Source organism: Amyelois transitella, chromosome 21, assembly GCF_032362555.1.
Source record: "Amyelois transitella isolate CPQ chromosome 21, ilAmyTran1.1, whole genome shotgun sequence".
Lineage (NCBI taxonomy): Eukaryota > Metazoa > Arthropoda > Insecta > Lepidoptera > Pyralidae > Amyelois > Amyelois transitella.
In genome coordinates, this window is record NC_083524.1 from 7,729,951 (window position 1) to 7,802,039 (window position 72,089).

General features: G+C 35.1%; 4 protein-coding genes and 1 long non-coding RNA gene across 7 annotated transcripts; 3 read left to right on the forward strand and 2 right to left on the reverse strand.

Annotated features, from left to right (window-relative positions):
- Window positions 1-16,110: 16,110 nt before the first annotated feature.
- On the reverse strand, window positions 16,111-17,838 carry LOC106134845 (speckle-type POZ protein-like). Of its 2 annotated transcripts, XM_060950354.1 has the most exons (3): window positions 17,713-17,838; window positions 17,218-17,287; window positions 16,111-17,187 (listed from the first exon to the last, which is right to left on the reverse strand). In XM_060950354.1, the coding sequence occupies exon 3, from the start codon at window positions 17,177-17,179 to the stop codon at window positions 16,154-16,156; it is 1,026 nt and encodes a 341-aa protein (XP_060806337.1). In that variant the 5' UTR covers window positions 17,180-17,187; window positions 17,218-17,287; window positions 17,713-17,838; the 3' UTR covers window positions 16,111-16,153. The 2 variants fall into 2 exon arrangements, with proteins under 2 accessions (XP_060806337.1, XP_013190440.2); XM_013334986.2 differs by having other exon boundaries at window positions 16,111-17,287.
- A 294-nt stretch (window positions 17,839-18,132) lies between these two features.
- LOC106134846 (ras-related protein Rab-30) lies at window positions 18,133-25,989 on the forward strand. The gene is made up of 4 exons (XM_013334987.2): window positions 18,133-18,586; window positions 19,080-19,263; window positions 20,408-20,559; window positions 24,944-25,989. The coding sequence occupies exons 1-4, from the start codon at window positions 18,416-18,418 to the stop codon at window positions 25,040-25,042; spliced, it is 606 nt and encodes a 201-aa protein (XP_013190441.1). The 5' UTR covers window positions 18,133-18,415; the 3' UTR covers window positions 25,043-25,989.
- A 4,123-nt stretch (window positions 25,990-30,112) lies between these two features.
- LOC132903047 (uncharacterized) lies at window positions 30,113-31,433 on the reverse strand. The gene is made up of 2 exons (XR_009657309.1): window positions 30,769-31,433; window positions 30,113-30,343 (listed from the first exon to the last, which is right to left on the reverse strand). It is a non-coding gene; the product is annotated as an uncharacterized LOC132903047 (long non-coding RNA).
- Window positions 31,434-32,188: 755 nt separating this feature from the next.
- LOC106134848 (coronin-7) lies at window positions 32,189-52,445 on the forward strand. Of its 2 annotated transcripts, XM_013334990.2 has the most exons (24): window positions 32,189-32,282; window positions 32,845-33,216; window positions 34,540-34,726; window positions 35,703-35,906; window positions 36,648-36,869; window positions 37,406-37,533; window positions 38,156-38,296; window positions 39,447-40,094; window positions 40,576-40,684; window positions 41,099-41,218; window positions 41,643-41,763; window positions 42,654-42,755; window positions 43,248-43,345; window positions 43,793-43,906; window positions 44,182-44,371; window positions 45,509-45,564; window positions 46,923-47,182; window positions 48,268-48,389; window positions 48,765-48,903; window positions 49,319-49,450; window positions 49,923-49,997; window positions 50,930-51,065; window positions 51,590-51,711; window positions 52,174-52,445. In XM_013334990.2, exons 2-24 carry the CDS (start codon window positions 32,908-32,910, stop codon window positions 52,264-52,266), a joined length of 3,828 nt encoding a protein of 1,275 aa, XP_013190444.2. In that variant the 5' UTR covers window positions 32,189-32,282; window positions 32,845-32,907; the 3' UTR covers window positions 52,267-52,445. The 2 variants fall into 2 exon arrangements, with proteins under 2 accessions (XP_013190444.2, XP_013190445.2); XM_013334991.2 differs by lacking the exon at window positions 39,447-40,094.
- Window positions 52,446-65,766: 13,321 nt separating this feature from the next.
- On the forward strand, window positions 65,767-70,179 carry LOC106134847 (ommochrome-binding protein). The gene is made up of 2 exons (XM_013334988.2): window positions 65,767-65,978; window positions 69,287-70,179. The coding sequence occupies exon 2, from the start codon at window positions 69,292-69,294 to the stop codon at window positions 70,177-70,179; it is 888 nt and encodes a 295-aa protein (XP_013190442.2). The 5' UTR covers window positions 65,767-65,978; window positions 69,287-69,291.
- Window positions 70,180-72,089: the final 1,910 nt, after the last annotated feature.

A 72,089-nucleotide genomic window follows, 5' to 3' on the forward strand; every position in this document is an offset into this window, starting at 1 on the left:
GCTTTTGTAAAAATTTATAAAGAAATCTATTAAAATGTCAGACGCCAAAACATCAAAAGACACACTTTCAATGCCATGTCGACCTCCCTTCAGACACAGAAGAGGATAGGCCCACTAGCCCCTTAGAAAAGGGTAAAAAAGGGAAAAAGAGCCCAGGTTCCACAGGAGCTCTTAGTTTAGAAACTTTAAATTCATTTATCATTAATTGTAACAACGCAAACGAATTAGCAAATAACAACCAAAAGCCCATATTATTTAAATATATTTTGTGCCAGGTTGCGGGGAAAGCAGAAGTCGCCTGCTCACTCAAAGATTTTAACACTTGGGAACAACAAGATTTCCTTGCCGAAAGGAAGCATTATTCTCACCTGCTATCAGAATTGCAGGAAAGCAAACAAAACAACAATGATAACGTGAGTCAATAAGCGCTACGCATAGAGACGTAGTTGTCACAACTCTTAATATAAATTTATCTTAAATGAAATATTTGTTCAGTTCAAATCTCGTTAATCTCGCGAGATCTCACCCTTTTCCCCCCGATATTAATCTCGCTCAGAAAGGCCGAGATCTGCGAGAACGAGATTGCATTCCCTAACCGTTCCTCGACCTGAAAAGGAAAACTCTGCAGTCAGAACACAACGTGTTTAAGATCTCCTTAGAACTGACCTCTTAAACAATGAAGAATCCAAAGCCCTTCAGGAATTATGTGCTGATTACTCCAACGAACTTATTAATACCAAACCATACAAATTTCCAGGAATACACAAAAAAGAAGTAGATAAACAAATCACGCAAATGCTAAATCAGGGAATAATAGAACCCTTTGTATCACCTTGGTCATCTCCCATATGGGTCGTGCCCAAGAAACTTGATGCATCAAGTCAACAAAACTGGCGCGTAGTCATAGACTGTCGAAAGCTCAATGATATAACCATCGGAGATACTTATCCTATTCCCCAAATAACGGAAATCCAAGATCAGCTTGGTAGTAGTAAATACTTCAGTACATTAGACCTGGCATCTGGATTTCACCTTCTTCTTTTAATTTCTGGAGAAAACAGCCTTCAGCATACCTCGAGGTCACTTCCAATTTTCACGCATGCCATTCGGTCTTATGAATGCCCCGTCAACCTTAGGCGTTGAACGCCTAATGAACACCGCCCTGTCTGGCTTACAAGGCATCCGCTGTTTCGTATATCTTGATGTCATGGTTATCTACTCATATGATCTTCAATCTCAGATTCAAAACCTGGCCTCTGTGTTCCAAAGGCTCAGAGAATTCAATCTCAAACTTCAACCGGACAAGTGTGAATTCCTAAGAAGTGAAGTAGCCTACCTTGGTCACATCATATCCGCTGACGGAGTCAAACCTAACCCCGATAAGGAAATCTTGGAGTTAGCTGTAAATGATGTTATAGGAGGTTAATGATGTCATTGGAGATTGGGTTGTGGTGAACCTAATTTCGCAAAAGAATCTTATTCATAGATACATATATTGGGAAAATACTGAGTGAAAGTAGAGCTGGATATGACATTTTTTAAGCGAATTTACGTATATTATATAAATTAATGATAAAATGTTCAAGTGGCCTGTTAACGAAGATATTGGTGCAATTGCTAAATATCAAGCAGTGAAAAAACTGCCAGTTCCTGAAATAAAGTCGTTATCAAAGAGAGTCATTAGTTTTCCAAAATCATGAAAAAATTTAAAATTGATAAATAAAAAGTGAAATGATAATTGTCGATAAATAAAAAGAAGTTTAATTTTAAGATAAAAATAACTTTAGCTTTTGCCAAAGGGGTATTTTGTTTTGTTTATAAACCAATTTTGTTTTAATAAAAGGCAACTGTCAGGCACATATTGTCCATAATTCTGTGAAACATGCTATGGGCTGCTTGAATTGTGACGTAGAAAATATTGTTTTAAAAACATATAGTCATTTTTCAGTATCTGCTTGTCGAAGAGAAAAATTAAAAAAATTTGTTTCTATGGTTGATCGTGAATTTCATGAAATTAAGCGTCATATTGGCACTTGTTGGTTATCTTTACTTCCAGCCATTGACACCCTTTTACTGAATTGGGTACCAATATGTAATTATTTTATATGTTTAAGTGATAATTGTCCAAAAATTATACAAGAATTATTAAAGCTAAATGATCAACAGGATCGGAAAGTTGTTGAAATTTACCTTCACTTTAAAAGCCACATGCTGAATATATTTAATAAAACAATAAAATGTCTGGAAAGAAATGATGTAACTATACTGGATCTCTATAATATTATGGATAATTTAAGAAATGAATTAGAACAAAGAAAAACTGGTAAGTACTTTGGTTATGAATCAAAAATGAGATTACAAAAAATTTAAAAGTCATCACCTGAAATATACAATATAGTTACCAACAATTTTTCATGTTTTATTAATATGAGCTTAAATTATATAACAAAATGGTTTGATTTTAGCGAAGATAACTGGCTTTCAATATTTCCTAACATGTCTTTGAAAAATGAGGTTAAATTTGAACATTTTGAAATGATAATTGTGAAGGCCAAATTGCAAGACAGATCAAATATTAAGATGGACGATTTATATTCCAAGTCTATAAAACTTAAAGAGATCCAAAGATTTACTAATAATGGTAAAGAATTTTCAGAGAAAAGTACAGTTGAAAAATGGCAATATATACTTAAAAATTCATCTGATAACTTACCAAATGTAAAAAAAATATTTCTTATTTACTGTCCGTTCTTTCTTATTTGCTGTCCGTTCCCGCCACTTCAGCTTTCATTGAGAGAGTTTTTTCTGTAATGAATCTGAAGTAGCGAGAAGAGAGAAATAGGGCGTTATTTAATTTTATAAAAAACGAATTATTTATTAATTTAAAATTAAATTTTGATTGTCAAACAACCTTTGAAACATTTAAAGGTTTCAAGAAATTGTTTGCATGTGCTAAAAGCACACAAAAATAAGTTTTTAAGGCAATAAAACCATAAAATTTAAAAATTACTTTTTTATCTTCCCAATACTTTATTTCTTTCCCATTCAAACAATTTTATACGTTTTTTTTTGTAAAAAAAGTTGGCAACCCTAGTCAATAGGGAATGTTCCGCAGAGATTGGTTATAACTCAATGGAACTGCTGGTAACATTAGAAAACGGTGTCCCAATGATGACTGCAGAACAACGTTCAGTCTATGATCGCGTGTGCGTGTGCATGTCCTGCTTAACGTGAAGACAGCAGGTTATAAACAAAAATTAAATATTATTGGAATGCTCTTTAACTCCTACAAGATTCGATAAACCTATAAAACGAAACAAAATCCTCAATTTTGCTTCGTTTCAAAGAGGCTTTGGTGCTGTTTCTGGCAGATTATTGGGAGAACAACCATTTAGTAACAATAATCCAAAACAAAAAAAAATTCTTAACCGTCAACTATCAGTGCTATTCTTATCAAGTTCATAAAAGCTCCATAAAAAAAAGTGAAGAAGTTAATTATGAATGTTATCACGAAGAGGCAGATACGAGGATTATTTTTCATGCTCATAAAGCGGAACCATGGTCAAGAATTTTAATTAAAGCCTCTGATACTGATGTTTTGATTATTTTGTTAACTCGACGTGACAAATGGTACCGCGACAACGACAGACCCCTGATTGTAGGTGACTTAGTTGTGATTGCTGACGATTAGCTACCCCGCAATCAGTGGCCTCTTGGCAGGGTCGATCAGGTTTTCCCTGGCAAGGACAGCCTGGTCCGTGTGGCCAAAGTCAAGACAAGACATGGACTTTACATTAGACCTGTGACAAAGTTGTGTCGGCTGGACGTCCGCTCCTCAACTTGAGTACCAGCTTTCTGGTACTGGAGGTGGGAATGTAGCGGCCGTTCAGCCTCCATGGACAAACACTCTTTGACTTGACAATTTAGATGACCAAAACTGACTGACAGACTGAAAAAAAAGGACAATCGACACCAAGACGAGACGACGATAAGACGCACCTTGAACGAGCCAATATTCTGTTTTTATTAAGACTAGACCTAAAAGACCCTCGGCCCGTTTAAGTAACGACCCACAAAAATCAGAAACAACACTGGCAGAAATGAAGGCACTATTTTGTATTATTTCAGAATGTCAAGAAGAGAAAGGAAAACAGATCGCCAGGTGTGTTCTGAAGGGACTATCAAGGAGGCTCGTCGGCGAATTGAAAATGGCGAACGCAAACGTTCAGTGGCCTCATCTTTGGAAATGGCAGTCTACTTTACGATTTCGTTTACAACAACCAAAATGTGCAACAAACCTAGGCAGATTTGATACTACATTTTCGCCTGAGGTCGAAAATGACTTCTGCAATGATCTTCAAACTATAGAAGAAATGTTTTACGGATTAACGGCAAAAAACTTAAGGAGTGCGGCGTATGAATATGCAGAAAAAAATAATGTCCGTCATAGATTTAACAAAGAAACTTAAATTGCAAGGAAAGAATGGCTACGTGCCTTTATGAATAGAAACTCGGATAATGGATATATAGACTCTCAGGCAACCAACCTCGACAAGCATTGCACGAACAATAGGATTCAATAGACCTCAAGTGGAGTGGTTTTATATAAATTTATCCGCTCTAATCGACAAACAACTTTCCTCCTCAGTCTATTTATAATACGGATGAGACAGGTATGTCCACCGTTCCAAACAAACAGCCCTAAGTACGTTTATATAAACCGCATTCAACTGTTTTGACGAAACAACGTTCCTAATAATGTATTGCTTTTTTTATTATTTTCCTATTCCTTTTTGTATTTTTTATTGTCTTTTCATTTTTTTTTTTGTTGTATTATTGTGTTTTTTCTTTTTTTATATACATTGTTTTCCATTTATTATGGATATCAATTAGAATGCACGCAAGTAATATACACTGCCGCTCAAAAGTTTGAGACCACTAATAAAAAGTTTTTGTTATTAATAAATATTTTCAAAATACTGGAGATAAAAAGTAATCTCCACACTTGCATAATTGTATTGTTTACAAAGATTACATAAGAGCTTAATCTTTTGTTTTAGACTAAGGAAAGGGGTAATAAACAAGCATTGTATTCCAACTTCAATGTGAGTGTGATACTTATTTCATTTTTACATTAACTTAAAATGCGATTCTTCTAAATTCTTAAAATATTTTTAATGTTTATTTTAACCCCATTTTTTCATGTCTATCTACGAATATCCGCAGTTAGTCTGATTTTGCTATTTCTACAGTCAAGATTTCTCTAAAATGGGAAAAGTTTGCGAAATTGGTATTGAAACACGAAGTGCCATCGATGTTCTACATAATGAAGGGAAATCTGAACGTGAAATTGCATCTCAATTCAAGTTATCGAAGACTTGTGTTCATCGCACTATTGTACGGTACAAACTAACTGGCAGTAATCAAGATCGTCCGCGCTCCGGGAGGCCAAGAGCTACAACTTCAAGTGAAGACAAAATTGTGGTAACTAGTAAACGAAATAGACGCCTAACAGCCCCAGAAATTCGTGCTGAAGTCAACAAATCACGGGAAAAACCCGTGGCAGTGTCTACAGTGCAAGACGCCAAGTTGTTTGGTCGCGTTGCTGTTCGAAAACCTTTTCTAAGACCGCAGAATAAGAAAAAACGGTTGCAATGGGCCCTAGCTCATCGAGACTGCTTCTCAAAATGAGCAAATTGGTACGGCTATACACATGCCAAGTACTGATTGTAACAGTATGTTAAGCCTGAATGATGATAGTATTCAATATGATTATGACATACCAGTTGCATCAGAACAGCAACATGATGATTTAACTGACATAAACAAAGCACTCGATAATGTGTGTGAAGCACAAAGTATGAACCTTATAGTACCTTCTTGGAGTCACAACTTAATACGAGTTCACTTTGTGCCTCACCGTCAGCTGCCTCAATACCATTATCAGCCATCATAAAACTACCTTCTCAGCCGTCCCCAAAAAAACGAGAGTGTTGAAGAGAAAACATAGAAGAAAACTAGAAAAAAAAGAAGAAAGGAAAATGGCTAAGAAAATAAAGACTGATTTAAATTTAGACAAAGGAAAGAAGAAAACCCGACAAGGGTCAACAATAAATAAGAATAAAAAGACGACTAATAAAGGTTGTCAAGAAGATGAACAAGAATATTTTTGTATTTTTTGCAATGAAAAATATTTTTCACAACCCTCTGAAGATTGGATTTTATGTGTAGGATGCCTACGTTGGGCGCACGAAAATTGTACGGGGGGCAGTACTTCAGGGGGCTACATATGTGATTTTTGTAAGAAATAGTCCGTATTTACCCAAAAGTGTCCGCAAAAACCCCAATGGGTGTCCGTATTTTCCCTAAACCTGCTGGGTAATTGCGGACAGTAGACTTTTTGTTTTTATTTTTTAAATATAATTAGTTGATTAGTAAGAAGTTTATGATTAAGTTGATTTTATAAGTTAATTACCAAAGTTTAATTATAATAAAAAAGGGACTGATTCCTGTTAATAGTTTGCATTTTATTTATAGATTTCCTTAGGTGTCTGTAATTCCCCCACTCTCCCCTACAAACTTTACTACAGAACCACGGGGCCCCACCTTCAGTCTCATGTCAACCGTCAGAGTGAAGTTACGCGTAATTCTGTGAATAAAAGTAAAAACGAAAATACCTCCACGTAAGTAAATTTGTTTTTTGAGATACGATTTAACGACTAATAGATCATAGTAATTAATAGTGACGTGTTTTTGATATAAAAAAAGGCTGCTGATATATATTTTGGCATCACACATATCAAGTAAAAAAATTTGCTTACGAATTTGCTATAGCTAATAATAAAAAAAATTCTGTCTCTTGGGTTTCAAAAAAATTGCAGGTGAAGACTGGTTAGGTTATTTATAAAACGAAACTCAACACTGTCTATTAGGTCCTCTCAAGCGACAAGTTTAGCCAGAGCAACATCATTTAATAAGAAAAACGTCCAACTATTTTTCACAAATTTAAAAAAAGTTTATGATAAACTAAAACTGACTTCAGCTGACATATGGAATGTAGATGAAACGGAGTAACAACCGTAGGTACATTCTTCAAATCGTGTTATTGCTCGACGTGGGACGAAACACTTGGGTGCAATAACTTCAGCCGAACTGGGCACATTAGTTACCGTAGCCGTAGCAGTTGCAGCACTCATTGGAGAGGTATTCCTCATAGCGCACCCATTTTTAAGCGCACCTAAAGTTACGCACCCAAACTATTCCTCGTAGCGCACATGAAAGGTGCGGTAAAGAAATGAAATAAAAATATTATAATTTTATTCCTCATAGCGCACCCATGTTTAAATTTTGAAAAGTGATGGGCACTATGGTTGGCGTGGTATTTTTTTAATTTTCGAATATTATATTATTAACTCAGTAAGACTAAATGGGTTTCAAAAATTAGGAATTAAGCAGAGCGCATCGCACACTATCACTATAAAATATTTTAGTAACATAAACATTAAAATTTAGTATTACTTTTATGCAATACTAAACACAAGCCTTTAAACACGCTACAAGTCGACGCGGGTTCCCCGCCTCCCTTTCCCTGAATCCCGGTCCTAGAGAATCGCGTTCACCGAGTGCACCCGAGTCACGCCGAGCATTTCCGGAACTTGTTTACATTTAAATCGCATTGCACTTTGTTTTGCTGTGCTTTTAACTCATTATTTGCGGGATTGCCTACGTCACGCAAGGCTGTGATTTGAAGAAAGTTTGTGGCATTGTTTTGTGAACATGGAACCAATAGCAGGATCGAGTAAAAGAAATATTTTAATACAATATGTGAGCGATTCTCATTTTTTTTGCCAATAACATAACTGAGTTTGTCCCGTGACTTTATATGTGAATATTATTTTTTTAACCACTAATACCTATCGGAAGATGTTTTATACATATAGCTGATTGTTTTAAGACACACAAAAAAAAATAGAAAGTCTCTATAACTGTTAAGTTTCTTCTAAAATATTGATTTTGTCGAAAACCAAAAACGTGAATGTATGAAAAACCATGTGTCCCATTCTGAAAAACGAAACTTCAACCTCAATTATTGTAGTCATCGCCAAGTAAACTATAAGAATTTTATGATGTTTTAATATAGTATGACTAGTAATATATCAGAAAAGCAACGTAACAAAGTAGTTTAGTAATATTTTACAATTAAAATTAACTTATTAGTCTTGTCCCAGAAGAAGTTCCAAAACTTCATTCCAACTTTTGTTACCTGTTTTTGAACTAGTAAACCTTATATAAAACTACCAAAGCATTTATTTTTTTGGCGTTGGCAACATTGCAACTCCTGTCAAAGTCATTCCAGGTTGTTTAAAAATATTTACTGGCCATTCTGTAGTCGTACACCAAACGTGTTGATTGTGTTCTGAGCAGTATCCACTTTTTGTTACAGCTGAAAAACGGTAAGTTTGTTGACTGTATTTACGATATTTTTATAATTTTCTTTAGGTAGTATCATTAGATATGTGAATATATTAGCAAAACGTCTGAAATTAAAGTTAACCTATGTTTTTTCGTTGCTAAATCTTTTTTTCCACTTGTTTTGTTACTTCTTCTTTTGTTACTTTAATACGGTAACGTATAAGGGGAAAATAAAATATCAAAAACGGAAAATGTAAAGCTGTGTTTACATTCTGCAGCTCAACAAAATGGCATTATCATCCGCAGCTGAGAAAATGCGACGCTACAGAGAAAGATTAAAGTTAAATCCAGAAAAACATGAGGAATTAAGGAAAAAGAACTTAGAAAGAATAAAATCAAAATATAAGTACAAAAAGATATCTGACATGACAGAAAGTGAAAAAACAAAAGTTCGAGCAAAATGGAGAGAACAAAAACGAAAAAAAAAGGAAAGTACTGCAGGTTCCGCTTCGGAAACAGCAGCCGAATCGACAAAACAATCGATTCCAACAGCAACGACATACACTACACAGGGACCAGATATTGAACCAAATCCACCGGACCAATGGTTAAAAAAATATAATCGCCTACGTAGGTGTACGCAAAAATTAAGATTGAACCTGAGTAAGGCAAAAACTCGAATTGTGGTCTTGGAACGAAACAATGAGACAGCAAGAAAAAAATATAGAAGACTGCAAATTTTCACTGAAAAGCAAATGAAGAAGTTTGATGCGGAAATTAGTAAAATAAAGGCAAGAAATGAAATTTTAGAATATGCATTGAAATCGACATACAAAAAGTGCAGTTCAAATAAAGAAAGGAATGTTTTAAAAAATATTGTAACAGATGATACAGTTATTAATAGTAAATCAAAATCATTTATTTCTAAAAAAATCGGTGTAAGGGTAAGAGATAGCAAATATAAAAGGAGAAGTACATTTGAAACTAATAAAAATATTATAGAATTTTTTCATCGTGATGACGTAAGTAGGGCCACGGCGGGTAAACGAGAGTGTAGGACATTAAAAAAAAATAAACAGCAAATTAGATATCTTCTTAATAGCCTGCGTAATTTGTACATCAAATATAAAAAAGAAGGTGGTAGAGTTTCGTTTTCTACCTTTTGTAAGATCAAGCCATTTTACATTTTAACTCCAAATTTACGTAATCGGAACACATGCCTTTGCATTAAACATTCTAATATAAATTATAAACTTTTGGCTCTTAAAAAATATAAAACGATTGATTTACGTAATACTGATGATTTGTTAGCAAAAGTTTCTTGTAGTGTAGAGACGTTTGATTGCATGTATGGAAAATGTACAAACTGTACAAATATTTCATTGAATTACGATTTACAAAATGTATCCATGGATGAGGCAGTTACATGGCAAGCATGGGAAACTGAAAATCACTTCTATAAAAAAATTACCTCAAATGGTGAACAAGAAATTAAAACCAAAAAGACTGTAAAAACACATAAGACAGGAACACTTAAACAATTGATAACTGCCTTTGAGGCTGATATAGCGGCATTCAAAAAACATAGCTTTAACATGTGGCATCAATCAAAATGTTATCAAACATGCATCAAAAACTTGGCAGAGGATGAAATAGCAATTCACTGTGACTTTTCCCAAAATTATGAAGGTAAAATGTCAGAGGAGGTGCAATCAATGCATTTTGGTGCGTCAAAATCACAGATAACCTTACATACAGGCGTCATATTTTTTAAAGATGGACAAAAGTCATTTTGCTCTGTATCCCCTTCTAATGTGCACCAGCCGCACGCCATTTGGGCCCACCTTAAACCAATTATAGATTTAGGAAAGACTATGGTTAGTAATCTTAGAAACATTCACGTTTTCTCAGACGGTCCTAGCTCCCAGTATCGTCAAAAGAACAATTTCTTTTTAATCAATTCTTTTTCAGCATTTTATGGCGTAAATATTACTTGGTCATTTTTTGAAAGTGGTCACGGCAAAGGTGTCGCTGATGCAATAGGTGGGATAGTAAAAAGGGCTCTTGACAGAAAGATTTGTTACGGAGAAGATATAATGAACGCTTCTGATGTTTTGTCAACTTTGAAATCGTCTGTCAAAACAGTTAATGTTTTTTACATAAGCGAAGCAGAAATTAATACGATAAAAGAGTACATACCGAAGAATGTCAAAACTATAAAGGGTACTATGGAAATCCATCAAATTATTTCTGAGCCAAACAATGACCATATACAACATCGTAAATTGAGTTGCTTTTGTAGTACTCGTAATAATAAAATATCTTGTTCTTGCTATGATCCAATTAGTCATACATTTGAGACTGCTACTAAAGCAAAAAATCGCATTTTAATTGACAAGTCGCCTGCATCACCTGACTTGGAAACTGTTAGTTTTAAAAGTGACTTAAGTTTATTAGATGCAATAGACGATTTGCCAATAATATTTCTTGACGAGACTGATTTACCAAAAGTATGTGATTTGAATGAAAATAATAACCGTCCTATTATTTGTACCGATAGTAAAGTAATAGACCATAATTTAAAAAACTTAAATAATAATCTAACTGTATCATCTGATCAAATAGAGAGGGACCCAAAAATATTGCCTGGATGTGATTCTGGGAAAGTAATTGATCATACTGTGCAAAACTTAAATAATAATCTAACTGTATCATCTGATCAAGTAGAGAAGGACCCAAAAATATTGCCTGGATGTGATTCTGGGAAATGTCCTAAGGAAGAAAGGCTCAAAAAACCTTTCAAGAATAAATCTTTGTCTATTGTCGTAACTCGTCAAGTATTATGCATTCAGTGTAAAAATCCGACTCCGATACATGGATTAGTGAAGTGTATGTGTTGTAAAAAAAATTATTGTAAAAACTGTACAGAAAATCAAACAAATTTTGATTATATTTGTAATGCTTGTTTTGGAGATGATTAAGATAAAACATATTTTTTCACTGCCTCTAGAATTGGGTCGCATTTCATTTGAAAATTATATAGTTAATATATAAGACTGACATAATTTTCCAATTATATATGGTACGTTTACGATAATACATAAGGACAATTAATCTAGTAACATTTTTCTTTCTTTCAGCATTTCATAATAATGGTAATCTATTTCGACATTGATAAGTTCCTCGTGAAACATGACTTTAAAGTATTTGTCAAAGGAAACTACGAGTGGCCCTGGTTATTGACACATTTTATATTAACAAAGCGATGCCACGGCTGTAAAAATCCTGTCGGCAATCAATTTCCAACTCTACCAAACCATTTCGTCATGGTCATGAATAGAACAAATGTAAATAATTTGATGAAAAGCAAATTTTTTTGGTGTCCAATATGCATTCACAATAGTTTGTATGATCATTTTCCTACTGACGAATGCGAATACTGCATCTGATTCTGATTCTGCTCATATTAATGACGGTTTATTTTATATCAGTTTTCACTCAATAATGCTATGTTTATCCATTATAAAAGCGAAATTAATATTATATAATTGCCTTACATAAATTGTTGATTGTAATGAAAATTATTCGCGTAGGTTAAACGTTTTCAACTTAGAATAATAACGGCGTTATTATTCTAAGGTTTTCAATCACTCATGTTTTATTTTTAAGAGCAATACAAATACTAAAGAGATTAAAGACTCACTAGAGATATATTGTTATCCTTGCAAATACTGTGACTGTAGTTTATGTTTAATTTTATTAAATCTCCACAAATGTTTATCATTATGTTATATGTAAAATGTGCCCAATTTTGTTGTTTATGAAGACCTGAAATATATAGATAGAATAGTTTTAAGTGTTATTTTTTAAGTTTTGATCTCAGGTATAATTATAACGTAAGAGTTAAGGCTGAATACGACGCGCCAGTGCTGCCACTTTGGAAAATAATTTATATAGGAAAAACGGTAATGTTATTTAAAATTTGGGCAAGGCCAGGCCCTAGATAACTATTATGAACAACTATTTATAATTTTATGTAAGAATGTTAAGCTTTGGTGGGCATTTTCGACAACACCGGCCGTTCCTGGTAAAAACGCACACTAAAGCTTAAACATTATTACTAAAAACTGTAAAAAGTAGTTTATAAAATAACTTATCGGGTTATCTAGGTCCTAGCTTTACCCAAATTTTAAATTACATCCCTTTTTTTAATAATTTATTATCAAAAGTGGCAGCACTTTCCTTCGTATCTGGCCTTAAGTAAAATGTGCCTTTATATTGTTAATTTTTTTGACTGTTTTTATAAAGATTATGTGATATATCTATAGCTTGTTGTAAGTATGCATTTTTGATTGGACGCATATCAGAATTGTTCAGAATGGTTCGTTATAAGTACTTTGTAATGTTATATTTAATTTCCGATCTCTGGCTATAATATCCTCAAGCCTATAATATCTCAGGGTAAGATTTAAGTAAAATGTGCCTTTAATGTTGTTGTTTATCTGATTGGATTTTATAAAAAAAAATACGTGGTATATTATAACTTGTGCAACGTACGAGTAACGTAATGTATGTTTACTTTTAAACTTTTCTATCAATAAAAATGATAAAAAATGGAAGTTAGTTTTTTAATTGCCAAATAATTACACGTTTGTGAAAAAAAGACTTCTCAATTTTTTATTAAAATATGTAACTGTGCACACACTTCCTTACATTTCTTATTTTGTTCCAACATATTCCTATTTTGTTACTGTCCCAGAAAAACGAATCCACAATTCCATCGTAATTTATTTCTATTGATAATTTATTTTAAAAAATATATTTGTGTAAGTATATATATACACACACAATTTATATTAAATATAATTTATTGCGTTTTTGTATCTATTCTAAGGCCAACCAAAACTTTAAAGATAATTTTCGTCCAGGGTAACAAAATAAAAAAGTTTCATTCAAATTTAAACTGGTTTCATTAGTTTTTTGTATATTTATTTATTAATGTTGTTAAAAAATATATAAATTTTATTAAAAATTAGCAACCACTTCCAAATGTTGGTTAGTTTAATTACTTTTGGAGATAAACAAAGTAACAAAATAGGAGTCATTATTCTACCTTATCTCAATATTTTCAATTTATTTTATTAAATATTATATAAAATCAAGAACAAAGTGAATTATCTAAAACCTAACAAAATTATGCACCAAAATCCGTAACAAAAAATAAAAATTATGGTAATTTATTTTTCACCGCTGTTTTTGAAACAGAGGCAAAATTTTTGAGAATTGCTCATGTGCAAAGCAAGAGATGGGAACAAATTAATAGTGTACGATAACAAAACTTACATACATATTAAAGTGCATAAAAATGGAAACACTTTATGGCCGTGTACGAAAAAGTCTTGTGGAGCCCTACTTACCCTCAACTGCTACGAGGACATTTTAAAAAATAATGAACATTCGTGTAGTCACTACGTGGCATCACATTTTATAAGGGAAATGGTGGATGACATTCACCAAGAAGCCGCATCCACCATGGACCCTCTTCCAGAGGTGTATAAAAGGAAGCTATTTTGGTGCACCTTCAATTCTTCAATCCGACAATGGGCGTGAGTTTGCGAATCATATAATTGAAGAGCTGTGTTCAATGTGGAGCGGATTAAAGATAGTCCATGGTAAACCTCGCCACAGTCAGTCTCAAGGTAGTGTAGAACGAGCAAATCAAGATGCACAAAATATGCTCATGACATGGATGAATGATGAAAATTGCAAGCGATGGTCAGAAGGTTTACGGTTTGTGCAGTTGATGAAAAACAGGGCTTTTCACGATGGAATAAAACGAGCTCCTTATACGGCCATGTTCAGTAATGACGTCAAAGTAGGATTATTGTCGTCTTCTCTCCCAAAAGAAGTTATTGCCAACATTCACACTGAAGAGGAGCTTGAGAAAATGTTGACTGAAATTACGAGTAGTACCGGATCGGAACCTAGTGGAGAACCTCAAGAAGATTTACTCAATGTAGAACTGGAATCACGGAGTGGCCGCTTACTGAGCAATGACACGATGCAAGAAATTGAGACAGAAGTGTTAAATATGAAAGAAGCCGACAAAGAAGTTTTACCGGAAATGAGTACAAATGAGGCAATGGAGCTAGAAGTTGACATGGACGAAACAGGACAAGAAATCGTTGGGGAAGCAATGGAAAATAATAACGACAAAATGGAGTGCAACAGATGTTTAAGACCAGGCACAAGTGCACACCAAATTGTGTGTGATATTTGTACTACTCAACGAAATATAAATGAAAATAGATCATCGGCACAGTTGAGTACAGAAAATCAAGCTAAAAAAATGAAAGCCTTATCTAATTTAAAATTTCCCCCATGTTCGATTGGAGATACGGTAAGAGTCCAAATACCGGATGTTGATAGAGGAAGAGGAGATTTTCGGAATGTGCTTATGGCAGTTATAGAAATTACTGATGATCTTTATAAGCTAGGAAACGAACGTGGAACTATCGAAGAAATGTTCTCAAGGAACCAGTTTTCTGTGTGTAAGGATAAACTGATCGATATTGAAAATATATCACCTGAAATAAAAAAATTGTGTAAAAAAAAACTATGATTATTTTTTGTACGTTTTTTCAAAAAACAAATGCTATAAATGCACTTGGTTTTTAATTTCATTAAATATTCAACATTACCCAGCCAACATTAGGTAGACCTAGGTGAGAATGGGTAACCCCCGAATTAAAATTTATTTCAATTATTATTCAGACCAACACCGAACATAACCAGTATTGGGTAGACTTAGTTGTGTACGGGTAAACGCCGAATATAAGTAAATATTCGGACTTTATCCAAAAAGCTTGGGTAATCCTAGGTAAACCCGAGTAAACCTAGGTTTACTCTATCTTCTAGCATTACCCGTAACATACACAAATAGTAAATTTGTATTATTAAAGTATGTATCTATAAAAAAAATATGCAGTTTTTTTCTCTCTCCTTTGCTATGCTGTGGTGTTAGAACTTCAACAACGCAATGTGCACGATTCGTCCACGATTGAGATTTAAGAAATCTATATTTTTAAATTGACGCTTCTTTTACACATGCGCTTTGGAAGCGGTAGTACCTAATTATAATTAGATTTAAGTGATGTGACGTCAATAAGTCATACCTTGTATCCAATTTTGAAAATAAATCTATTCCATTTTTTGATTTTTTTGTCAACTTTTTCAAACCTGGAATACCAACGTATTCATACATCAAGGAAGAAGTTAAAAACAAAAAATAATCGAACAAGTAACATATTACCACAATCCAAGGGTAAATTATATTAGTAAACCGAGCAAATCCTGTTTGACCCCTGGATTGGGCAAGTCAGGTTTTTACATCTATCCTTTGCTACCTTGTGTGGGACATCCCAACCCATATTGGAAAATAAGTTACCTTTGGGTAGGTACCTATCTAGCCAAATTGTTTTGATCTCAGTGATGATTTCACAATTACTTACCTGGATGTTGTCTTACCATCTCTGATAAACATAGAAAGAGAGAGAAGATATAACTTTTTTTGTCAACCTTAGTTTCCTAGGACTCCAGCACGTGCTGGTTTTAACCATAATTTTCAACCAATAGACCAAAAGAAATAGAAAGCGAAAACGGGGAATGCCTTAGCAAAGTTCGCGAATAACCCCACAGAAAGGTTATAAGTACTTTAATTTCATATGACAATCTCGACAAGTCATTTCAAATCTGTCTCCACCTCATCAGTCATTATGTACTCGTAAATTCTCTTGATCAGATCCACTGATTGCACTTTTGCCCACCCTTCAGTTTTGGTGATAAGTTCCGCTTGACCATCCTTAATAAATTCTAGGGTTAACTGCTTTAGAGTTCTAGCCGAATGCAAATCTGCCAACTGGAAAGTCTCTATAGCATTCTCCACAGTAAGTTTCTTATGTAATGCTTCCTCGCATAAGCCCTTCAATCGACTCAACTGATAATAGTCAGCAGCAGCTAAAAGTCTCTCCGGAATTTCGTCAACCCTTGGTGCTTTGTCACTATAAATAAACATCAACACTTCACGCAATACTTCAGACTCCAAAGGAGATTCAACAATATTGGTCTGACATTCTGTAGTGTTATGCTCAAAGTGAGCCTTTAACACAGCACTTCTGCTTGCTAAAACAGCTTTATGGACTTTAAACTCAATTCCTTCAGCAGATTTCATTGTAACATCAGAAAATAGACTGATATTCAAAAGATTCTCAAAGTCACTACTCAATTGAGTCTCTGGAACATTTGCTCTTTGAATCTTTATATCATTAGTCATCATGAACTGGAATTTAAGACGTAAGCTTCCATCGCTCAACAAAAATATGTCTCTACCGTCAAAACTTGCTATATCCCGCTTGTAGAGTGTGGCTAAGTACTGCCATTTATTAGCTTGGACCGTGTGATACTCTTTTATTATGATGGAACGCTCTTCAAAACGTTTCAGACATATAGTCAGAATAGATTTTAGAAAAACTGCATTTGGAGCCAAATAATAAATTTCAATAATCTCATTGCTGCGACCCAGAAATTGCATTTTCAATTGGAAACGTCCATCCATAGAGACTGCATTATTTTTATCATTATACTTTTCTGTTCGGAATTCACGGGTGGATTTGTTTTCCAGAAGATTGATGAAATTGGGCACAGTCCATATCAAAGTATTTATCTTTGTTTGACCTTCTGTGCGAGTTGTATAATTAACAGTGGACATTTTGGAAAAATTATTAAAAAGAAATTGATGCTTGATTGGATCAAAATGGAATGTTTGTTTTCTTCTCCTCTTATTGACCTTCTTCAGAACTTAGCTTATTCTGCCACTCTAAAACAAGAATTAATGGAATTGACTGATAGAGAACTATATGTAATCTGCAGAGAAAAAGTCTGACAATATATTAATATAAAGGAGGTGCATGGCATTGCTCATGTATATTCTTGTAAAAGTCAGCTCAAAAGTATCCTAAACCAATAAACTTGAGCAATAAAAAATTATGATTGTAGATGAGGCAAAAAAGAGTATAGATCGTGGTAAGTGAAAAGTTGTAAACTGCCTACACAAGAAATAGGCGTGCTCAATGTACCTTCGATACGTAATAAAATTTAAGTACCTACCTAAAGGAAGAGGATAAAATTAGACGAATAAATTGATTCGTAACTAACTAACTATACAAGGCAGGGAGTACTCATCCTAAAAAAATATTTTATTGTCATCATCGGCGTAAAAAATATTCAGGGTTAGGCACTTACCTCAACTCTAATATCAAATGGTTATCAATGCAAATTTGCAAATCTAATATTGAGAAAAGGAAGGGGAGAAAATATTTTCATGACAGACAAACAATTCTAATAATTCAAACTTCACATTTGACTTTTATATTTATGACAATAATCACTGTCAAATAATATTATTAAAACTTCAAATTTGACAATGTCTTATTATTTACGAAGATTGCTATAACAAAAATAAACAAGAAAACCGAACACAATACAAAACATATTCTATTTAGTTTTATCTAGTTAACACACGATATAATGTCCATTATACAACAATATGTTTTCAATGAGAATTAATAAATAAAAGACTGTCTTAAAAGTAATTTTTAATTAATCTATTGGGGGTTTACACTGTATTACAAGGTATCTCTATAAACTTTCGAAATTGACGAACGACGTCGTCGATTGAGTCGATATCGTTTCCTTCGTAGCACTTCGTTCGTTGTTTTACATTGTTTTTTTACGAAGCGCCTTGATGTGATTATTGAAATAATCTGTTTATCTTATCCATAATGTAATTTTGATTGTAAAATAAGCGTGTTGATATTATCAGATTCTATCATAACCAACTGTCAATTCAACAAAGCGTAACAGTGAGCGGAGAAAATTTATTGTGATTTAATTCAAGTATTTCTTTCGGTATTTCAACGTTTCCGAATGTGATTTGGTGCTCGAAATGGAGGATTATAAGTTTCTATTTAAGGTGGTTTTAGTAGGTAACGCTGGGGTGGGTAAAACTTGCCTCGTCAGAAGGTTTACGCAAGGGCTCTTCCCTCCAGGCCAGGGTGCGACAATAGGCGTAGATTTCATGATCAAAACTGTAGAAGTAGACGGCGAGAAAGTGAAGGTAACGCTACGTAATATCCACTCTTCCTGTTGTATTATTATCCTTAACTGAGCTCATTTTTTTTGTACACCATGAGTTTTTACTACATAACATGTGTAATTTTATTCAGTGAGGTAATATTTACATAATTTAAATGATGTGTTATGATAATAATGATTCCATGAATAAATTGGTATTGTTTACCATATGTGTGATGATGATGTTTACTTATAAAATTTTATCCATAAATGCCCCTTTTTGAACAATTTGGTAGTTAGCTGTTAAGAAATTAAAAAAAAAAATATTAATTATAAAAAAAAAAAATCAATGTGTATGATTCAGTCTTTGGCACACTGGTCATGTTCTTGCACTTGAACCACAGATTACTAGTTCAATCCCTAGTTATGTAGGTCATGATTGAATGCAATCATTTTCTGATTAACCTCAGTGATAAACATCCAAGACTGCACCAACAACACGTGTGAACACATCCTAATGTCATACCACCTTACAGCTACAAATATGGGACACTGCTGGCCAAGAAAGGTTCAGATCAATAACACAGAGTTACTACAGATCAGCCCACGCGTTGATATTGGTGTACGACATATCTTGCCAGCCGACGTTCGATTGCCTGCCTGATTGGCTCAGGGAAATAGAAGAATATGCCAATAATAAGGTGCTAAGGATATTGGTTGGTAAGTTGAAACAGAATTTGTTGTTATAAAAAGATTACTTCAGGTACTTGAGCCAATAAAATATTGACATAATGGGCCTAATTAAACAGAGCCTATACACATGGTCATGTCTATATCCCTTGTGGGTTAGACAGAGCCAACAGTCTTGAAAAGACTGATTGGCCATGTTCAGCTATTTGGCTTAATGATAGAATTGAGATCCAAATAGTGACAGGTTGCTAGCCCATCGCCTAAAAAAAGAATCCCAAGTTTGTAGGCCTGTCCCTTAGTCGCCTTTTATGACATCCATGGGAAAGAGATGGAGTGATCCTATTCTTTTTTGTATTGGTGCCGGGAACCACATGGCACAGCCTATATATGGAGCTTATTAACTTGTGTAAGTAATATGTAATTCTGACACGCAGAGAGGTAGGATATGTAGACACACAGTGTTCTTAGATAATTAAGACATATAGTAACCATATTTAAGGAATTAATGATAATGTGCACCACCTTATTTACTTACTAGCAGTAACTACTGAAAAAACAAATCCATTCTCTTTATTGTTAGTGTGAACTCACACTAATAATAAAGAGAAAAGATTTGTTTTTTTTTTTTTTTGTAACAAACAAACTCAAATACTATGAACTGATTTTGATGAAAGGTACACACATGGAATAGTCATATATAAAGATTTTGCTCAATCCATGGCCGCTCAACTTTGTGTTCAAGTTGATAGCTGTCATTTGCATATTGCTCTCCAGAATGCATAATCAAATCGGCTGCTAAGAAGTTGGTTCGTGAACATTGACACGGCATATCTTTCCTCTCCCTCTATCTCTATGGTTAAGCTTATATATAGAAGATGACACTTTGAATTTAATCTCAATTCCATAATCAAATATGGACTAGAGAATACATTGTTAAGATTAATTGGTTTGTATGAAATTTAAATATGGTTCTCGGCACCAATAAAAATAAGAATTGGACCACTCCATCTCATTCCCATGGATGTCATAAAAGGCGACTAAAGAATAGGCCTTTTTTCAATATTGAAAATCATTCAGTTGAATTTTCGAGACTGTTGGCTCCGTCTACCCCATAAAGGATATAGACGTGACTAGCATGAATGTATGTTTAACTTTACTTTTAACTATGTCACAGGTAACAAAACAGACAGAGAAGACAGGGAGATTCCTAGGCATATCGGCGAGGATTTCGCTCAGCGCCACGGCATGTACTTCCTGGAGACATCAGCCAAAGAGGCGGAGAATGTTGAGCGGCTGTTCATGGAGATAGCCGTTGAACTTATGGAGGTGATACATACATACATACATAAAATCACGCCTCTTTCCCGGAGGGGTAGGCAGAGACTACCTCTTTCCACTTGCCACGATCTCTGCATACTTCTTTCGCTTCGTCCACATTCATAACTCTCTTCATACAAGCTCGGCGGTTTCGGGTACTTTTGACCTGACCCTTTACCAGGACGTCCTTAATTTGATCAAGATACGTTCGTCTAGGTCTTCCCACTCCGACCTTTCCCTCCACACTCTCCTTGTATATCTGCTTAGTCAACCTGCTTTCATTCATCCTCTCCACATGACCGAACCATCTTAACATACCCTTTTCTATTCCTGTAACTACATCTTCTTTCACATCACAACATTCCCTTATCACGCTGTTCCTTATCCTGTCACTCAATTTCACACCCATCATACTCCTTAACGCTCTCATTTCCACTGCATTTATTCTGCTTTCATGCTTCTTTTGCCATACCCAACTTTCACTCCCATACATTAATGTCGGGACCAACACGCCCCTGTGCACAGCCAGTCGAGCCTTTTTGGATAGTTTCTGACTGCTCATAAAGGCATGCAAAGCTCCATTCACCATGTTCCCCGCGTTCACTCTCCTTTCAATATCACTATCATACTTGCCATCTGATGTAAACTTTGATCCTAGATATACAAACTCTTTCACTTGCTCCACTTTTTCTCCTCCAATCAAAATATTACATGCTGTCATTTCTTTCTCCATTTCAAAAACCAGTGTTTTAGTTTTACTTACGTTCACTTTCATTCCTTTCTCTTTTAAAGCTTCATGCATACAGTTTACCATCTCCTGTAACTCCTCCGCTGATGACGCCAGTATAACCTGATCGTCGGCATAGAGCAGACATTTGACGAGTAACTCATTCATCCTTAATCCACTTTTAGACTCTTTCAAATCTGTCAAGCAGCTATCCATAAATAGGTTGAACAGCCACGGTGACGCAACACATCCTTGCCTAACGCCTTTCTCAATCTTAAACCACTCAGTGTGCGCTCCGTTTATCCTGACACAAGCACTCGAATCCTCATATAAGGATTTCAGTGCTCGTATTAAGAGACTGCTCACCCCATGCATAGAAAGTGCTGACCACAATTCATTCCTCTCAACTCTGTCATAGGCCTTTTCCAGATCTACGAATGTGCAATAGACTTTTTGACTCTTGGCCAAAAACTTTTCGGCTATGCACCGCAAGGAAAAGACCTGATCAGTACATCCCATTCCCTTTCGAAATCCCGCTTGAGCATCCCATATTTTGTCATCAGTTTCATTCCTGACTCTATTAATCAATACCTTAGCATACAATTTGCCGACGACGCTAAGCAGGCTTATACCACGATAATTTTTGCAGTCCAGCTGTGACCCTTTTCCTTTGTAAAGTGGCACGATAACAGCCTTACACCAATCTTTTGGTACTCGGCCGCTTCTCCAACACAAATTGAAAAGGCAGTACAACTGACTAGCTACTACGCCTTTTCCTGCTTTAAGCATCTCGACCGACACTCTATCACACCCAGCAGCCTTTCCCGCTTTCATACTCTTAAGTGCTTCCACAATTTCGAACATTTCAATTTCGCCTTCCATCTCATTCTCTTTTTCTTCGCTATAGCAGAAATCTTTCTTATTTCCTTCCTTTTTTTCAAATAAACTTTCAAAATAGTCCTTCCATATCTTTAGTACACATTCTTCTCCTTTCACAACGCTACCATCCTGGCATCTGATCCTAGTCAGCTCTCTGGTTATAGTATTTCCTCGGGCTGACCTTACGGATTTCCAGAATACTTTCAGATTTGACTGAAAGTCTTCTGATAGCCTTTTATCAAAATCCTCTTTATACTCTTCTTTCTTTCTAATCACAGCTTTCTTAACCAAATCTTTCATTTTCTTATATTCCTTACGTGCTTCATTCACATCTTCATCTATAACCTCTTGCATTCTTAAGTTAGCTTTTGCTGCTAACAAATCCAGCCATGCTTTCTTCTTTAATCGCACAAGTTCTTGCACATCTTTACTCATCCACGCATTTTTGTGATTTTTTCCTTTCCTTCTTCTACTTACACCACACACTTCAACAGCTACTTTCACAATTCTTTCTTTAAATTCCTTCCATCCATCTTCAATATCGCTCATTTCCTCTAAATCTTCAAATTCATCCTTCAGTCTATTAATATACTTCTTACCTACATCCATATCTTGCAAATTTTCTACTTTTACTCTTTCCAAAGCGCTGGTTTGCTCCCTTACCCTGTGCCGCCAGCGATTGAAGATACCCCTTATCCGGGATATCACCAGTAAATGGTCCGAGTCAATGCCAGCACCGCGATATGCACGGGTATCCAGCACTTTGTTCTTCAATCTTTCATCTACAATCACAAAGTCTATCATACTTTTTAAAATACCTTCCACTCTTGTGTAGGTGTGGATCTCTTTATGTTGAAACATTGAGTTCGACACAAAAAGATCCCACTCTAGACAAATTTCTAATACACTTCTTCCATTATCATTCACCTTTTCGTCACCAAACGCACCAAGCACCTTCTCATATCCATCACGCTTTACACCCACCCATCCATTAAAATCACCTAACATAATAATCTTCTCATTTGGCTTGGTAACTTTCAATACTTCTCTTACACTATTCCAGAACTCCTCGTTTTCGCTTTTTGCTGATGTTGTACCCCTCGAACCCACATCCCAAGGTGCATAAACACCTAGAACGAAGATCCGAGTGATTCCAACTTTCAGCCTAATCCATAGAAGACGAGGGCTGACACACTCATACTCATTCACGCACTCAGCCATTCGTGCAGAAAGAATTAGACCGACCCCTTGACAGCCTCGGCTGGTACTGGAAATTCCAGACCAATACGCCGTGTAAGGGCCGTGCTGCGTCGCGTCGCATCCTTTCCGCTTCGTTTCATTCACGCACAACACATCCAAACGTCTTTCATCCATCATCTGGCATACTTCCTCAATCTTATCCTTCATTCCTCCTCTTACATTCATCGTCGCAAAGCGGCTTTCAGCAGACCGCATACCGCTCCCGCCGGGAACGAGACGTGATGGGGTGCGGACACCATCGCCGCCATTTAGGTGCTCTTTTAAAAAATTTGCATCCATGCGATTCCCACGAGACGCAAGGGAACAATTTTGTCCGCCCCAGCAGAGCCCCGCATGCCAGGGTAAGGCTAGCCATTACCTGGGGGTCGCCCAACCCCATGGCGGAAGTGGCACGCTCGAGACTAGGCTCGCCCCTAGCCATGCATCCATCGGCGCGGCAGACCTTAGATTGGCAGGGATTTACATTAAAGAGGAATCCCAAGTCTATCCCTTAGTCGGCTCTTACGACATCCGTGGGAAAGAGATGGAGTGGTCCTATTCTTTTGTAATGGTGCCGGGAACCACACGGCACGGCATGGAGGTGATTCCGTAGAATTTTATAGAACTAGCTTTTATCCGCATCTTCGCCCGCGTGAATTTAGCGCCATCTACAAAAAGCGAGGAATTTATGGCCACCTACAATAGAATACAGGGTTTTCGCAAATCCCACGAGAACTATACCTAGTATACCGGAATTAAAGTTACGCTATTTCCTTCTCCAGGCTTGATTATACATATGTACCTACGTACCAGATTAATTCAGTAGGTAACCTGTGAACAGGTATCAAACAAATAAATGTACTTTCTCATTTATAGTATTAGTTTAGAATAGATTTATTTTGATACAATGTGTCACTTATTCTTCCCTTTGTGGCGAATCTTCCTCCTCAATAATAAAAAGCGAAACAGCGATAGTTTTTCTATAGGGGCTGGTCAGTGGTCAATTAGAGATTTGATTTATTCAAGTCTGTGATCCATTGCCAATTCGCGTAGGTGTTACAATATACATATGTGGGTATTTCCTTAATTGAAGATTGTATAAGACAGCCTTATGTGGTCGTCCTTAACCTTGAATTCAATTCATGAGAGTACTAACTGTTGGCCGTGACTTCATTCACGGTAGCCATTAATCATGAGGAAACATCTTTGTGATACTGGGTATATACATCGTCTATATAATTATAAAACTCGATTGACAGAAAATACACGGCCTAAAACTACAAACTAGGTCTTTGAATTTTAGCATAAAGGTTATTTATTTAATCTAGGGGTGCATTGTGAGAGGATTTCCAGAAATTCCCGCGGGAACGGAACTTACCGGGATTTTTTGATTTCCTTGCCGCGGGACTACTTATATAACGCTACTTTATATATTTTTTTTTTGTAAATACTATAATGTCACAAACATACATAATAATGATTTATTACCCTCAAATCGGATTGAAACCTCTATAACAAGTAATTGAAATATCTTCTCTTTGATTCCAGCAAGCGAAATGCAAGGAGCTGCCGAAATACGACGGTAGTTTAGGACCGATCAACGGAAAGACGACATCTGTCGGCGACAGTTCATGTTGTTTACGCTAATAACGAATTTATTAATTGGCCAGTTTAACTTGATCTGTTGAACTTATCGAAACCTAGCAGATTCGCGGTTCAAGTTAAAGTGGTTATATCTATTACACGTCCAGTTTAACTTGACCCTTGATTCGTAACGAAATTGTAAGATGCACGGGTCAAGTTAAACTGGCTATGTTTATTTTGCGCGTTAAGCTTGACTTGACCTGTGAGTTGTATTGAAATGTTTTACATTCGCGTGTCAAGTTATACTGGATGTAGTTTATCTCATTGATATTAATGTTATACCGATATGGAGGCACCATTGAAAAGTGCGAGCTTTATGTACAGTTTATTTATACATAGTTAAGCATAAAATATTATAACAAATTTTATTTATTTCTATCGGATATGTTTTGTCCGAATTATGACTTACTTAGAAAATTCTTATGAGACAATTCTTGAACCAGTAAATAAAGTATATGTGAAAAGAACTCTGGTCTCTAAATCCACTATGTATGTATAATTATGGATTTAAATTGCAGTAATTATTACTTTAATACCGAGCTCGCATGAAGAGAGTTACGGATGTGGATGAAGCGAAAGAAGTATGCAGAGATCGTGGCAAGTGGAAAGATGTAGTCTCTGGTCACCCCTCCGGGAAAAAGCGCGTGATTTTATGTATGTATGTATGTGCAGAAATATTATGAGACTATATTTTGGGTATCGTTACCAAGTCGAGGTGAGGTTGTATCGATATTATTAAATTTGTATGGAAATTCTAATTAGATACATTTAACGCCTGCTTCTCAAGGCTATAAGTTAATACATTCTATAAACCTTACAGATATCACTTTCTTCTGCGCTTATCGTTTCATATTCGTAGGTCACGTTCAGTTGGCTTGATAATAGAATTGATATTGTATTGACACAAATGACGGATACTGACAGATTGCCAAGCCTTTCCTCTCCTCGATGGTCTTAATTTTCGCGCAATTAGTGCCGTGTGGTTCCCGGCACTATTACAAAAAAGAATAGGACCACTCCATCTCTTTCCCATGGATGTCGTAAAAGGCGACTAAGGTATTGGCTTATAATCTTGGGATTTTCCTTTTAGGCGATGGGCTAGCAACCTGTCACTATTTCAATATCTCACTTTCATTAAGCCAAACAGCTGCACTTGGCCTTTCAGTCATTTCAAGACTGTTGGCTCTGTCTACCCCGCAAGGGATATAGACGTGATGGTATGTATGTATGTACTTATTAATGAATGATGGTCTAAATTGATCTCAGAATGTCCCAATAGTTTATCGATGCCATAGAAAATTGTATTATTATTTTTATAATATAAATTTGATGGTGTCTTCATAGCGGATTTGACGAAACGTATTTTGTAGTATTGATGACATTCCAATCGCTTTTTCGTGCTTTAGTGTAACCATTAACGCCACGGTTTTACTCATTAAACATCACAGACATAGATTTCTGCTAGATACTGCCTGTTCATTTATCTGTGTGGTTAAGAGCGTGCCAAAATTTCGTTTATTTAGTATAATTTATGTATAAAACATTAAGGAATGTGGTACATGTTACCTGGAAGAGATCGATTTTAGTGATAAGGTCGCCTTTTGTTGCTATGTTGTTAATACATGATTGTGAATTTGCTGTAACTTATTGTTGTGCAATAAAGAGTTATTGTATTGTATTGTACCTACGGTTGTACATAAGTTCTGTTGATTTCGAACTCGAGAGAAGAGACATGATTTTGTGTTTACTGTGAAATCAACATGGCGTCGACTGCTGAGTGTATTACATACTTCTATTTTTGGTTATATTTCATTTACATTTCGATAGGGCACGATAATTAATTTAATAATGATCACTATGATGCCGAATTAAAGCCCTTCGAAAAGTGATTAATTTGTCACTTTGTACGCGATATGTCATGCGCAGTATTTGCAGGGTCTAGCTAATTCTATGTCTGTGGCAAATTTTGTAAAATTTGACGTTCAACATATTGTATAAAAATTCATGATCTTAGTCAATTTCTTTATACATTCGTTACATAGTTTTAGATACGAGAACCATAATTTTGCATATCAATTCTATTTGTAGATGAGACCAATATAGATTTACTTGTAATTGTATTCATTTAGAGCTCTGGGTTTGAGGAACATTGGCGTTTGAAGGATAAGTAATGTAATTCAAGTATAGAATTAATTTACATTACAAACGCTCTCTCCATGATAGGAAATAGAAATAGATTTATTTTCAAAATATCGCTTAAGTCAACATAACTTAAGAGTAATTATATCTACTACCGGTTGCTACTAATGGGGTAGACAGAGTCTCGTTTACTTGTAACACCTAATTTTAACAACTTAAGACTCCGTCTGCCTATCTAACGAATTTATATACCTAGATGTTTATTTTTATTTAACGAATGAAAGTATTTGTTTATTTATTGATTGATGCTCAAGTAAAAACGAATTTAAATCAGGAATGTGTTCTTAGCCGATAATTTAGGCGCAGATATAGGTACTAATAAGTATGTTATAATCATTTTCAAGTGGCCGTTGTCACAAATTTCTTATAAATTGAAACTACTCCGTTACAAAATGGGATTTGATTTTTTTACCTTAAATTTTGGTTGTGACAAATGAAATTGATTTTTTTTTTTGTTAAGCTCGTTCCTAACCCAGTTTTCTTGTCACTTCATTCATCGTAACGTGGCGTTATGGTTAACACCGTTAAGTTGAAATTTTTGCTGTTGCAAATTTTGTTAACATTTTGAATACTTAGTAGATATTAACTTAATAGATACCAGATGGCTTGTCATTTGAGGACATCGCTTACTTACTACTTGAGTTCGACCCGTGCTTCTATCTAGCCAGCTAGAATATAGATTTAGAAGAAATGTCACGATAGTGCTATAAAAACTTTGTTTATCGTATTGAGTTATGAAAAAACTATTTTTTTTTGTTTATATTTCTGGCTGTCACTGCGAGGTTATTTATATTATACAAATAACCCTGTATTTTGCGCATGAGGAACTTAGACGCTGTAAACACTAAAATTCCTATTTTTTTCTTATGGCAGTCGTACTCTTTTTGAAAAGTCAGTTGGAATCTATAATATAGGTGCAATGTGGATATAAATAGTTAACTAGACAATGTGTAGGTTGTATTGTTGGAATACTGTGTTATTTTTTATCTCGATTTACGCAAAGCGAAACCGAATCTTGTATTTGAATGAGTATGTTCTGTTCATTCATTCGATCATGTTTTTCAGCATCATTTGACAAAGGTTTTTTTTTAAATAAACAATCTGTGCTTTGATATTAAAAAAAAAACTTATTTTAACTACTCTTATGTAGAAATCATTAATTTATTCTAATCCCTTTCATTTAAAACAGCTTTCATTATGTAATCAATCTTAATTTTAAAGTAACTAATGTAAAATGAAGTACATAATAATTATATGCTTTGGCGAGAAAGTATTCTCAAAAATTGTTAATTTTAAAATAGTATTAATGTTATATTTATTATTACTGTTTTAGGTATCTAGTTTTCGAAGGTTAAAGTGATTTTTTATATCATCACACTTTATATGTAACAGCACATTGATGTGGTTTTTTATGTTTTTTTTACGAATTAAAAATAATATGTGGTATGTTTGTATAGTGCAATATAGTTGTCATGCTCTGAAATAATACGAAAGTTCCTAAGTTTATTGGAGACCTTTTAAATAAGATGCCAATATTGCCAGATTAAAATGCACCGACAAACAAAATGGCGCTTTCAAAATAAACACAAATATCATGAAATATATAATTTACTTGGTTAATGTAAGCAAGAAACTAGGTCAGTGTAATTATCTGTTACTTTTGGTTGCGCAATCATCCGATCTGATAATTTTAATATCATTGTTCATAGTTCTGTTAAAATTTCTTACCAAAGAAACGAAATTATTGTAATACTCGCATTAATAAATCACTTTCGGTATTTGTTGGTTTTATTTTTGGAATTAATTCAATGATCCAAAAACCAGGTGCAGGCTATCAACCGGGATAAAGACGTGATATACCTAAGTGGTCATGACCCTCGGTCATGGAGTTTTGACGTAGAAGAAGTACCTTACATGTGTGTAATGTATCTAGGTAGCTGCAGCCAACAGCATATCAATATATGAAGCAAAACTTGCACGAGATTTCCCCATCTTTTTCATTTCATAGGATATTACTATTATATATTATACATATATATTGTGCCGTGTGGTTCCCGGCACCAATACAAAAAAGAATAGGACCACTCCATTGGATGTCGTAAAAGGCGACTAAGGGATAGGCTTACAAACTTAGGATTCTTTTTTAGGCGATGGGCTAGCAACCTGTCACTATTTGAATCTCAATTCTATCATTAAGCCAAATAGCTGAACGTGGCCATTCAGTCTTTTCAAGACTGTTGACTCTGTCTACCCCCAAGGGACATAGACGTACCATGCCATATGTATGTATGTTTATATAGTTATACTAGTGCTTTTGTTGCTTTCTTCGATGGTTGGTATTTTGGCGAACTGTTGGTCGAAACAGGATGAAAAGAGTTAATGATACACAAACTAAACGGAGGCTTCGTGATAAAATTAACATTGCCTCTATAAGACAGGTGGGTAAATTTGTGGGATTTTCTTTAAAAATAACATTATCAATACCGTCATCAAACAAAACGCAGCATAGTGTTGTAATAATCGATATAGACACGATTCGTTTTCAAAGATTACATTTAAGCTTAAAAATCTGTAACATTGCTATTATTTATTTAGGCGATGGGCTAGCAACCTGTCACTATTTGAATATCAATTCTATCATCAAGCCAGCAACGCAAAAGCTGAACGTGGCCCATTAGTCTTCTCAAGACTATTGACTCTGTCTACCCCGCAAGGAATATAGACGTGATTATATGTAGTATTTCTGTAACATAAATTTAAATTACTAATTAATAATGGTAATACGAATTGGAGAAGTTTAAATGGTCAGCTGCTTGTTTGCCTGACACTGTACTAGTGTCTGGTAAATAGCGCTGCATATTGAAAGGTGGCACCAATAGGCTATTTGACTGTATTAAAAATATACATTTATTTTATGTCATCAGTCTTAATATTATTTTTTTGGAGCGATTTGTATTAACGCGAGATAAAAATATTGCATTATTTTAACAAAATCCGTCTCAGAAAATTAGGGTTTTTTATGCAGCTGTCACGTGACTAAAAACGAACGTGATTGGCTATTTCTATTATGACGTCAATTATCCATAAACAGACTGTGGATCGTACCTAGGGTTGAAAAAAGCGGAAATTTTTCCGGTTTTTTTTCAAATTCCCTCGTTTTTATACAAGTTTTTTACGAAAGTTTCAAGAAAGATAAGAATGAAATATTTCATGTTTTTTTATTAATAAAACGGAAAAATATGAAAGAAACGGAAAAATACGATAGGAAAAGAATTGATTACCTTACAAAATATGCATCATTGTTTCAAAAATTGGTAATTATACCTAGAATATATATATAGTTCTTCAATCGTTTTTTTCTTATTTTTCGAAACAAACGACGAAAATCTCAATAAAACCGTTTTTTCCCCAAGGTTTTATTCTGATATATTTCAATGTAACAAACCAATGAAACGCTAAAAAACGAAAAAACGTTTCTTTCACCAAAAAAAACAATTTGTTTCTTTCGGAATTTTCAACGCTAATCGTACCGTTCCTTAGTGTTTGCTATTATTTTTCAAGATTTTATAAGTGTTTGATCGCTCAGGATTAGTCAGATAACATAGGTATTTAATAATGGAAACCAATTCCGCGAAAGCTGACAGTCGAAACCTACTAAAAGTGGACGCAATAATGGTTGGCGTCTTCTTCAAAAACAATCCAGATTTCTATGCTGCCGAACTGAGGAATGTGAAAACATCAATGTAAGTATATCTTGGTAACCACTGATCTTAGATCATGATCTGAAACCACTTCTTGCGAATATTCAAATCCATCGGCATAGAAAAAAACAGTTTCGTAGGAGATTTTATTGTTGTATTAGTGCATTGAGGCACTGCACAACATTTATAGGAACTCATTGTAATAATTTTCACACATATGACGTGGCACAAGTTAAATAAAACAAGAGAAAATAAAAACTTTTCGAAACACTGTTGGTGTTTGTATGATATTTACACGAAATTTACGTCACTGCATGCCATGGCCGCCATATTGCTAAAAGTCGCGTTTTGGCGGCATATTTGAATATTTCATTTTCTTTTTCGATTTTTTAATAAAATAGCTGTAATAAAGGCAGAAAAGTATTTTTGTAGGGCTCCTTATAAACAAATAAATACCCTAAGATAGTTTTTAGAACTTTGTCAAATAGCCTATTATGTGACTCTTGTATAGTAAAAAATAAATGGTTAAAATTTTACATAGTTTCACATTCAATAAAAATAAGAAATGTGGGAATCCACACGGGCGGCGTAAATTTATTTTAAACGAAGAGTTGACAGCGGGGCTTTGCGAGCAGCGAGCCAGCTCGCTGGATGTGCACAAAGTGTGTACAGAACGCACGGACGGTGGCCAAACACTCTAAGGTTTTGCTCACTATTTTGATAATTTTCATATTGTTTTAAACTAATGATTAATTTGATGGTTTTATTTTTTATAAATTTACTATGTCTTAAAATATAAAACGCGAGACACCAGACACAAAGTTTGATAAAACCTTCAGGATGAATGAGTAACATAATTGTAACGAGAACTTTGAAGAGAGTAATTTAACTGTATTTTCATGTGCTAAATTATATTATAATACTTTCTGTAATTTTGGAAATAACCTCCGCTTTATGCAAAGCTAGTTTATTATGCGCTACTCTATAATAGTGCGATGTATACCTAACTATTTAAGTTATCACTGACGAAAATCTCAGAAGCGCCTAAAATAATAAGAAAGTTTTTATAGACCATTATTAAGATATAATATTATAAAATTTCATAATTTCGGCCTAGGTTTATGTAAACGCTATTGTTCAAACGTAATTCCTAAAAATAACAGTTCAAAAATATAATCGATTCTTATCAATCAACAAAAATTAAATCGATTGACTTAATAATGACGTTTACTCAAAATATCGATCGAAACAAAACTCGAAACACTAATTTCGTTTTGAAATGGCGGACGTATAGGGGAGTGTCTTCGAAAAATTGTGATTCTGGTTAATTTATACGATAAAAGGTCAGATAAGTGTTTTAAAATAAATTAATAAAACATGAATTGATATATTAGAATATTTTCTAGTGTTCCGATTAGTGAAAATATGAAATTTAGGTCATTTCCGGCGCGACACCCGGTCTAGTTATTCAAAACAAAGGTGTTTTCAGAATAATTCGCATTTTTCAATAATTATGTGGCAGCGATCAATTGAATTTTGTTCTGAATTTATAATTTAATTATCATTAGTGAATTATATTCAGCAGTTTCTTTTGATTCGATAGCAATACCTTAAAATTCCTCTATTCCAGTTGGCATCCTGTGTTCGAGATGTAGTAAAAATGTACATGGAATAAAGTTTTATAAAAAGGAATATTGCATCTAATTAATTAATTAAAAGTATAAACTTTTTAATTACTGAAAAAGTGTATCAGCTGTATGTTCCGTTCCAAATAAAATCGAAAAATCTATTTATTCTTTCCAATTGGTGTTTTAGTCCGATAACACTACTAAATAGTCCCTATATCATTAATTATCAATAATTATTGTAAAATTAATAATTTTCAAAATCATCAATATCTTTCAGATTGCATCAAAAATCTACATTCCAACTAAAGACTGATTATTATATTACAAAAAGTGGATAAAAATGGCGTGGCGCTTCAAAGCTTCGAAATACAAAAACGCGGCACCCATCGTACCGAAGCCCGAAGCATGTATCCGAGATATATGTGTTGGATCATACCAAACGTACGGGAACAACATATGTGCTTCGGCTGCGTTCATGGCTTTTAACTGGGAGCATGTAGGGTCAAGTTTGGCCGTTCTTCCATTGGATGATTGCGGAAGGAAGAGTAAGATTATGCCGCTGCTCCATGCTCACTCGGACACGGTGACTGATATGGAGTTTTCTCCATTCCACGATGGACTTTTGTTGACTGGGTCACAGGATTCCCTGGTAAGATTATTTCATATATTTGAGAGTTTATGTCAGTGTTTTCCTAACTGAAACTACTTATATATATAAAATACTTTCCATTAGTGTATTGCCCATTTCCCTCAAGAGTAGTCAGTGTCTATTTAATCTCTTGCATGCTCTTCATACATAATATGTCTCCGAACCTTGTGATGATAAATCATGGCAGGAATTTAACCACTACACTACACTACAGGTGGTCATTAGTTTTCATAATATGAAAGATTTCAATTCAGCTTCTTGCAGTGAACTACTTGTGTATTGGAGCATAATATTAACTTTCCAAAGTATAAATATAATCTGAAATTTGGTCTAGTTCTCTAGACTAGAAATGTTGGCTATAATTGAGATAAAGTGTTATGTTTGTAAATGCTATGAAGTCTTAATGATGAATTTTCAAAGGATGAATTAAATCCTGATAATTCTTTTAAAATTATTAACCATACGTACAAACATATAGTCACGTCTATATCCCTTGTAGGGTAGACAGAGCTTACAATCTTGAAAGGCTACATTCAGCTGTATGATAGAATTGAGATACAAATAGTGTTTTTTTTTTAATTATGAAATTTAACAATGGTTACTGTAATCCTAATTTATATTCCAAATTATATTTTCTTTATTTTACATTTACATTCCTACATTACATTCCTAGTCCATCTCACACTTAAAACATGACACTCAATATGTGTATTTTTTCCTGTATATATTTATTTTATTTATATGACAGAATTAAAATGTACACAAATGACAAAAACAATAAATGATAAGCTATCTACAACAAATAGAAGGGAAGAATGTCCCTAATGTACCTTGATAAGATTGTGGCCAGCCTACCACAGCTATGAACACGGCCATAGTGAATCTGTCGACTTATTCACAACTAGCTGTTGCCTGCAACTTCTTTGCCTGAAAATCTCAATAAAGAACTCTGAAGAGTATTTTTAGATGACTTATAGGTGGTGGTTATAGATCACATATAGAGTTTTTGGTATTATCTTCAATGTACAGACATTGGCCAATTACAGTTTTAATTTATACATATGTACATAAAATCACGCCTCTTTCCCGGAGGGGTAGGCAGAGACTACCTCTTTCCACTTGCCACGATCTCTGCACACTTCCTTCGCTTCATCCACATTCATAACTCTTTTCATGCAATCCCGGCGGTTTCGGGTACTCTTGAATGGAAACTTGGTACATTTCAAACAGGAACAAAAACCATCCACAATTTTCCGAGATTAGCGCACACTAAAAGACAGAGAAAATAGGGGGAACTTTACGATATGTTTTGATTGTTTCCAGGTGAAAGTGTGGCACATCCCGCAAGAGGGACTCAAGGAGTCCCTGTCGACGCCCGAGTGCACCCTGTCCCAGAAACAGAGGCGCGTGGAAAACGTTGGTTTTCACCCGGTCGCCGACGGGCTCATACACGTGGCGTCGGGACACGAACTTGCTCTGTGGGACTTGACCAAACAGAAAGAGGCCTTTGGTAAATTATTGACCATCACTTTTACATACATACATATAATCACGTCTATATCCCTTGCGGGGTAGACAGAGCCAACAGTCTTAAAAAGACTGACAGGCCACGTTCAGCTGTTTAGCTTAATGATAGTATTGAGAGTCAAATAGTGACAGGTTGCTAGCTTGTCGCCTAAAAGAAGAATCCCAAGTATATAAGCATATCCCTTAGGCGCCTTTTACGATATCAATGGGAAAGAGATGAAGTGGTCCTATTATTTTTTCTAATGGTGCCGGGAACCACACGTCACTTTTATATCTTGGAATTTGCTAGGTGTGCAAGTGTTGTGTAATTTCCGGCGCAAAATGGTGCCGGGACTTTAGAACCACTCCACAACTTTCCTATGGATATCGTAATAGGCGAATAAGGGATAGGCTTATAAACTTGATATTCCTCTTGTGGGCTAGCAACTTGTCACTATTTTGAATCTCAATTTCGTCATGAAGCCGTACAGCTGAGCTTGGCGTTTCACTGTCTACTTTGTGACTTTATGTATGTGGAAGAGAAAAGTGTTATTGTAATGACAACAGCAGTAGACCACAGACAAAAACAAGGCAGATATATAGTTGAAGATGACCTTACAGTCCTTTCTAGAATATTGAATTAGACGGCCACTGTGGCGCAGCGGTAGTACGCTTGTCTGTGACACCAGAGGTCCCGGGTTCGAATACCGGCCAGGACATGATGAGAAAAGAACTTTTTCTGATTGGCCTGGCTCTTGGATGTTTATCTATATAAGTGTTTATTATAAATTAAAGTTGAGTTGGTATCTCATTACACAAGTCTCACACTTACTTCAGGGTTAACTCAATCTGTGTTCCGTATAGGTATATTTATTAATTAATTGACGCAATCTTGTACACTTTATCTGTGATTAAATATCTCTGCCTTTGATGTACTTACTAGTTAAAACTTTAACTTTACCTTAGAACTTATTCCACAGTAAACAGGGATCATGGCGAAGTAATCCAATCAACATCTTGGAAGAAGGACGGTCGGTTGCTAGCGACCTCGTGCAAGGACAAGAAGGTCCGCATTCTGGACCCCAGGGCTCCCAGTGTGGTGGTGGACGTGGCTAACAGTCATCAGAATATTAAAGACAGCAGGATCGTCTGGTTGGGTGATCAGGACAAGATTTTGACTACAGGTAAAACTTTCATCGTTGATATTATATATATATATAGGTATATAGGTGCCGTGTGGTTCCCGGCACTAATACAAAAAAGAATAGGACCATTCCATCTCTTTCACATGGATGTCTAAAAGGCGACTAAGGGATACGCTTACAAACTTGGGATTCTTTTTTTAAGGCGATGGGTTAGCAACCTGTCACTATTTGAATCTCAATTCTATCATTAAGACAAATAGCTGAGCGTGGCCTATAAGTCTTCTGTTGGCTCTGTCTACCCCACAAGGGATATAGACGTGACCATATGTATGTATGTATGTGAAACTTACATCATCGTTTATATATATATTTGTTTATCTCACATCGTGTGCCGTGTGGTTCTCGGCACTTTAGAACCGGACTTCAATCTCTTTACCATTGATGTAAGAAAAGGCGACAAAGGGATATGATAAACTTGGGACTCATTTTTAGGTGATGGGCTATTAACCTGTCATTATTTGAATATCAATTCTGTCATCAAGCCATGGGCTTTGTCTACCCTGTAAAGACGTGATTATTTGTATGTACCTATGCTAACATCCTGTAGCAGTTCATAGATAATATAAGTTGTTTCTCATTGATAATATTAGTTGGGATATAGTATCGTCGAGTTAGTATCTCGTAACACAAGTTTTGAACTTATTTGAGGCCAACTCAATCTGTGTAATTTGTCCCTGTAGATATTTATTATTAAATTAAAATAAAATTCATCGTGTCCAGGATTCGACGCGGCCCGTCTCCGCCAGATCATGATCCGGGACGTGCGCAACCTGTCCCAGCCGCAGAAGACTTTGGACCTGGACTGTTCCACTGGCACCCTGATGCCATTGTTCGACGCTGATACCAACATGCTGTTCTTGGCCGGCAAAGGGGACACCACAATACTGTACATGGAGGTGGTGGATCGGGAGCCCTACCTAATTGAAGGTCTTCGACATTCAGGTGAGTCTATTTGCTCAATATACCACTATAACTTTTGTGTCCTACTAATAATTTTTTTGTTCCATTCCGTCATAAAAGTTCGTAATTAAATTCTGTCATTGCATTACTTCAGTCTAATGAGTTATTCCATTCTGTCATTCCGTTGCGTCATTCCGTCGCGTCATTCCGTTGCGCCATTCCGTTGCGTCATTCCATTGTGTCATTCCATTGTGTCATTCCATTCTGCCATACCGATGCGTCATTTCATTCCGTCATTAAATTCTGTCATCCCATAGTTTTTTGTATATTTAAAGTTGTAATGCCAACAAAAAAATATTTGCGAAGCATCATGTGGAGTTTTTCATCTGCCCCCTCCACTTAAACGACTACATGACGACCACGGCCATGTCAAGAATGTTTTGATAAAGAAGAATGCCATAATAAATTATATTTCATTTAAAATTTAAAACTTAGCCAAGTTTCGTAATATAATATCGACATATGTGAATGCATGAAAAAAAAAAACTATCTTTCTATTATTTATCTATTTTTTAAAGGTGAACAGACTAAAGGCGCGTGTTTGGTGCCAAAACGGGCTCTTCGCGTAATGGAGGCTGAAGTGAACCGCGTATTGCAGTTGACCGGCTCGTCTGTTGTGCCTATCATGTACCAAGTGCCAAGGAAGGTGAGAAACCTCTCATCACAGCATACATAAACACCACGAAGTCCTATACTATCAAACGAGTAAATGCTGCAGTGCAGTTTGTTGCCGCTTCTTTTGCACTAACGCTTCGGAAGCGGCAGTAGACATAGTTTTAAGTAATTTATTTGACGTCAACCAATGTTGTGAAACTAAAAGATATACCTCTGTGGCGCAGCGGTAGTACGCTTGTCTGTGACACCGGAGGTCCCGGGTTCAAATCCCGGTCAGGGCATGATGAGAAAAGAACTTTTTCTGATTGGCCTTAGTCTTGGATGTTTATCTATATAAGTATTTATTATAAAATATAGTATCGTTGAGTTAGTATCTCGTAACACAAGTCTCGAACTTACTTCCGTCTACCAGAGATGGCGCTGATATAGTTTCTTAAAACCCGGTTTTTAAAATGTTTATATATCTTAGGAACCGAGCTTTTCTCGAACCTAGGACCTTGATAAATCCTTGAGCCGAAAAGCCCCTAATCTGTAACTTTCATGAAAATCGTTGGAGCCGTTTCCGAGATCCTGATTATATATATACAAGAATTGCTCGTTTAAATATATTAGATAGATATCTTCAAGGCATTCAAATAGTCAATTGTTCACAGAGCTACCGCGACTACCACGCGGATTTGTACCCGGACACCAGTGGGTCGGTGACCTACCTGTCTGCGCCCATGTGGCTCCAGAACCAGGACCACCCCGTGCCCAACATATCAATGCACCCCGACGCAAATAACTCTGCACAGGTATGTTAAGGGTTTGGGGATAGAAAGAATAAAAGAAAAGTCGTGAGTACGGTAGTACGGCTTCATGACGGAATTGAGATTCAAAATAGAGACAAGTTGCTAGCCCACAAGAGGAATCCCAAGTTTATAAGCCTATCCCTTAGTCGCCTTTTACGATATACATAGGAAAGTTGTGGAGTTGTTCTATGGTCCCGGCACCATTTTGCGCCGGAAATTACACGACACTTCCACACCTAGCAAATTTCCTAGATATAAAAGTGACGTGTGGTTCCCGGCACCAGTACAAAAAACAATAGGACCACTCCATCTCTTTCCCATTGATGTCGTAATGGCGACTAAGGGATAGGCTTACAAACTTGGGATTCTTTTTTTTAGGCGATGTCCTGTCACTATTTAAATCTCAATTCTATCATTAGTTATTCTATTAATAGTCAAATAGCTGAGCGTGGCCTATCAGTCTTTTCAAGACTGTTGGCTCTGTCTACCCCACAAGGGATATAGACGTGACCATATGTATGTATGTACATGTACGTGAGTATAACTAGCAAGTGGACTGTATGAGAAACTCGTTCAAAATAAATACAGGTTTATGTAATTATTAAAACATACATATTGTTAATAATTTCTTTTGTGAGTTTTTATTGTGCGGTTTATTTTTATTAATATTAATATGGCTATACGGCTACACTACACCATATTAAAAATAATAATGGGTTAAAATTTTTATATTGTTCTTATATTTGTGTGTTGTGTTTATTTTTTATTCGTATTTATTGAGTTCGTTATGTTTGTGATGTGTGGTATTTTGTAGTTTATTTAATTTGAAACTATTTGTAATGCATATATTTTGTGTGTCCTGTCATGGTTTTATTTTTTATTTGCGGTTATTGATTTTTTTTTATTGTTCTGTGGCGTTTTGTAGCAATAGTTTCTAGTAGCGGGAGAAGGTATACTTTGGTACTGGTAGATAACAGTAAGTAGTGTAATTTTTTTCTTTTTTTTTTGCTAAATACATAGCTTCTTTCTAGATTGCTTGTAATATAGTGTTACTAAAATAACTCATATTTATTTATTTAACTACATTATGTGTAAAATGGAAAATAAGAAACAATGTCGTCCATTTGATGCGATATTTTTTGTTCTCTTCTAGGTACACCGTGGCAATTTGGAAGAAGTCGTAAAAGCGATACTAGCTATGCCTCCACTCAAGAAAGGCGATACGAAAAAGGTTGTAACGCCATCGGCAGCTGTCGAAGACTCGACGAAACCAACACCAAAACCAACGGTACCCGAAACCAAAGACGAAGACCGTATAGATTTCGTCAACGTGAAAGATTTGATAAAAGGCATGGAACGCGGCAAGATAGACACCAAGGAAACCAACGGGTTTCACAAGAAAATAACTGATAACGGCCACGATTACGCCGATAAGAAAATACAAGATGCCGAGCCCCAGATCGTGGAGAATATCGAGAAATCTGACGAGTCGCCGGAACATGTTGCGAAACCGGACAAAATTGTCGAGAAACCGGACACAAATGTTGAGAAACCGGGCAAAATTGACGAGAAACCCGATGTGATGGCCGAGAAAAAGGACAAATCGTTTGAGAAATCCGACAGCGCGGAGTCTAACGAGTCTTCTCTGTCTAGAAGTAACAGTTACATAAACGGAGTGCCTGCGCAGGCGCCGAAGCCCCTGCCGAGGTCTTCGATTTCGGAGCCAGGCTCCGGCGAAGACCATCACGAGGCCCCAAAACCTAAACCTAGGACTACGGCTGTGCCTATATCTGGCTATAAGGTATTGGGTGTGTTCGAAATAAGAAGCTTTTATTATTCAAATAAAGAAGTAATTCTGACTGGTAGCTGCTTATTTCTGATTTTTTTTTAGATTAGAAAGGAAGCTTTTTTTATAAAGCGGTTTTATATTGGCTGGAATTATTATATCGTTTTGATTAATTTTTTTTTGCATCTGTTTTAAATAGAATCATGTGTTTATTTTTGTTTTTAATTCACGATATCTTTATTTTGCTGTACATAAATTTTGTACATGTTTATATAATACATTTTTATTATTATGTATTTAAAATTAAAATACATGTGTTACGATATTGGTTTTATATAATAGTATTTCTATTCCCATTAACGCTTTTTAACGAAATGACAAAATGTGACGGTATATTTTATATAACGCTAGTTGTCCAAAAATAGCATATGGTTTCAAATCGGCTTAATTATATATATATATATTTTTATATTTAACAGTATATTTCAATTCACAGCCTCGTCTGGGCCCCAAGCCCTTTTCAACGTCGTCCGGGAGCGACGAGTTTTCATTCGACAAAGTTTTCTCAGTGCCAGCCGTGCCGGGCTTGACCAAATCTGAATCTGGTAAGTTTTTATTATTATTATGGGAAAACTTTAATTATGTATGTACAGTTTACATACATATTTCATGGATCCCACAAGTGAAGAGATATAGTCTCTGCCTCCAGTGTCGGACAAGTGGTATGATGTATGCGTGTGTCCGTGTCAGAGGCAAAAAAGGTTTACTTACATACATATATACATATGGTCACGTTTATATCCTTTGCGGGGTAGACAGAGCCAGCAGCCTTGAAAGACCGATAGACCATGCTTAGCTGTATTGCTATGACTGATTCATTTTTACATTAATAAAATCATGTCAACCTCGCAGGAGATATAGACGTGCCAAATGTATGCATCTAAGACGCTCGAATGACGACGAATCAAGAGATGAATTGGTAAATAAAAAAAAAATATAAATGATTAAATTTATTTCAGCTACGTCACCTATAGCGGGTGCTGCAACTACCCCCGTTACGTCGACCCCCGTCGCCAAAGAGGCTGAGGAGAAGGAGAAGTCTTTATCTCCTACCAGTGACGTAGAAGCTCCTAACAAAGGTAAACATATTAAAATATATACTCGTACAATCTCGTAGTATTACATAGCAAAGTGCTTAATCGGCAACATTTTTGTTTTGAATGTCTTTTTTTTCATAATATATTAAAAAAGAAAAATTTTACAAAAGAAAGATTTTCGAATTCATCTCTTTCACATGGATGTCGTAAAATGCGACTAAGGGATGGACTTATAAAATTGGGATCCGCCTAAAAGAATTAGGCGATGGGTTAGTTATCGTCTCACTACTTGAATGTCAATTCTATCATCAAGCCAATCAGAATGTGGTGGTCTATTGGTATTTTCGAGACCTTTGGCTTTGTCTACCCCGCAAGGGATATGAATAAATTAATGAAAAAAAACTTAGTTGTAGGTTCACTGTTTAGTGGCTCGTAAAAATGTGACTATTTTATTTTGTTTTTGCAGAGGAATACACAAACGGCAAGTCTGATACGAGCCTGGAAGAAGACGTGAACTCCTCGGACTCTGGTTACAGACCGAAGACTCCCAGTACAGCGGAGAGGAGGAAGATGTTCGAGACTACCGAGTGAGTTTTATTTTATTTCTGGAACTAACATTTTTTAGAACTAGCGGTTTGTGTAAACAGATAAGTCAGTTAGTGTTTAGATTCTTTACGCTATCCCACTGTGAGTAAATTTTTGCGGTAAACTTTACGGAAAACAACTATGAGACCTTTGGGTTTGGGTTTACGCATTGTAATTCTAATGTATGTTTTTTATATTAAATGAAATTCTATCAATATTATTAATTGAAAAAAAAAGTTGTTGTATTACTAACGCCATTTGTGATTTGAGATGTGCAACTGTAAGGGTTAACTGAACGAACTTTAGTGATTTGGTGTGTGAAATAAAATATTTTTTAAAAATCCACCCAGTTATTAATAATATAATTAAGTAGATGTGTATAGATTACAAAAAAAATATAAAAAATATTTGTACCGGCTTAAAATTCTCGTCAGCTCATATAAAGCTGCGTTTTTTTTGCTAGCATTACATATTACAGATTAGAATTTGATTTTTTTTTATTGTCAAACTGATCGTCTGTAATTCTAGTTCGGTACTTTAATTTCATGGTTATTCAGTATCATCATAATCAGTATAGTTACATTTTATTAATCTTTCTTACAGTATTTGAATTTGTCATTTGTTTTCATATTCATTTTGCATTTTTGGAAAACTAACAGCAAAAAATATAAGAAGCTAATTAACGACAAAGAGAATATAAGGTCAATCACAAGTTTTCATCGATAACAATTTCAATAGCAAAAAAGAACACCTAAAAGTCAATTCAGCTTCTATTACATTATGTATTCCAATATATGTGACGCAATATATTTTCTGATAAATAATTAAAAAAAAAAACAATAATTAACAGTTGTCAACTTTACAAAAAAATTGTGTGTGTGTGTGGTTCCAGCGTCGCGAACCAGTCTATAGCGGAGCGGCGCCGCGCCTACGAGAGTCGGTCCGTGAGCGTTGCCGTGGAGTCCGACACGCCGCCCTCGCCCGCCGTCTTGAGGTCAGTTACACTACACTACACTATACAACACTACACTACACTATACGACACTACACTACACTATACGACACTACACTACACTATACGACACTACACTACACTATACTACACTACACTACACTATACTTCACTATACTGCACTATACTACACTATACTGCACTATACTTCACTATACTTCACTATACTGCACTATACTTCACTATACTGCACTATACTACACTACACTGCTATTTTTGTCTATTACAATATGTGTACTTGCTTTAGAATACTATAGATTTTTTTTCAAAATTGAATCATTTTATAAACATAGATCTCGTCTTTTCTCGGTCTATGCCTGCGGCCCTCCTTCCTCCTGGCTTCAGTCCCGTTCGCTGTTTCACTTTTCATTATGACGTGAAACGGTACAGCGATAGATTTTCGCGCGATGAAAACGGCGTCGCGCGTGCCATGCTACGGGTCAAATGTCTTTATATGAATTGCAATTGTTTCAGGCGCCGGGATTCGCTCAAGTCCCGTAAGAGTCCCGACCGCGATGACAAACGCTCTTCGGTGCCCAATGTCACTACTAAAAGAACATCAACTGTATTTGGTAAGCTTTATTTCTGAAATTTTTTGAATATACAATTACACTCATGAAGTACATCTTAAAATGGTTTATTCGCTTTAATTTCTGAAATAATTCATCACAAACCATCTTTTTTATCTCTTACGGGATAGACAGTGAAAGGTTTGAGAATGACTAAAAGGCCATGTTCAGCTGTATGGCTTAATAATTATAGGTATGGTTTCCGTTATACTAACATTCAATTACAGTCCGCTACATTTAACCATCCGACTCGAAGGACTCATAGTTATGAATAACATTACGCTAATGTAATGGAATATATAATAGTGTGAATACCTGACTCACCGAATCCAGAATTCAGTATCATACTTATTTATGTTGTTGACTGTACCGTGATAGATTTACACGCGTACGAAGTCGCAGAGGAAGAATTATGTCGTCATTCTCACTAATTTAATCTAAATTTCACAGGCAAAGTGTCCAAGTTCCGTCATTTGAAAGGAACGCCCGGACACAAGTCCACTCACGTGGAGAACATCAAAAACATCAGTAGACAGGTCTCCGGGGAGTGCAACGGGTTCTATGGTAAGTTTGACCTGCTGCGAGATTGATGATTGAGATTGATGATTGAGATTGATGATTGAGATTGATGATTGAGATTGATGATTGAGATTGATGATTGAGATTGATGATTGAGATTGATGATTGAGATTGATGATTGAGATTGATGATTGAGATTGATGATTGAGATTGATGATTGAGATTGATGATTGAGATTGATAATTGAGATTGATGACTGAGATTGATGATTGAGATTGATGATGATTGAGATTGATGATTGACATTGTTGTATTTGACAGCGAACGGCGTCCGCTGCGCAGTTCCCCTGAGCGGGGGCGGAGGCCGAGTGGGCGTGGTGGAGCTCCCGGTGGGTGCCACGCCCGCGGCCGCCGCCACGGTGGCGCCGCACGGCGGAGGCCTGCAGCCCTACGCGCTCCTGCACCCCGCCCCGTTGCAGGACTGGGCCTGGGACCCCTTTGATGATAACAGGTTATTATCTATACATATAATAAAACAGAAAAAAATATTTTGTCTGTACATATATTATTTTTGACTGAAATGGATAGAGGGACACTTAGAATGAATAATAGAAAGCAAAAATATGTTTAGGTTTACTAAAAAATTTTTGAAAGCTAATAAAACAGCGACTTGTCGCTTTTGTTACTTCTTATATATAAAATTCTCGTGTCACAATGTTTATTCTTGTTCCTCCGAAACGGCTTGACCGATTCTCATGTAATTTTTTGAGCATATTGAGTAGGTCTGAAAATCGGCCAACATCTATTTTTCATACCCCTTAGTGATAAGTGTTGTCCACCCTTAACATTTCTTTTTAAACTAGAAATTACTTATAAATTATTTATATGGTAAAACAACGTTTGCCTGGATAGCTAGTAATTATCTAATTTATTGTGTGCCGGTTGACTGTTGGATGATTTAATGATAGGGAGGAGATATAAGAATCGGATAGTGTCAGGTTAAGCTAGGAATTAGACTTAGGTTGATTACATTGAAGCAATGAATTTTTTATGTCATCCCCTCACCTCCATAAAGTAACTTTATATAAAAATCGGATAGTGGCAGGTTAAGCTAGGAATTAGACTAAGGTTGATAACTTTGAAGCAATTTATTTGTTTTATCATCCCCTCACCTCCATAAAGTAACTTTATATAAAAATCGGATAGTGGCAGGTTAAGCTAGGAATTAGACTAAGGTTGATAACTTTGAAGCAATTTATTTGTTTTATCATCCCCTCACCTCCATAAAGTAACTTTATTTAAGAATCGGATAGTGGCAGGTTAAGCTAGTAATTAGACTTAGGTTGATAACTTTGAAGCAATGAATTTGTTCTATCATTCCCTCACCTCCATAAAGTAACTTTATTTAAGAATCGGATAGTAGCAGGTTCAGCTAGGAATTAGACTTAGGTTGATAACTTTGAAGCAATGTATTTGTTCTATCATTCCCTCACCTCTATAAAGTAACTTTATATAAGAATCGGATAGTGGCAGGTTAAGCTAGGAATTAAGACTTAGGTTGATTACTTTGAAGCAATGAATTTGTTTTATCATCCCCTCACCTATATAAAGTTACTTTTTCCATTATTTACATGATACCTGTTTATAGATTGATGGTAGCGTGTGATGATGGACAAATTCGCGAATGGATCATTCCCGATGGTGGTGAGTTTTATATTTTTTAAATCAGCTGCAAAGAAGATTGGCGAAACTGGACCGCATTTATTTACAAAAGCGTGCCCGAACGAAAATGTATTAAATAAAAAGAGTTTAATTCGTATTATTTATTTACCACAAAATCGTGATTTAAAAAGTAGGGATTATTAAGATAAATTAGTTCATAATTTTATTAAAACCAATTAAAACAAAACGTATTGAAGTGCAAAAATCATGCACAACTAAACGTTTTTCTTTTCAATAATGTATGCTCCAATCAGCGTAAAGCAATAATTGTCATGTCATTACATACATTCACGTCAAACGTCAAATCGCTATTCAAATCTACTTTCGTGACTTTCTGTGATCGTTCATGCTCGAGTTTTATTAGTGGTTTTTAAATTATTTGACGATTTAACGCGTGTTTTTGGACTTCAACGATTCTTGATTTAATATTAACATTTAGCATTGCCTTCTGGATTTCGATTTGCAAGTGATTGGTTTAGTAATTGCATATTGCAAAAGTTACTTAACCACCATTATCGCAGATTAAATTCGTTGTATAGAAACAGTAGACTTGCATATTATGTATGTATTCATTACAAATTCATTTTAAACAACAATATATTATAACGAATAGAAAACCACGATTTAAATAATAACCTCACTTGTTACATTCAAGTGTAAATATTTTTGAAATCCCAACTTTAATATAATTAACACCATTAACTTTTTTGTTTGTCTAGATTAGTTCTATAAGTATCAATAGATTTATTTCGTGAACGGGATTTCTAAGTCCAGGTCTGAAATTGTATAGAAGTTCGCCATTCTTCTTTGTTCTTTATTTATTGTACACTTAGATACCTTTACCTCGGACATCATCTTGTTTATTATCAGATAAACGCACTCATATGTTCAGTATAAAAACTCAATGGTTCGATATTTTGTGATCAACTCGAGGATTAATAGATAACTAGCTTTTATTTCCCGCGCGTATTTAGCGCCGCCTACAAAAGAATACAGGTCAGTCCGCGTAAATTAAGCGCCACCTTTAAAAGAATACAGGCTTTTCGCAAATACCACAAAAATTATAATTTTTACCGGGATAAAAGATACCTGTCCTTTTCCACACTAATAACATGTATATATCGTATGAGAAATTTCAAGAAGATTAGTTCAGTATAAAACGCGTGAAGGGGTTACAAATAAACAAACATACCCATATTTTTTCTCATCATTGTAAATTATCAATTGCGTTCTTATAGTCTTCAAAGTACCATTAAAGCTGGATAAAATGTCACGATAAGATTGGTTTTCGCAGGTTTTATAACTCCAGTTCCAGTATAATTCCCATTTTATTTACACAGGTCTTCAAGAATCCACGAACACGCCGAAACGCACATTCGCCGCGCATCCCGACAAAATCTACCTCATCCGTTTCCACCCCACCGCGTCGGATCTGCTCACTAGCGCCGCGCACGACCTCACCGTCAAACTGTGGGATCTGAGCTGCGACCCGCCCAAACCTGAGATCGTACTCAACGGACATACGGATCAGATATTCGCCATGGATTGGTCTTCCTGCGGAGAATATTTGGCTACGATCTGTAAAGATGGTTTGATTAGGGTGAGTGTTTTGTTAGCTGTTTCTCGCGATTTTGTCTGTGAGAAATCTATTCAAGGTTCTTGTGTGTCATAAGCTTTTTGCACACCGATTATGGTAAAACATGATGTGTATCTATATATTTTTAACAATCAATGCATTTGAATTTATGATGACGTGATTTGGCAAATAAATTATCTTTATCTTTGAATTATTTAAAATATTTAAATTAAAAAAAAATCTTATTACTTAGACGTGAACGCGAAGCAGACAGAAAGATAGACTTTCGCGTGGATAGTATACAGGGTGACTTTTAATTCAACTGCATAAATTTAACTCTTAAGTGTACTCATCTAAAGGACATTTAAAAACGTTAAAAGAATTTTTTTTTATTTATTTATTTATTGACAATAACCAACCCTATCATTACAGTGTTACCCAATGCGATAGAGTAGCTAATTAAATTACAATTATATTAAGCAAAATATTTGTGTACTTATGAGGATAATTCATATAACATAGCTCTTGTGAACTCAGTCAAAGTACAGTTGAACAAGTCTATCGGTCATATTTCAGAAAGTACGAAATATCGGTTCATATTTCAGAAAGTACGAAAAAAATAAAAGTATCAATATCCACGATCCTAAATACGTCATATCACGTCACCCGGCCGGCGGAAAAGCGACGCGTAAGATTCAGAGGTCAACGACACGATTCATTCAGCTGAGCGATCTCGACAACTCTGTACTTGATCTTGATACTAGAAAAATAATTTATTTTTCAGACATTTATTTACATGTTTAGTTTTAATTTCTTTTTGTAGTATTGGTCTTTAATAAAGCGTGTGATGTAGTTTTTGAGGGTTTTTTAAATGTGAAAATGATGACGTTTAATTTAAATAAAAATAGGCTCAAACGGCTCACAAGCATGGGTATAGTCAATGTTTAAAAGGATGCAGTTGTTTTAAATGTCACCCTGTATAAATAAGTATGGAAAATTAATAACGATAAAAAAAAACAATTACCAAAAACCGATAAATTAAACATTTAAAAGTTTCCGTACTTTATTGGATTTTTTTAAATAACGGTTATTGTATTTTGTCCCAACAGACGTACGACCCCAGAGCTTCCCCGGACCCCGTGCGCTCGGGCCCGGGGCCCGCGGGCAGCCGCGGCGCGCGCATCGTGTGGGCGCTGCGGGACACGCACCTCGTCGTCACCGGGTTCGACAAGTATGTGTGTTTGTTTGTATAAATGTAGCACTTGTCGTCAATACTAAAATTAATGAAATTTATTATGAAACATAGGTTTGTTACGTAGATTACACAATTCCTGTGGTAATCAATGTTGTAGACGATAGAAATCATTGAACGTAGCCGATAATAAGGTTTCAATTAAATCTATAAATTTCTACAAAACTAAGATCTATTATTATTTGAGAAAAGGACAACATATTTAAATTGGGATTATCTTTGCAAATCTAAACTAATATGTTCTAAGGCGAGTGCGGCCTCCTAGACTTTCCAAAACTATTAACTCTTAACGTTTTCGTCAGTATCTTACTTATAAATGCAAGTGTTTTTGTATTCTTTGATTGATTGTTTCAGAGTATCAGAGCGTCAGATCCTACTATACAAGGCTGACGACCTGTCTGCTCCTCTCTGCACTGTGGGTTTGGATGTATCGCCTGCGATTCTACAGACTCACATAGACCACGATTCTGGCACGCTATTCCTCACTGGCAGGGTAAGAATATGCTTATGCTTCAGGTGTATCCGGCTTGAAGGACCAGTTAAAGGTTATTGCTATTGAGTTATAAAGTGAAACAAATTCACTGGCAGGTTAAAAAACACACAATACGTGGCATAAAGTCGAAACAAATTGAATATGACGTATTTTTTAAATTATGACACACATTTTGTACTATCCGGCTCGAAGGACCAAGTGTGTGTTTTGATATGCTGATGATCATACTGACTCGTATAATTATAGCTTTTGACCAATGTTAATAGACAGACAGATAGGTCAGAGTGTTGCGTCATGGCGTCTATGTACACAAATGGAAGTAAGCAACAGTAGCGACACCAAGACGAACTTAGAGCTGCGTTCCGATATTGTCCGTGTTCATTAATTCAACAATTATATAAAATATTCTCAACAGGGTGACTCCACAATCTACTGTTACGAAGTAACAGCTGAGGCGCCCCACGTGGTCGCTTTGTCGCATCATCGCGCCACAACGCTACATCAAGGCATCGCGTTTTTGCACAAAAACTTGTTGGCCGTTGAAAAGGTAAGTTTTTAGCAAACAAATTTCTAATAAGTTCATAAATTTTCACACATCTTCACACTTCTTTCTCCTGTTTTTAGTCCCGGTTGCATCCTCACCTCTGGAGAGAAACCTTGTATGCCTTTGACAATGGATCATAGATCGGGTGAGTCAGGTTTTGACACGAAGCGAATTTCGCACACCACTATGTTCATTATATTTTATCTACCCAGCAAGAGGAGCTGCCATCTGGTCTTGGTCCGCCTTGGGCTACTTGGAAGACGCTCAACAGACTGAGAATCCAAGTGGGTTGATGCAACTGACAGATTGGCTAGGTGGGGGTTTTATACCTGACTCACAAAATTTATGCGAGTGTGACACCTCTTCCCAAACTCATCATGCCCTGGCCGGGATTCGAACTCGGGACCTCCGGTGTCACAGACAAGCGTACTACCGCTGCGCCACAGAGGCTGAACCATTAAGCATATTTTTACAGGTGGAATTCGCTAGAGCGTTGAGGCTAACAAATGGCAACATTGAACCGCTCTCTTTCACCGTGCCCAGAATAAAGGTATGTGTAATTTTCTGGTGTACTATCTGTTAGTAAGTTTATCGTACTAGGGCTTGAAATATTAGTATTAGTAATAATAATTGGTATTTGTCTGACAGATATGTGATTGCTTTTTTAAAAATATTTTCTCAGGACTTTTTAACATTATTAAAAAGACTATTGCGTGTTTTAACTAACGAGTCGAGCGAGTAAATGCAAATTTGTATGGAATTGCGTTAGTGCTATTAATAAAATTAAAATTCTAAATTTTAATTCATTATTATGGGAAATTTCTAACATAGATGTATAGTTGTCATATCTTTTGGTTTCACAACATTAGTTGACCTCAAATAAATTATTCAAAACTAAGTTTCCTGTTGCTTGTAAAGCTTTAGTGCAGAAGAAGCGAAGAAAATACTACAGTGCAGTTTGTTAGCACTGTAGTATTTTCTTCAATAACGTCAACGTCACAATTATGCAAACTTAGAATAGAAATATCGACGAGAGAATACATTGTTATTTTAATTGATTTATCGATATTTAAATAATAAATATACTAAAATTGCGTTAGCATTAGGTGGAACTGCTTAAATCATATACATTGGACGCTATTCTAAGGGGGTTAAGTGCTTAGGTAGTTTGAAGCTTGTACATTTTTGACAAATACTAATATACTAGATATAACTTAAATTTAATTCATAGAAATGTAAAATTACGTGAAAAAGAGCATGCGAAAGTCCATTTTCTGAATCAAATACAAATTTTTACAAATTAGCGTTCACTCGTTCGACCCGTGTGACCGAATAATCTCGCACTTATTCTAGACTTGTGGATATTTTTACCATTATATATAGCAGCTGAGCGTGGCCATTCAGTCTTTTCGGGACTATTGTCTCTGTCTACCCCTTCAGGGATATAGACGTGACTATATGTATGTATGTACGTGGTTCCAGAGCGAGCTTTTCCAAGACGACCTGTTCCCGCCGACGCTGGTGACGTGGCGCGCGTGGCAGCCGGCGCCGCACTGGCTGCGCGCGCGCACCGCGCCCGCGCTGCGCCGCTCGCTGTGCCCGCCCGGCATGCAGCCGCGTCAGTACATGCTCTCTACATGACGCGGGGAATTTACACTGACGTCCTCGGAGATAAAGTTCACTGTGGATGTGTAAAAATAATCCTATACGAGTTAGGTTCCTCTGCAAAGGTTGCGGAGGTCAGACGGGAGTCGCTTCGTGTGCAAACCTGACGCACTCGATCCGAGGATCAAGGTCAATGGCGCGACCCAGACTCTTGTCGGTTGAACCGGGAGAGGAATGAGGAGGGCCTTTCAATAAATGTAAACCAATATATCACTTTAAACTAAGAACACTCCTTGACCAATTAACGACTTGGGATTCTGTTTACTTAGACGATAGGCTAGCAACCTCTCACTATTTGAATCTCGAGTCCATCATTAAGCCATACAGCTGAACGTGGTCTTTCTGTCTTTTCAAAACTGTTGACTCTATCTACTTTTCAAGGAATATACACGTGAATATATGTATTCTTAAAACATACAAAATATTACATTGTGAAATAAACCGTTGTTAAATTTAAATTATTTTATCTGTTTTCAGTATCAGAACACCAACTTTCGACTCCTGCGCCGGTTAAAGACAAGCCCCAACAGAAACCGAAGCCGGATCTCATAAAGTCCCACGTGCCACTGGAAGGTTCTGTCAAGGAGAAACAAGAAAGCGTGAGTTGGAAATTATTTTTCTTAATTAGTCTTTATTAAAAGGTGTATCATCTTCTGTCGTCTTTAAAAAAACTGAACAGGTTTTAGTAAGTAAAGTGGGTAGTTCTATTTTACCTATTTTTTGACTGCTTTCATTCGAATGGAGTGATCGATACAACGAAGTTTGGATTTGTTTATCATAGTCCTGAACTTTTGTCAGGGTACTAGCTACCTTCTAGGCTGGATTTTATGACAGCGAACTTTTTAAGTTAATACTATGGACCGTCGGGACCCTGAAAGTTTCTCATATAGTTTTGATAAAGTGAAATCCGCGTAAAGTTATTTATATATGCTCAGAATGAGGATTCTATATCGGTATAAGTTCAGATAGTTATTATGACATAGACAATTCCTGGGAAAATAATGTCTAATATAGTGGTGCCATCTATCGTCAGTTTATTCAAGCAACCACAATTTTTACAGATAATGAAATCAATGAGCGCCAAACTGCAATTGGACATGAAGCTAGAGCAGGATAGCATGGAGGGAGTGGAGGAGACAGAGTGGGAGCAGTGAGCGACCAAGTGCAATTTTAAATGAGTGTAGTTCTAGTTGCGCGCGCTCGGCGGTAGATGGCGTTGTGAAGAATTTTCGACGTACTGACATTTTGAGGCGTAGATTTTTTTGGTATACTTACTAAAGTTTTTTCATTTTATTTCGTTATTTATTTTCCCTCGGGAATTCAATATACAGTAATACAAATGAAATTTATCGACCATAATTGGCATTAGAATAAAAGTTGTGGTATTTTCATTAATTCTTATTAGAAGCCGAGAAAAAACAAATTTTGTAGAGGTAATATTGAAAAATCTTCTGTCTCTTTTCTTCAATTCGCCATCTCTTTCGTCGAACACGCGCGTGAATATAGTTTAGCTTAGAGTAACGAAGCTCCCCGATACGATTTTATATATTTCTCATGTGTATGAAATTGCTTTGAGACGTACGCTCACATGTTTATACTGGGTACATTTTCAAAAAAAATCGATATAGAATTCGATGAAATTTTGGCTAAAGTATAAAAATATGGAAACTAAGCGTACAAAGGAGTCATAAACACTAACTGGTAGATATATAATTATAGCACTAGCTTCCCCACGCGGCTGCGTATGCGCAAAGGAATTTCTTATAAAAGAGATAATGCAGTACTGTTTTTGGGATAAAGGCATTCTCTTTCTCGGAACTCATACGTAAGCATTATTGATTGTAGTCGCAACTAAACAAACGTTATTTGAAAATGATTTTGATAAGAAAATAGGAAAAAATTTAACACGTGGAAAAAAAAATTAGTTCCCAAAGAAATAGCGCCACAACATGCGAACGAAGTCGCGAGCGAAACTAGTACTGTATACATCATAACTACGCTATCTGCATTTAAAACCTTAACTTTTAGATGGAAGGTTGAAAATCGTTAAGCGTTCTATACGTACGATAATCACGCTTAGTAAAATAGACGCCCGATCCAATATTTTATAGAACTTTTTCCTGGTATATCTGCGATATTAAATATCTACGGACATTAATGGCTCACTTTTTTAAATATTAGCTCTAATCATTCGTTCCGAGTGTAAGTATTAGATTGTAAAATATGTTAAATTTTACGTTAATTCAATTCTATCATAAAGTCAAATAGCTGAACGTGGACTTTTAGTCTCTGTCTACTCTGTCTACCCCGCAGGAGTATGTAGACGTGATTATATGTTATGTTAATTTTTACTTAACTCCTAAAAGTATTTTCAAATCGCAAACTTTCTATAAAAGGGTGTTTATTTTTTATTGGTGATTCACTCCAACATGGCGTTTTATTGCGATAAAAACTTATCTAGTCGTGGGAATATAGGACTAGTGTGTGTCACCAGTTTTCAGTAAATATCAGCATCAAATTTAACAAAAAGATTTAATCTAAATATATCCTTAAATGTTTGTTTAGTATACTCTCCTTTAAGTAGGAAACTATATTTAATCAATACTTACACTCGAGTTATAAATAGCCATAACTTTAATAATTATACTCGCACGTAATATAAGAATTTTTTATGATTTTATACTGTATTTATAAGATACTTAACCGCACACCGATACTTAGTATCGTTTGCACACACATTTTTTGATACTGCATTATATATACAAGAAAATATGTGAAATCTGGAATTTTCCTGATGATGTCAAGGGTATTTGTATAAAGGATGAATAAGGAAATTAATTATTACCTTGAAAATTTGAACTCAAAATTTCTTATAATAGGATTCAATTAATCAATATTTCATCAGTATATCTAAAGTGTCAGATTCTGCCCTAACTCGGGTGTAAACATTTATAAGAGTTTTTATTTAAACTTAGTCTATTCATTCCAAAAAATAATAATAATAATAATCTTGAACACTAAATTTATAATGTAACTACAGATCTCCATGCGTAGTATTATATTTGGAAGTATTTTCATAACATTCGAATTTAATAGTGTAATCTTATCCGTGGTATATCAATGATATGACCCAATAGAAAAAAAAAACAGTCCTGAAACGACTAATGGAGCAATATAAATAACATTGACATTGTGCTACTGTGTTAGTTGGACATTAAGACGGGCCCGCATTGACCTTTATTATGTAATTACGCTGGACTGCTCAAGAAAACTGTGTCCCACTGATTTGTCGTGGTGACCACAACATTTAACCTAAAAACAGATTTCGGACAAAATATTGAAATTTAAATTCCTTTAGAAATAAGGTTGGACTGTTAAAAATAGTAATTATTTATCTATACCAAATTTTGGTATACAATTGATAGAAATTTGTGAGAATTTGAGCTGGAACTCCAATTCTAAATGACTTTCATAATAATTATATGAATATGTTGTTTATTCTCTCTACGGAATGTACGACTTTCAAAATCGTAGTATCGAATGGTACCACGAAATCCAGATTGATCCAGCTTTCTTATTTCCATCAAATTATATTTTTGATTTATAAATATCTTCTTCCTTCCTCAAAGGCATAAAACAAGCATAGATTTTAAAATATTGCCAAGTAGCTCATACATATATTTTTTTAATCCAGTGTTAACTAATAATGGTCGGTGTAACAATTAGATCACATTGAAAATCACCTTGATGTGCAATTGTTTTAGTCACGCAACGTAATGGACGCGGTGTTATATACTTGTAATGATCTTGGGAAAACGAGTTACTGTTTACAGGGTCACAGAGGTCGTAAACGCCTAAGGATTTATTTATATACAGGGTTATTTTAAATTGATTTGAATCCTTTTTACACATGAATTTATATAAGACGGCCTCTGTGGCGTAGTACGCTTGTCTGTGACACCGGAGGTCCCGGGTTCGAATCCCGGCCAGGGCATGATGAGAAAAGAACTTTTTCTGATTGACCTGGGTCTTGGATGTTTATCTATATAAGTATTTATTATAAAATATATTGTATCGTTGAGTTAGTATCTCGTAACAAAAATCTCGAACTTACTTCGAGGCTAACTCAATCTGTGTAATTTGTCCCGTATATATTTATTAATTTATTTATATTTGTATATCATATTGAACAACTTTTACCACGGGACCAACCACGAAACGGCGAAAATAATATCGACTGTGTCATTGTTTATCGTGATTTAGAGGTTGGTCGCATAGTAACAGTTGTTCAGTTTGATGTACTGATTTAATAATTATAATAAATAACCCTGTGTATATGAAAAATCACATAGAATGAGTTCGCGACTTGTTTCATGGGATTCTAACCCAACGATACGATTTTTATAACAAATCATGACCCAGGCCGATCAGATTAAGTTCTTTCTCTACCATGATCTGACCGAATGGTAATGAAATGAGACAGAATGCTGGTTAATAAAAAAAACCACTGTCAAAATCGTGTCTTCTTTTAACATACATTACTTGGCAAAGTATGTATTTAACAATTCAAATCTTTCGTAATTTGTCTATTCCGTAAATCGTAAAGACGTAAGAATTCGTAGTAGGATCTCATCGGACCAATCGTGAATCGACTTAATTAATATTGAAACCGAAATCGTAGTAAAGCTAGATGCCATAAATAGGAAACATTTTGCTCAAAACGCCAAAGAATTTGTTTTTCTCGTCAATACAATAAGTAGCATCAATATAAATTTGTAACAATATTTTAAATTTCCATTATTTTTAAATTTAAAAATATTAAAATAACGAGTAATTTTTTTTTGTGTAATACTGGTTTTTGGTTATTTGGCCTCAAGGGTACAGAAATATGTTGTTACATATTTAACTACTAAGTGTTTGTTTGTTTGTTAACTCTTTAAAACACATACAAAGAAATATTTAATTCGATGATTGAAATAACTGAAAATACGCTGTAATTAAAACAGATATAAGTTTAACATTAGTCTTGATATATTTGTGTGCTTCAACTGCAAATACAAAAAGGTTATTCAGATATTGGTTTTCTCATTTTTGATACGATGAGTTACTTACGGTTATATCTATGGACAGAATTTAATGCAACTCACTTTTTTTTAAATTTATAATCTCTTTATTTTCGGTTATCCTTGGGGCTTAAAATAGAAATCATGAAACTGTGTTTGTAATATTGGAAATATATATATATGTTACGACATTAATTTACGGTTACGTAATATTATATTTAGAACTACTTATTTACAGATATTTAAAAGAATCTCATTATTCTTTAGGTTAAAATACTCATATGTAATAAATTTTAAATAAAACGTTATATAAGAGACAAAATCTCGAAAAAATGGCTTCATCAATATGAATTAGACAATTATTGTATGAACTCGGATGCTATCTCGCTCGCACGATGTAAACGCGGGCAAACCCAGGGGAGTTTCATACTTACGCTTTCATATTAATTACTTAAATATTAATGTTTAAATGTAATTTTTATTCACTAGTCAAAAAGTTATTCTTGAAATATATTTTCAAATGTATTAGTTTATGAGTAAGATATTTTTTATTCTTTTTTCCCATTGGTTCCAGGGCGACTCGTGTTGTACGAGTGAATGGGCGTCCATATTGGGTCTCATAAATTAATTTGGCTAAGTTGAAAAAAAGTTTTGGCGAAATCATCGATTTTCATAACGTATATATTTTAAAAAGTTATGTCAAAGATGATTATGTCATAAATGTTATGCAGTCTACAAATTATGCCATTAAAATCTGTGGAACTCAATATAGACTCTTATAGAGCAACACTAGTTGTATGCACTGGGACTTCTCAATTCTATAAACGCCTTTAAAGCACATTTTTTGATAATCAATTACCAACTATAAGCCATAATCGCTAAGACTTATTTTAAGACGCACCTTTGGTACTATACTGTAACAAATATCTCCGTAATATAATATTTTTGAAAGAAATATAAGGTGAATTTTACCAAAATAGTTTCCTACAAGCTTTCTTTAAGTAATAATTTACTGAATAAAATTTCTCTACAAACACATGGGTAGTTAGATAATTTATTTCATACATACATACATACATAAAATCACGCCTCTTTCCCGGAGGGGTAGGCAGAGACTACCTCTTTCCACTTGCCACGATCTCTGCATACTTCTTTCGCTTCGTCCACATTCATAACTCTCTTCATACAAGCTCGGCGGTTTCGGGTACTTTTGACCTGACCCTTTACCAGGACGTCCTTAATTTGATCAAGATACGTTCGTCTAGGTCTTCCCACTCCGACCTTTCCCTCCACACTCTCCTTGTATATCTGCTTAGTCAACCTGCTTTCATTCATCCTCTCCACATGACCGAACCATCTTAACATACCCTTTTCTATTCCTGTAACTACATCTTCTTTCACATCACAACATTCCCTTATCACGCTGTTCCTTATCCTGTCACTCAATTTCACACCCATCATACTCCTTAACGCTCTCATTTCCACTGCATTTATTCTGCTTTCATGCTTCTTTTGCCATACCCAACTTTCACTCCCATACATTAATGTCGGGACCAACACGCCCCTGTGCACAGCCAGTCGAGCCTTTTTGGATAGTTTCTGACTGCTCATAAAGGCATGCAAAGCTCCATTCACCATGTTCCCCGCGTTCACTCTCCTTTCAATATCACTATCATACTTGCCATCTGATGTAAACTTTGATCCTAGATATACAAACTCTTTCACTTGCTCCACTTTTTCTCCTCCAATCAAAATATTACATGCTGTCATTTCTTTCTCCATTTCAAAAACCAGTGTTTTAGTTTTACTTACGTTCACTTTCATTCCTTTCTCTTTTAAAGCTTCATGCATACAGTTTACCATCTCCTGTAACTCCTCCGCTGATGACGCCAGTATAACCTGATCGTCGGCATAGAGCAGACATTTGACGAGTAACTCATTCATCCTTAATCCACTTTTAGACTCTTTCAAATCTGTCAAACAGCTATCCATAAATAGGTTGAACAGCCACGGTGACGCAACACATCCTTGCCTAACGCCTTGCCTAATTTATTTCAGAAGAAATATAAACAATAAAAGTGCTTATGAAGTTATAAGTACAGTAAAATTCACCTATATATTTTATTCGAAATACTTAGATAGTAACGCACTGATTCACCCTACATTCATGACGGTTCCTGATACTATAGGTATCTGTTTTATATACTAAAGTATATAAAAATATAAATATAATGACGCTATTTTTGTGTAAGGTACACTTTTAGTATACTACTTGTGACATCATATTCACGATTAGTTTTGACATATTTTTACTTATCTATATTTTAGTACCTATTTTTTCCTTAAAAATGGAACCGTCAAAATGCTCAAATGTATCAATTTCCTGAAATCATTTCCATACCAAAGTTGTGAAATGACAATAATAAGAAAATGAAAAACGAAATTTCCCTTCCATGTATGAATTTCTTTCTTTTTTTTAACACACAATGTAAAATTGTAATTATGAACTAAGTTTTACATAATTGGAAATTAGTGCCAATCTTTTTGTTAGCGTATTGTGTAAAAAAATTGCATCGTCATTCGCTAATAAAAGTTATGTCAAACCAATGATACTAAGTATTTACTCGGAAAATGTATTTAATTTATTTGTTAGTAAATGGTGATATCTTGCGTTTTGTAGTTCGTGTCTTCACATGTACAGTTGAGGACAAAAGTCGTATAAATACAAGGTTGGGAATATTTGCTAAGAAATGAATTAATTTTTGCATTTTTAATGTCCATTAATTGTTCACAAATATCCTCAAATCGCTCTTCAAATGTGAAATGTGTTTGATACGAACTGAACAGACGCGAAAAATGCCGTCGATAAAAATTGCAAATGATGTAAACAATATTTAATAAAGTAACTTTTATAAATTATCCTTTGTAAGCGCTTATTCAAAGTAAAGGCGCTAGAAGAGGTACCAAAATCGACTAATCCGAGGTCAGATTTTAAAAGCCGGTGCGCTGTGATTGGTTTATGTATTCAACCAAAAAAAAAACAGCATCATAAAGAATTAGAGCTGAACATCGACGTGATTATATGTATGTAAATCAGCTTTTGAAGATATACACTTTTATTATGTAGGTACTGTAATTAATGATTGTTTACATTTTTTGTAATATCTATTGGCCGTAATTTACCTGTGTCACCGGATCACAGAACCTTGTTTGTGTGAGTGCGTGTCATTTATGTATTTTTTGGATGTAGTCAACCTACTGATATCCTAGCGTAAGGCTCAATATTTGGAGATATTTTTATTATTTTGCATTTTTTTATTAAACTCTTGCTAAATTACCTTTGTGTTTTATTTTGTTTACATGAGTTATTATTAAACGTGGTTTTCGGGTGCGACCACTGTGATAAGAGACAGTCAGTGTATTAGAGAAATATTTTTACTACTTTCAGTAATGTTAAGATTACAAAATACTTTAGATTGGCCATATTAACTTACATTTTCTTCAGAAATTTAGTCTTTAAATGAGATATACATAACATATCCTTAATTTTTGAAATCAGTTAAATTTCGAGGACCTTCTCCTAAGTGTAATAAACAGTTTCTGCAGGAAACTGTTTACCGCATCAAATAATATAAAATACATAAATCAAATAAAATACATAAATCAAAATAGCTTCAGCGAAACGAGAGATAATCGCGGACAAACATACATACATACAAAGATGCAAACATAAAGAAACATCCATACAAACATACATACAAGTCGAACTGATAACCAATTTTTTTAAGTCGGTTAAAAATACGAGTTTCACTAAAACAGGAAAAGTAAGTAAATTTTTTTTTATTAAATCATCATCTAGGCGTTAGGTGCATCGCGTTTCTGGAGAAGAAATGCCTTTGTGACATTGTGAACATATCTTAACACACAACACCTTAGTTCTTGAATAATGAAACAGGGTCCGGTCAACAGGAGGTGTGAGGCGGACGAATGCGTGCCGCTATGGAGGACTATAAGACTTGTGGCATGTGACAAATACATTATCACGTTATTATCCCTTACCGGGTAGATAGAGCCAACATTCTCGAAAACCGCGTTCAGTTGGATGGATTAATGATGGCATTGAGATTCAAAATGTTACAGGTTGCTAGCCTATGATAACCTTTGCATAATATTTTTTTAATATATACATCACAGAGGGCAGCAAAATTTGAAAAGCCTACTGTCGGCAAATATGCCAATGCAAGCTATAGGTACTTAGGTACCTACGTAGTGATGTTCAATAAACTAAAACAATCCCATCTTTCCTCCTAGATCCATTGAGTTGTCTCATGGTGGAACGTTTTAGCTTCAAAAGTCCCATTGTTGGGGATAACCAAACAGGTCGGATTTAAAATGTTTCGTTTATTCTAATGTAATTTTTTAACAGTGTTTTGTTGGGTCTCGTTTTGTCAGTGGAAAAGTAAAGACTGAATTTTTTGCAATCTCTTTATTTTATTTATTCCTGCCGCTATTTAGGGGCATCCCTGGAACAAGGAGAGCTGCGTGTATACCTGGCAAAACGAATCCATAACACCCATAATATCGCCTATTGACAAATCTGTGGAATTAGATGTGTAAGAAAAATGTAACATCAAAATCCAGAGAACAAACATATAGTCACGTCTATATCTCTTGCGGGGTATACAGAGGAAACAGTCTCGAAAAGACCGAAAAGTGAGCTTTCGCATCGTTCAGCGTGGCTTCAAGATGGAATTAAGATTCAAATAGTGACAGGTTATTAGCCCATCGCTTTCAAGAGGAATCCCAAGTTTATAAGCCTATCAACAAGCCTACAAGGCTCTTGGTTGAATAATGAAACAGGGTTCGGTCAGCGAAGGCGTGAGGAGAACAAATGAGTATCATTAGTGCGGACGCTAAGTCGCCGCGCGCATTGATTTGTGGCGATAGGACACTTCAAAGATTTGGGAATTGCGACCCAAGTTAAGGGAATTATTGAGATGTAACTATGATCAATGTCGGGATTAACCTAAACAGTGTGGTTCCCGGCACCAATAGAAAAAAGGATAGGACCACTCCATCTCTTTCCCATGGATGTCGTTAAACGCGAATAAGGGAAAGGCTCATATCGGTACTTTGGATTCTACTTACTTTAAGGCGATGGGCTAGCAACCTGCCACTATTTGAATCTAAATTATATCATTAAGCCATACAGCAGAACGTGGCCTTTCAGCCTTTTAAAGATTTTTAGTTCTGACTACCGTGTAAGGGATAAAGACGTGATTATATGTTATGTTATGAGGAATAACTCGAGAATAGCGTCTTAAGTGAAGGTAAAGCCTTACAGAAAACTGTAATCAGAATTTGGTACTGTTGCCAAAACTATGATACCAAGCGGTGCTTGCTTTATTTTGGTTTTAATGTACTAGTTTGAAGCATAAATCGAGTACAAGTAAGCCTAATCCAAAAATTTCTAAGTATATTTTGGACTTATTCTTAAATGGAACCGGTACCTAAACCTAAAAAGTACAGAAACCAGAGGTGGTTCTAAACCAACACTCAGAATGTACAACTTATTAACCCTAACGTTCAGTTTGAAAAATGAAACACAAGAAGAATGAGACTTCGACCGATAGTGCGAGGCGAACGAATGAGTATCATTACGGAGGACGACGATATTACGAATTGACTCCAACTTGTGGCGAACGGACAGTTCCACAATTCGGGAATAGCGACCCAAGTTATGGGAGTAAGCGGCGTAGTGAGAAATTTGCGAAATTTTGGGTAACATTAACATATATTTAATACACCTTTATTCCTTTAAGACGCTAGTTAATATAATAGTTCAATTGGAACAAAGATATAGCAAATTTAATAAGTGGTTAACATTATTAAATTTGCTATATCTTTGTTCCGTGTTCGTAGCTTTACGAATTTTCGGTAATAAAAGTACCTACCTTGTTACACTTAAAAGGTTTGTTAGTTTATATAAGCCAACTTTTGTATTAACTTACAATTTTTACTTTTATAACCGATTTATTTTTTATTCCATCAATTATTTTCGTGAAGCATAAAGACTTATTAATTTTCTGATTAGTAAATAATAAAAAAAAATTAAGAAAATTGCAGCTCGTTTTACTTTTTGTCTCGAGGAGGTTTGCCATTTATATCTTTTCTAGTTTTTAATTTAAGTACGTGTTTGAACGTGTTTGAAAATCAAGTAGTCCATCATTGATCGCCTTTTTTCAACATTAAAATATTGCAATCGCTCTAACCTTTACTTTTACGCCACGCGCTCCGATCCAGTGATCCATATACTGGAGGAGTGATAGATCCAATTACCGCGGTGGAATTAAATTGCATGTCGGGGCGTAGCGCCGAAACCGTGTAATGGGAAGTGCGTGGAGACATTGTTTTTATTTACCCTCGACGCTAAAACAGGGTTTTATATGTAAGTGTTTATTACCGAAATGTTTGAAATAGAGAAAATGAAACTGGTACTTGTGGCGAGGAAAAGCACTGTATTTATGCACTGATTTTCACAATTATTGGTTAGATGAAATGAACTAAAACAGTATATAATTCTTTGATACATGCACTTATTAGGTATCTGTTTTGTGAAGATGCAAAATAAAATTCGAATTTTTTCACCAACATTCCATAAAAAAAAGAAAGAAAATATTGTTTTTATAACTGGTCAGCACTTGGCTAGCAACAAAACAAACAGCAACACAAAGAGGTTGAATGTTCCATTCGTAGAAATTTTAACAGTAAGTAAGTAAATGATTTATTGTTCCCTAAAGGAGTACATTACAAATATAAAACAGTAGTACAGTATAAAGGCGGGCTTATCCCTAAGTGTATCGGCGGATGAGCTAATATATATAAGTATTCAATTTTTTAAATTCAATAAATATACTTACAGATCAGATGTTTACGGGTAAAGTTAAACAATGTTAAAAGCGTGTTTAATTTTGACTAACTCACTACCTCTCCATATAATTTATATGGAGATTATAAAATGTATTGCAGTATTGTTTTGAATAAAGTAATTTAGCCCGACTTTATGTTGAATAACAAAAGTCAGCCGCATATTCTTAAATAAGATATCTCCAAACATCAACCTTATTTAGCAAATTAATGAAGAGAAAATGAAACATTAAATTAGGTGAGGTTTAATCTTTATACCTCCGCTAAAGTAGATAATGAATGGCAACCCTTAAGGCGTGGCCATGAAAAACGTTGTGACTAGTGTTGTTAAAAAGAATCTAAATTGGTATTAAAATAACAAGCATAATTTTTCTGCCGTGTGGTTCCCGGCACCAATACAAAAAAAGAATAGGACCACTCCATCTCTTTCCCATGGATGTCGTAAAAGACGACTTAAGGATAAATTGTAATTTGTAAATTTAACAAGCATTAATGCATCATTGTATAAGATAATATTAATAATCAACCATGTAGATAACTGCTTGTTTCCCTAATAAAGATAAAATAAAAAAATAAATGCAGCAGCAGTCAAAATGCCATGGAAATTGACGAAAGCAAGGGAAATGTGCACGGATCGTCGCAAGTGCAAAGATGTAGACTCTGTCTACTATCCGGAAAAGAAACTTGATTATATATTTGTATGAGAATTGATATTTGGCTAGACTGTCAAATCTTCGGCCTTCTAAGCTATACTTACAATATGACTGCAAAAACTAAGCAGTCGTCACTTTAGTCAGGAATTACAGGATCTCGTGTGCCCTTCGTAGGCCTGTTAACAGGGTGACTATTTATTATTTACATACATACATATAATCACGTCTATATCCCTTGCGGGGTAGACAGAGCCAACAGTCTTGAAGAGACTGATGGACCACGTTCAGCTATTTGGCTTTAAGAATAGAATTGAGATTCAAATAGTGACAGGTTGCTAGCCCATCGCCTAAAAGAAGATATAAGCCTATCCCTTAGTCGCCTTTTACGACATCCATGGGAGAGAGATGGAGTGGTCCTATTCTTTTTCTATTGGTCCCGGGAACCACACGGCACGTCACATTTATTAGTTATTTAGCTTCTAAGCGCCATTCATTTAACCAAAACACACTGCAAAAACGTTATAAGTTTCCGCACTTAACGTTGCGGCTTTCCCGCCAAATTCAAGGGCTTAACTTTATAAACAGAAGCGGTGTCGCCTCCCTCGGCGAGCCATTTAACTCTCTTTTGATGTACGCGCCCTACTTTCTCAGTTTTTTGCATTTTTCATCTGTGTACGTGGCAGCTTGTTGTATAACGGATTATTTTGTTTGATTTTATGTCAGTAGAAGGAGTAAGTTAAAGTTATTATGGATATAAAGGAATGTTTTTACGTAGGTATGAGTTATAGAAGGGAGGTGTGTGTTAAAAGTATATGATACTCGTATTGTGTGAAACTTTTAACTTATTTATGGATTTGTCATGTTTAATCGCTATCGAGTCATGTTTTGTGAAGAAATCTGCACATTCAGATATGTAATGTAACCATGATCGATACAATACGAGTTAGGTTCACCTGCAAAAGGTTGCGGAGATCACATGTGATTCGCTTCGTGCAAAAAACCTGACTCACTCAATCCAAGATCTATGGTCAAAGGCATACCCCGGGCTCTTCTCCAGAGTGGTGAGAATGCAACCGGGACTAAAGTCAAGAGGAACAAGAAGAATAAGAGAGACTCGAGAGGTTTCTCCTGAATAATTGCAACACAAATTAACTTAATCGCGTTCAGGGCTTGATCATTGAACTCAGAATCTCCCGAGTGCCGGCTTTATCCATCAGGCCATGAAGGTTCCCCAATTATTTTGATGTAAACGATGGGAAATTTATATGAAAACAGACGAAATGTGTGTCCGGCTGTGTCGTACTATCGTCATTAACATTATGGACAATGCCAGCTTATTGTTCCCTCGCGCCGGTCAGTTTGCACCTTTATTCGGAGTCATACGCTGAATCGGTGGGCGCTGGGAACAAAAATGTATTGGATCGGCATTTCTTGTTGTCTGTTTATTCTTGATTCAATGAATCTTTTAATAAGATTAACTTAGTAGTTTAAATTTAGTCAGTTTATTTTAACTATAAATCATTGATTGTTTTCAGTTGAATGTTGCTTTTATAGCGAGGACATGAAAGACAATTTCGAAAACAATGTGTTTGTTTATCATAGAAAAAAAATATAAATCTTTATTTTAATAAGTAATTGAAGAACACCCGATTCATGCCAGGATGACGATTTACGAAAATGAGTAATATTTTTATTTGCAAATATAAAAATTACTCCTTCACAGTTGGCCAACTGTTTTATGTCATGACTGTTATAATTTAAAAAAATCAAATACATAATTAATTGGCAATTTATCTAAAAATTATAATCGTATCTACAGTTTCGACTGTTCGGTGCATTGACACTCGTAGATGAGTACTTAAGTCACCTTTTCATGCACTGTTAATATTTTATATTCTACTCCATAGTTTCGCTGTCCGCGTCCAATACCCACAGTGGTAATTCGGTATTTAACAGTAATGCGCTGGCGACGCCATACATTGTGATGTCCGGTGGAATCCAATACACACGGTTGTGTATTGTATACATATTTATCATTTTCGAGTGGCTTTACCCTCACTATTATGAATGTGTCAGTATTTTGTGAGGATATTCAGTGCTAGTTTTCAACGTTTATTTTTGAAATAGTTTTATCCGCGACTTCGTTTACACAAACGTCAGATCGTGAAGGAATATCAGGAAATTCTCTTTTTTGATAACGACACGGGGACGTATCGGAAAAAGGTCAGCCTTTTGTCAGTATTTACATTATCCCTTTACTATTTATTGTTAAGTATATGCTCTGTTTGTATGAATGCTCTTATGTCGGAAAGTTGTGGACGGATTTAGTTTTTGAATGAAATTTTGGAAAGAGGGTTTTCCGAGAAAGGTTTTTATCTCTACCCGTGCAAAGCCGGGTCACGTAGCTAGTTAAATAATTAACCTGGTCACTAAACCGAGCACTTATCAATCAACTCAGTCTATATTTATGACTATATAAATATGTCAGGGTCCCCCTGAAAAAGCTCAAGGCTATGTCGGCGTCTAAAAATAGTTTAAGGCTCAAACCAGATAGAAGCTCTTTGTAAAAACAATCAAATTCGCATTTCTTCTTATTTGTTATTTAAAATAAAAATAATAAATTGTAGGTTTTGTTATAATGAATTGTATGATAATAGACAAAAAATGACATTATTATTAACTTCATTTAATTTATTGACAAAAGAAAATGTAACTGTTTCTATTAATACAAAAGTATAAGAGACAAAAATAAAGATAAGGGACAGCGTGATAAATATAATAGAAAAATATAAAAGAAAATAGAGTGACAAGAATAGAAAAGGGGAATAATTATAATTTGGTTCTGTTGGAGAGGATGATTGACAGATTCATTTTGATAATGTTAATGGAAATGTTACAAGTGAAATGCCTAGATCAATGCATGTTTTAGGATATTTTATCATACCATAGAGTACATGTAATCGACTAGCATGCATCGTTCACGAATCACAGCAAGTGAAGAGATATAGTCTCTGCCTACAGTTTCGGGCAAGAGGTATGATGTATGCATGTGTCCGCGTCAGAGGCAAAAATATATACATATGGTCACGTCTATATCCCTTACGGGGTAGACAGAGCCAACAGTCTTGAAAAGACTGATAGGCCACGTTCAGCTATTTGGGTTAATAATAGAATTGAGATTCAAATAGTGACAGGTTGCTAACCCATCGCCTAAAGAAGAATCCCAAGTTTGTAAGGCTATCCCTTAGTCGCCTTTTACGACATACATGGGAAAGAGATGGAGTGGTCCTATTCTTTTTTGTATTGGTGCCGGGAACCACACGGCACCTAGGTATACCTATTTATAAAAAATTGCTTCCTGTCTATGTGAGCTGTCCCTTAGCTATTTGAAGTAAGTCGTTTACGGCCACAGTATAGTAAATTGTGTGTGGGAATACCACTCAATTAATGGTTGGCATAGTGTATCAGAACATTGATCGCTCTATTTTTACCCAAAGACAGAAAAAGAGCTACATTTTTGCGTTATAATATAGTTTTTGTAAGGTTAGTGTCATAGAAATATTAGCAGTAGAATTGTTTCTAGTCTGGCTAAGAAAAAAACATAGTGAGCTCCATTCTTCCCTTCCCGCTCAGAATGTAAAAATAAATCAAGGGAAAGACTTATAGTTTCATGAGAAAAGTTTATCATAATTTATAGTGAAGTAAAATCCCAACTCATATATAAATAAAAAATGGTCACAATAAAAAAAATACGATACGGGTATGACATACGACAGCCAATTATCTTGCAATTCACCTGGTTTTAAATATTTAAGCTCACGTCATATCGATCAGTGTACCCTCTGACCTTACTGCCAACGCCACGTACTCGATCCTCAAAAGAATAACCGTTAAATTAACGTTGTTAATTCATTCCACAAAGAATAATGACCAAAAAGGTTAGTGCCTAACAACCTTAGACTATTTTCGCGCTAAGTTATATTTGAAAATGGAGTGTTTCTTTTTTTTTTCAACCAGCGACGCAATGCGGTAGCTCTGCGTCTAATATTTCTAAATGGTAACGTGAAATATTCACTGTGTTTTAGCCGGTGAAGTCAATTGTTTCTGCCTGTGAGTGTATTATTTTTTTTGTGTGTGCCAGTGATTTATCGAAAAAACGAGTACGTATATGCGTGATTTTTTTCGTTTTATAAATTATTGCCGGGTGTATTTTTTTTTATTATTTGTTAGTGCTGACTTTTGGGATAAACTTATGAAACAAAATTGGACGGCTTTTTAAATGTGGTATTGGTACATTTACTTTTATTCTACATACACAACTTGATCTAAGGAAACAAATAGTCAAAAAAGGATTATTTATTTGATTTATTTACGTATGTATATATTTTTTATATGTATTGTTTTGTATAGATAGTATAGAGTGAAAAAAGAATAATTTAGTATTTCAAACTTTTACAGACAAAATAAAAACAGCGATGATTTAATTTATAGCCAGGAATTATTTTTGTTAACGCTACATTCTTTTTACTAACTTATTTAATTGAAAATATAAGAAAGCTAGATTAAATTTCTCTGCTATTTGTTATAAGTTGTTATTCCGAGACGCTCCATTATTATTTTCCAAGAAGATATGTTTCAATGGGTGTAGGTACAACGAGCTATTTTGAATCGCAAAAATACGATGTTTTACCTTATTTTTTATTAGTTTTAACGAATTGAACGGAATAAATCTCTCTCATTGTGCCGTGTGGCTCCCGGCATCAATACAGAGGGGAATGGGACCACTCCATCTCTTTCCTATGGATGTCTTAAAGGGCGACTAAGGGATAGGCTTACAAATTTGGAATTCTTTTTTTGGGCGATGGGCTAGCAACCTGTCATTCAATTCTATCGTTAAGCCAAGTGGCTGAACGTGGCCATTCAGTCTTTTCAAGACTGTTGGCTCTGTCTACCCCGCAAGGGATATAGACGTGCCCATATGTATGTATGTATGTAAATCTCTCTCATTTTTCTTGTTTCTAGTTTGCACCCTCCGCCACTATGATACGAGCCTCGGGTCCGCTTTCTATCTTTTCTCTTTTCCGGTCTTGATAAACGAAATATATATGTCTTCATTCTAGTACATTCTCCTGATTTTTTTTATGCTTCTCACATTTAACATAAGTTCGATTCGATTGTGATTACAATTTTTTAAATGTATACAGTGGGATAAGGTTATTTATTTAGGCAGTTTGTTACCGCTTCTTTTGCACTGACGCCTTGGAAGCGGCAGTAAACTTAGTTTTAAGTAATTTATTTGACGTCAACCAATGTTGTTAGACCATACGTTTTGACAATTATTAAGCGATATGAAGTATCCTATAATAACGAATAAAACTTTTGAATTTTGAATTTTTTTTAATTTGAATTTATTGCTTCTATTTCTGTGAAAATGAAATTTTGGATTGAACCACATTATCATCATACATCATCAAATCTTTTATACAATACTTTTATCTTTTAGAAACTTAACTAAACTTTATCTTTTCCAGAAACAATGATGTTCCTATCCATCATCCTGGTCCTCGTAGCTTCAGCCGCGACCCAGGAGGAAGAAGCATGTCCCACTTGCGTCAAAGTGGAGACTTCTTGCTACAACATCTCCTTTTTGTTCGACCTCAATGCGACCTTCAGAACTCACGTCATGGTCCACAAAATGGGCGTTCTTAGATATGACAACACACTATTTTATGCGTTCGAGCCACCCATTGAAGACAAGGAGTATTATAAAGTCGCCTACGTCAATTTAGACAATCCCGAACAGGACGGCATCATTTCTGATAATAACAATCAAATAATGAACCTTGGTACCTTCGACATTGACCAAGATAATTCTATAGTGTACCTAGGGGGCAGTAACGGATTATTTTCATTCGACAAAGATAAAAATTTGAAGTATTACAGCTCAAGAGGTGACAATATCAAAGCTGTTTTTTATAAAATGTACGTGTTTTTCGCGAAAACAAATGATTCTAGTATAGTTGAGAAGAGAGGTGATCAGTTCGAGATTATTGAAGAAGATTTGCCGTTGAAAACGTTTGTTATAACGAAGTATGATGAGATGGTGTATTTGAGTAATTATGGTCTGTTTTTGAAGAAGAAAGAAGAGACTGTACGGCTGTCGAAGAACGCATTTTTTAGAGGATTGACAATGGATTTAGATGGGGGTGTGTACGCTTGGTGGGTTGATGGTATATATAAGGTCATGATAGCTAAGAATTTGAACAGGTCAAATATAGTCAAAGTTGCTGATTTACCTTCCATAGGAGCGATGGCTTTTGATAATAATAATAATATATTGTACAATGACGGTAGAGGGTTGTATAGAATGACCAAATTGGGTAGTATGGCGGCTTGTAAGGATGAGGAAACTAATGTGCTGTGACTTCATACATCCTATTAGCGCCATGAGTAGTTAGCGTTTAAGATGGTGTAGATAGGTGAAACGTATCATTGCAATGTGTTCTTGCCCTATTTTTTACTGTTATTGCATAATCTTGATAGCTTTTAGCTTTTGGTTTTAAAGTTAAGAAATGATATTGATAAATATGGATTATTTTCGGAAAATATTTTATTAAACGTGCCGTGTGGTTTACGGCACCAATAAAAAAAAGAATAGAATCACTCCATTTCGTTCCCATGGATGTCATAAAAGGCGATTAAGGGGTAGGCTTATAAAATTGGGATTCTTCTTTAAGCTTATTCCACTGAATGTGGCCTATCAAGCTTTTCAAGAATATTGGCTCTACTCCGCAAGGCATATAATGCGATTATATGTATGAATGTATGTATTTTATTAGTTTTTTAGTTCTACTTTAAATTTTTTAGTTCTTTGTCTGCGCACATTATTGTCCGCATAAATTTATTTTAAGTTCCCGCTGGAATTATGGTAAAATTCTCTTAATACACCCTCACACCGTAAAATTTTAAGTCTAACCCAGCGGTTTCGGCTGTGCCTTATCTGTCAGCAAGCGGGAGTATGCTTTGTTAAGAGAAGTTATTTTATCCATTCAGTGTGCCAGTATTATTGGTCCTTCGAGCCGGATCAACATGTGCACATGAAATCTATAGATTTGGTCGCTGTATCACTTTCATTCAATTTTACACCGATCATACTCCTATTCGTAAGCAGTAAAGTATTATTATTAATAATTCTGTTAATAAGCTTTAAGATAGAATGCAAACCAAAGCTTAACAGTTGTTAATTGTTTTAAGTGTTATGCGCTAGTTATGTAGTATGCTTTTAAGTACTTACAGGAAGAAATTACATAGAAAAGTAGTACATATTATGCAATGCAAGCTTTAAATTAATAAGAATTAAATTTAATACCAATATTGGTGAAAAAGTGTTATTATTTTGAAGAAGAAGGTGTTTAATTTTTGTGTTACGTAAATTAATGCACAAATTAAATAAAAAAATTATTTACTTTCTTTTATGTATTTAATTAGGTATACCTAGTGCTTAAATAAATTTTGCGATAGTGTTTCATTAAATTAAAATTATTTATGCGTTCCAAAAAAATAAGCTTACAGATATTTGAGTACAAAGTAAACTAATTTAAGATATACGTGTCTTTTATGCATAGAAAAAAATCTGTATTAATCATTTTATTTTAAACAGGTAAAGATTAAATTTTATTTAATACCTTAAATCTATTTTCGGGTCACCAACCTAGAAATTGGTTTTAATTTATCTAGCCATATATAAAAAAAAACTAAAGAGGTAAAAATTGAAAGAAAATATACTAACATATATAAAAATATAAATTAAAAGAAAAAAAAATAAACCCGTTATGACTTTTTAATTGAAATTTATTTTCTGAACATCTTATAAATAGTTATACTTTACCTCAAAATGTTAATTTTTTTGTTTTAACTAATGTTAAAAATAATTTATGTTACTTGTTGTAAGCATAAAATATTATTTATATTATTTACGAGTTCGTACCTAATGAATGTCTTAATTTGCACAAATTATTTTGAATAAAATATTTATTGTAATAAAATTATTTTAATTTTAGAGAACAAAATAGGAAAACAGATTCACCCAGCAAAAATTAAGAGAAGTATGTATGAAATGAAAGAACTTAACAGGTATCGAGGTATGTTAAGATATAGTCTCTGCATATCCCTTCGATAAAGATAAATTATTTTATTAATGTACTAGCTGTGCCCGCGACGCCGTCCGCGCGGAATAGTTATTTTGGGCATCATTGAAACCCTCAAGGGTGAATAATTTTCCCCGTTTTTTTCACATTTTCCATTATTTCTTTGCTCCTTATAGTTGCAGCGCGA

Coding starts and splice junctions, on each gene's coding strand:
- LOC106134845 (XM_060950354.1), bottom strand. CDS start 17,179: ATGTCCACTGTTAATTATACAACTCGCACAGAAGGTCAAACAAAGATA.
- LOC106134846 (XM_013334987.2), top strand. CDS start 18,416: ATGGAGGATTATAAGTTTCTATTTAAGGTGGTTTTAGTAGGTAACGCT. Junction 19,264..20,407: donor GGTGCTAAGGATATTGGTTG/GTAAGTTGAAAC, acceptor ACTATGTCACAG/GTAACAAAACAGACAGAGAA. Junction 20,560..24,943: donor TAGCCGTTGAACTTATGGAG/GTGATACATACA, acceptor CTTTGATTCCAG/CAAGCGAAATGCAAGGAGCT.
- LOC106134848 (XM_013334990.2), top strand. CDS start 32,908: ATGGCGTGGCGCTTCAAAGCTTCGAAATACAAAAACGCGGCACCCATC. Junction 33,217..34,539: donor CTGGGTCACAGGATTCCCTG/GTAAGATTATTT, acceptor GATTGTTTCCAG/GTGAAAGTGTGGCACATCCC. Junction 43,346..43,792: donor AAGAACATCAACTGTATTTG/GTAAGCTTTATT, acceptor TAAATTTCACAG/GCAAAGTGTCCAAGTTCCGT.
- LOC106134847 (XM_013334988.2), top strand. CDS start 69,292: ATGATGTTCCTATCCATCATCCTGGTCCTCGTAGCTTCAGCCGCGACC.